General features: G+C 36.2%; 2 protein-coding genes across 3 annotated transcripts; one reads left to right on the top strand and one right to left on the bottom strand.

The window, feature by feature from the left end:
• Positions 1–13398: 13398 nt before the first annotated feature.
• On the bottom strand, positions 13399–14913 carry LOC127857442 (uncharacterized protein K02A2.6-like). Its single transcript, XM_052393837.1, has one exon. It carries the CDS (start codon positions 14911–14913, stop codon positions 13399–13401), a length of 1515 nt encoding a protein of 504 aa, XP_052249797.1.
• Positions 14914–23365: 8452 nt separating this feature from the next.
• Positions 23366–54479, top strand: LOC127857679 (zinc finger protein ZFP2-like). 2 transcript variants are annotated; one of them, XM_052394269.1, is made up of 7 exons: positions 23366–23436; positions 33028–33274; positions 42631–42741; positions 45083–45254; positions 46479–46688; positions 49320–49400; positions 51461–54479. In XM_052394269.1, exons 2-7 carry the CDS (start codon positions 33047–33049, stop codon positions 52672–52674), a joined length of 2016 nt encoding a protein of 671 aa, XP_052250229.1. In that variant the 5' UTR covers positions 23366–23436; positions 33028–33046; the 3' UTR covers positions 52675–54479. The 2 variants fall into 2 exon arrangements, with proteins under 2 accessions (XP_052250229.1, XP_052250230.1); XM_052394270.1 differs by having other exon boundaries at positions 42631–42708.
• Positions 54480–72089: the final 17610 nt, after the last annotated feature.

The raw sequence follows: 72089 nt of genomic DNA on the forward strand, positions 1-72089 counted from the left end.
AAGTTCATAAAAGTGTATAAAAACAACCCAACATCAGAACAATACTTTTCAGGCAACTACTTTTTGGCACATTACTGATGATTTCGTCAGCCTTCGAATACCTGGGTTTGTCAAAGTTAACATGGTGGGCAGGTTGTGCTTCATGGCAAAGTTACAAACAGAGTCTAATGTTGACATAATGCACGACTTATCCCCAGAATACAAATAATTATAGGCACGATATTGACTTACGACTGCTCAGGATGCTGGCTTTCCTGCGGCAAAACATCATTCCCTACCAAATCGGTGTTGCCTGCTTGAAGCTGAAGGAGACTTTCCACCATCCACCAAATATCGACCCTCTTGTCATAATCCAGAAATCGCGGCAGGTCCTCGAAAACTACCTAGGTACAAGCATGACTTGCCATCAGGTACCCCAAGATAGAAATTTTGTCTGTTTTTGAGGAATCAAAAACTCGTCCGCGATGGGGGGGGGGGGTAAGAGATGTATATACCTATATAACTGCCCTGCATATCAGGTTCCACAAAATCCGCTGCATTCTACAATTACCTTTGGACATTGTAGATGATTGATTTGAAAAGCAAGTCTCACTTGTAATGACAGCTTGTGAACGAACTGCTTCAATTATAGCATGACCAATTGCCGCAACCTTGTGTCTTTTGCCTTTTCCACAGAATAATCGAATGACATCTGAACGGGAATCACAGGCCTCTAAAACAAAATGGTCAGTACGAACCCAGCCAAAATGCTCTGTGTCCAATATAACCTTGCTACCACAGAGTTTGCAGTCTTTATGACTTTCAAAACCTCCACTTGATTGCCTTGTGGTTCTCGTTTGTACAGAACTACAACAGTTACTTTGCTTTGCAACATAACTTTTAATGTTATTATCACTTGTGTACATCTGACGACATTATAATGTACTATAGTACTAGCCTAAGTTTCAAGATAATACTTCACACTAGTTTTATGTATTCCCTTCAACCCCTTCCGCTGAATAGCACCCCAATTATTCTTTAAAATCTCATTCACCTCCTTGCATATTGAACACAAATCTTGTCTGGATGTGTCTGCACTCATTATTGAACCTTTTATGGCAAAACGAGACAATAATAACTTGTTTAATGCTCTGATTTGAAATGCTGCAATAAACACAGACAAGGACTTATATATTGGCATTGTTGACGCAAACCTAAAACAAGAAATGTGTTTGTCAGAAAACAATATGTCCCCTTCTGCGCCGCTTTAAAGCTATATATCTGACCTTTGACCTTGAAGGATGACCTTGACCTTTAACCACTCAAAATGTGCAGCTCCGGGAGATACACATGCATGCCAAATATCAAGTTGCTATCTTTAATATTGCAAAAGTTATGGCAAATGTTAAAGTTTGACGCAAACACACAAACAAACACACAAACAAACCAACAGACAGGGCAAAAACAATATGTCCCCCACTATAGTATATCTAATATTTAACATTTTTAAACAACGACTTTCAATAGAGAGTTGGGATACAGGTTATGAATGATATTCAAAATGTCTAAATGCAATAGCAAGGAATTCTGTATTTTTGTATGCATAAATCGCTTCTATTTTGCTTTTGTTTTGTCAAAACAATGTTTTCATTAAATTGTATGCATTTTAGCAAGAATTGATGATCGTTATTTCGCAATCTCGGATCCTACTGTCGCAATCTTATAACGTGTTTCTGAGACGTCGCACTGTGATATCGTGACTTTGTCACGCGTTCTAGCGTCCCATCTGTGACATTGCACAGTAATATCGTGTCTCGTGTCTTCGTAATGTGTTCTAGCATTCCCTCTGTGACATCGCACTGCAATATCGTGCCTTCGTAACGTGTTCTAGCATTCCCTCTGTGACATCGCACTGTAATATCGTGCCTTCGTACCATGTTCTAGCATTCCCTTTGTGACATCGCACTGTAATATATTGTCTTCGTAACGTGTTCTAGCATTCCCTCTGTGACATCGCACTGTAAAATCGAGTCTTCGTAACGTGTTCTAGCATTCCCTCTGTGACATCGCACTGTAATATCGTGCCTTCGTAACGTGTTGTAGCATTCCCTCTGTGACATAGCACTGTGATATCGTTCCTTCGTAACGTGTTCTAGCATTCCTTCTGTAACATCGCACTGTAATATCGTGCCTTCGTACCTTGTTCTAGCATTCCCTCTGTGACATCGCACTGTAATATCGTGCCTTCGTAACGTGTTCTCGTATTCCCTCTGTGACATCGCACTATAATATCGTGCCTTCGTAATGTGTTCTAGCATTTCCTCTGTGACATCGCACTGTAATATCGTGCCTTCGTAATGTGTTCTAGCATTCCCTCTGTGACATCGCACTGAAATATTGTGCCTTCGTAATGTGTTCTAGCATTCCCTCTGTGACATAGCACTGTAATATCGTGCTTTCGTAACGTGTTCTAGCATTCCCTATGTGAAAGCACACTGTAATATCGTGCCTTCGTAACGTGTTCAAGCATTCCCTCTGTGACATCGCGCTGTAATATCGTTCCTTTGTAACGTATTTTGGCATTCCCTCTGTGATATCGCACTGTAATATCGTGCCTTCGTAACGTGTCCCAGCGTTCACGCTCTTGTATTGCAAATGTCGATATCGCCAAATCACGAGGTCATGTGGCCATCTTACACTGCGAAGATGCGAGATGAAGAAAAACGATGATAGATCGCGATATACAAGTAAAAATCGTGTTCTATACGAGAAACCAGCTGGACATGTTTTAAAATAGAAACTTACTGAACAAGCACACACAAATAAGCATTTTACATCACCCTCCACCTTTTCAAATGATAAAATTATGCACTCTGAATGTAAAAGGGCTAAGCAATAAAGACAAACGCATACAAATCTTCAAATGGTTATACGAAAAAAAAAAGTATATGCCTATTACAAGAAAGTCCCTTGACACATACTTTTGCACAAACTTTAAAATATTAATGGGACGGAAACATCTATCTCAGTGGACAACATGCTAATAAACAAGGCATTGCCTTTCCTATAACAAGTAATATAGGGATCAGAGTCGATGACTTTAACGAAATAATAATTGGCAGACTAGCAAGTATAGATATAAAAATACACGAAACACAATAAACATTAATCAACGTTTACGGTCCTAACATTGATGATTTCACATTTTACGAAACAGTACTATCCTTTATAATTAATAACTAAGATAAAAACATAATAGTCGGTGGTGATTTCAATACTGTCCTTAACCCATTAAAAGATAAACAGAAGGGAAACCTTTATACTCATCCTAAAAATAGAAACATGTTAAACAACATAATTGAAAACAACAATATGATAGACATCTGGCGTACAGTATATCCAAACGAAAGCAAATTCACCTGGCACTCAAACACGAAACCAACAATATTCTGTAGATTAGACTATTTTTTAATATCTGAGTCACTTTGCAACATTGTTGACAAATGTAGCTTAAAACCAGAATTTATGACTGACCACTCTCTAGTTGAACTTAAACTACACAATATAAAACCTAAAAGAGGCCCAGGATACTTTAAAATTAATAACAACATCTTATTAGATACACAAAATCAAACACAAATAAAACAAGAAATATTTAACACAATTCAAAATAATAAAGATGCGAACCCACAAACATTATGGGAAGTAATAAAAGGAAATATACGTAACACAACCATTAGATACACGTCATTCAAACAAAAAGAAACATACAAACTTGAAATTGAAACTATCAAAATCATTGAAACACTTGAAAAACAATTACAAGAAACAAACACAAACGATACCAAAGCCATTGAAAATGAAATAACATAAAAAAAATACAAATATAAGACGGAATTTATCACACATATCTCAATGGAATTATATTTAGAGCACGTGTACAGCATGTTGAACACAATGAAAAAAATACAAAATACTTCGCAAACATAGAAAAACGTAGAAGTGAACAAAAAACTGTACACGAATTAGTAGTCAATGGCGAAGATATAACAAACAAAGCTCAAATACTAGAAGAACGTTTATTTTTCGAAACCCTTTATAAACTAAAACATGTTGAAAATAACACCCTTTTAAAAAATACACATCATGCTTTAAATCAAGATGAAAAACTACTGTGCGACGGATTACTAAATGAATATGAATGTGGAATAGCACTAAGAGAAATGCAAAATAACAAGAAGTCCAAGATGAGATGGCATCACAATCGAATTTTATAAAATATTCTGGAATGATATTAAAACACATTTAATTAATTTACTTAACTATTCATTGAACAACGAAAACTTAACTACGCTACAAAAACAAGGTATAATATCACTCATTCCAAAACCTGGAAAAAACGTATAATCCTTATCAAACTGGCGCCCAATTAGTTTACTGAACAACGATTATAAAATTGCAACTTAAAGTATATCAAACAGAATTAAAAAAATATAACTAAGTACCATCCGTGATTTCAAGATCCCAATCGGGTTTCATTAAAGTACGTTACATTGGTGAAAACGTACGTTTGATAAGAAGAATTGATAAATTATTTCAACCAACCAAACAATTCTGGCCTCATTTTCTTTGTAGATTTCGAAAAAGCTTTTGATTCACTAGACCATTCGTTTATGTTCTCTTGCTTAGAAAATATGAACTTTGGTGAAAATCTAAGTAAATGGGTCAAACTTTTGTATACCGATATTAACAGTATAATAATGGCTTTTTTTCAAACATTTTTAACCTCGAACGAGGAGAAAGACAAGGATGTCCAAATTCATCCTCGCTATTTATAATATGCATCGAGTATCTATCACACTATATCCAATCAAAGAAACATATAAAGGGAATATCGCTAGAACCTAATGAAGAAATTAAACAGTCTTTATTTGCCGACGATGCAAATTATTTCTTAAATGACAGTAGTGACTCATTCAATAATCTTATAGAATCGCTAACCCTTTTTGGAATGGCATCGGGCCTTAAACTAAACAAAAGTAAATGCACTGTGATACGAGTAGGTAAATTTAAACAAAGTAATACATATATTCGTCTTAAAAAAGAAATGAAACTGGACATCAGATGAAGCAACAACGTTAGAAATAACCTTTACAAACAATGAATATGAAACCATTCTAAAAAACATATTGCCTAAATTACAAAAATTTAAATATTGTTTAAAATCATGGCAGCATCGTAAACTTAAACAAATCGGAAAAAAAAACCGTATTGAAAACGTTTGCACTTCCCAAATTAATTTATACACTAACAGATCTCCCAAACCCACCAAATGATATTATTGAAGAAATAAAATCAGAAATATTTAATTTCATATGGGACGGTAAACCTTATAAGATCAAGCGAACTCAATTAATTATACCCCCACAAACGAAGTTTAGGGGGGGGGGAATATAGGAGTGAACTTGTCTGTCAGTCGGTCGGTCTGTCGGTCTGTCTGTCGGTCCGTATTAAGTGTCCGCTCTCTAATTAAAGAAGTTTTCATCCGATCTTCACAAAACATGGTCAGAAGTTGTATCTACATAATGTCTAGGCAAGTTCGAACATGGGCCTTGCCGGGTCAAAATTAGGTCACGGGGTCACTTAGTGCGTTTTAAACATTCAGCATGTTGTCCGCTCTCTAATTCAAGTAGTTTTCATCCGATCTTCATCAAACTTGGTCAGAAGTTTTATGGAGAGAATCTTAACGCCAAGTTAGAACATGGGCCTTTCTGGGTCAAACACTAGGTCAAGGGGTCACTTAGTGCGTTTTAAAAATTGAGCATGGTGTCCGCTGTTCTTTTGTGAAGACGACATGCAAAATATTATGCGTCAATGCGGCATGTGGGGGTATTCGTCACGTCTGTGACAAAGCCCTAGTTCAATCAGTAGAATATGGAGGTATCAGACTTACGGATATAGATTCATTCCTGAATGCAATCAAATGCAGTTGGGTTAAACGATATTTAGATAATACCAATACGAGTAAATGGAAATTATTCTACAAGAAAATTCTTAAAACATATGGTGACTCCTTACTTTTTGAATGTAATATCGACAATTATATCTTAGATGAAATATCATCAATAAACAAATTTCTATCGAATGTTCTATCGGCATGGTGTAAAGTTACTCATAATTTAGAAACCAAAATAAACAGTAAAATCATTGTATGGAACAATAAAGACATAACTAGTAACAATAAAACGTTTTTTATAAGCATTGGTTCGAACGAAACATGAAATATGTAGATCAATTGTACGACTACAGAATAAACGATTTTTATTCTTTTGATAACGTATGCTACATATTCGAAGTACCAACAAGTAATATCCTGATGTACTACACATTGATCAAAAGTATACCCATACATACTAAAGCTGTTACCAATATAACACACCATGTACGCAAAAAACATTCGTAGAAAACATTATTGCCAAACAAAACAAAACGAACACAATATTTTACATACTTCAAATTAAAAACTCTTCCGGAATCTATAAAGCTCATACTAAATGGCAAAACCTTCTTGAAGAAAAAGAATTTAATTGGAAACAAGATGTGTCATGCCATATAAATCAACTACTGATAGCACAATGAGAAATTTTCAATATACATGTAAATACATCCAGAGAATCATAGGTACAAATAAATATCTTTTTAAGTGCAACCTATCCAACACAAATCTATGTGATATGTGTAGTGAGCATATTGAAACAATAGAACACCTTTTCTGGGAGTGTAAACATATTCAACCTCTATGGAATCAGTTGACAACCTTTCTAGAGAAACAACAACTAAATGTTAAACTATCTCTCTTACCCTTACATAAATGAAAAGGTTGCCGCTATGTAGCCGCAATGTTGCGGCTACAAAGCCGCTACTTATTTGTAGCTGCAACTACTAGCCAGAAAGTAGCCAATAGTAGCCGCTAGCGGCTACCGTGTGGCACTCTTATGGCTCTTAGTAGCCGCTAGCGGCTCTTATAGCCACTAGCGGCTCATAGTAGCAGCTAGCAGCTCATAGTAGCCAGAAGAGTGCCAGAAAATATTCTTGTATCAAAAAAGTGCAATTATGAGCCAGATGGTAGCCACAACCAATACTTTAATATTAATCTTGAAAACACAAAAGGCTTATAGTAGCCACTAGTGGCTCTTAGTAGCCAGAAGGTAGCCAGAACATTTTCTTTGTCAATAGAATGGCACTTGTGAGCCAGAAGGTAGCCACAATTGTAGAATGACATCATATTGTGTATGATGTCATGACATCACTGCTGATGTCATCAGACAAAAATTCAAAATGGCTGAAGAATTTGACAAACAAAAATAAGTTACTCGGGAAGAGTTTTAGTCATTGTAAGAAAGTTGTGGTTATAAATACAGTTTCAATTGGTGTATAATAATGAAAAAGCATGGTTTTGGAAATAAAAACCTACACTATTGAAATATTAAATTTGATTGTTCATACCCAAAAATGACTCAATAACTTTTACAATCAAAATATTTTGTAAAATGAACATATGAGCCACAATCCACTTGGATTGTTGCTCTTTAGATGGTCTACTTCTAAGATTGTTCTTATTGTCTGGGCTCTCTCAATATATAGATCACTTAATTGAGCAAATTAATCAATATTTTGACAATGTTTAAATGTTCATCTCTGTATAAGAATTAATGTTTTTATTTAATAAAATGTGTTTAATCAAAATGAATGAAATTTGTTGTTATTAACTAGAGCAAATAATGCAATTTTCTCTTAGTAGAAAATGAATTGCTTTGCAAATTATAATATGGTATTGTAGGTTCATATATGTCAATATTTCAAGGGCGACTATAAAAGTATAAGGGCTGATCTGTCCTCTGTGGACTGGGACTTATTTTTTACTAACAGCGATACAAACAGTGCATGGACATTATTTAAAACTACTATTGAAGAGGTAACATCCAAACATATTTCACTTAAGTCAAATCGTAACATTGAACATATTCGTTGTGCACAGTGACCATTGTGGTTGGATATAAACGCTAGATTAGCAATACAGAAGAAAAATAAGTATTGGAGAAAGTACAAATACTCAAGATCACCTATAGCTTATCAGAAAAATGCAAGCAGCAGACAAGAGTGTGCAAAGGCAATAAAAAATAGTAAAAAATCTTACGATAAGAAAGTAGCTTCAGAAGTTAAAAACAATAATAAGTCCTTCTGGAGGTATGTGAATTCCAAAAGGAAAACTAAAGACACTATCGGTGCATTGATTAAGCCTGATGATTCGGAGGCAGAAACTAATGAAGAAAAGGCCAATTTTCTCAACACTTTTTTCAGCAGTGTATTTGTGAAAGCAGAAATTGAAACAGGAGAACACATAGAAGTCATGGATGACATTGAAATTTTAAATCACATAAGTTTTAGTGAAATTGAGGTTTCAAAAGTGTTAAAGTTAATAAACCTAGAAAAGTCACCAGGACCGGACTGTATTCATCCTAAAGTGCTAAGTGAAGCTACAAATGAGTTGGTTCAACCATTAACATTGCTTTTCAACAAATCATTGAATGAGGGAGTTATTCCAGAGGATTGGAGAAAGGCCATTGTGTCGCCTATTTTCAAAAAAGGAACAAAAAAGACCCATCAATCCCAATATTGAAGAGTGTGAAAAGCTTCAGGCTGATCTTGACAAACTTTATGACTGGCGTGAAAAGTCTTTTAATGCCGATAAATGTAAAGTCATGCACATAGAAAGTAATGAAGAAGTGTTCAGATACTCTATGAGATATAAGGATGGACATTTTGTTTATGTTAAATCTGTGACAAATGAGAAAGATTTGGGAATAACTTTTGATAATAAGCTCAATTTTGATCAACACATTTCTAATATCACATGTAAAGCACGAAAAATTCTAGGATTGATACACCGAACATTTGAATATCTTGACAAGGACATGTTTAATCATTTATACAAATCGCTTGTTCGACCCACATTGGAATATGGATCTAGTGTATGGTCTCCACATTTGAAAAAACATATTAAGAAAATTGAAGATATTCAACGAAGAGCTACAAAAATTGTGCCAAACTTGTTTCACCTTCCTTACACTAAGAGATTGAATGAACTTGGTCTTGTCACCTTAGAGTATAGACGTGATAGAGCTGATATGATACAAGTGTTCAAATCCATGCATAATATTGACAGTCCGAAATGGGACAAACTGTTCTCTCTTTCACAAAATGATTTGGTTGGTCATTTATTGAAACTCCAAACACCAAAGTGCATGAAGAACATCAAATTAAATTCATTCTCAATTAGAGCTATTTCATTTTGGAACAGTCTAAGTGAAGAAACTATTTTTTCAAATAATGTGAACCTTTTCAAAACCCGACTGAACAAGGAAAGTTGGAACGTTAAAAAATTTGTACCATCATGTTATGCGCACAATGAAATTAATTAGTTATACAGTCCAACCTGTCAATAAAGACCACTCTAGGGATTTGGTCGTTGTGGTCTTTGTTCACAGGTGGTCTTTATTCGCAGGGTCGATCGAAACTTTGCAAAATATGCTAGTAGTTTTTAAACAGGTACCTTATCTATGTATGTGCTCTATTATTTAAATGTTTGAATACTTATGCATGTATAATGAAATAAAGGATTGAAAACACAGTTTTGTTTTACATTTGTATATTTATTACATGTTGCATTTCTATTCTCTTATGTTTTAATTATTTATTTAATTTGTCATATACTGTATAAATAACTTTTGACATACATGTATACGTACATGTACATGTAATTCTACAAAGAACAAAGTACAAAATACACATAACATAGCAAACATTTATACATGAAATACCAGTAGAAACAACAACACACAATAAGCACTACGACCCCCGTCCCCCTTCACTCAAGACACACACAAAATCAAAACACTCACTTAAAAAAATCACTTGTATATCAATTGTGAGAAACTTACAAGAAAACCTTTATAAGACGGGCCAAGATAGCTTAAACGCTAAAATTATGGCCCTACGATCCAGGTATCCAGGTATCCAGGTATGTTCGTGGCTGTCAAGGATTGCAATCATCAGTCAGTACTTGGTAGAATGCAATGGTCAGGTCTATACCTAAATAACCCCAAGGGAAAATTGTGAGGAATTGTGAATCTGCTTTAAAGTGTATATATCATGCAAATTGTAAATTATTATGCCCCCCTTAAAAGAAGAGGGGATATCTTGTTTTGCTGGATGTCTGTCGGTAGACCAGTTCATTGGTCTTGGACATTAGATGACCCCTATTGAAATTGGGGTCACTAGGTCAAAGGTCAAGGTCACTTTCACAATAGACCATAGCCAAAAGTAGTAGCGGCAACATAGCCTGAACAAGCTGTGAGAGCACAGCCAGAACTAGTAGCGGCAACATAGCCGCAACTTGTAACGGCAACCGAGCCGCAACTAGTAGCGGCAACATAGCCGCAACTAGTAGCGGCAACCGAGCCGCAACTAGTAGCCAGAGCAGAGTCAGAACTATCAGCGGCAACATAGCCAGAACTAGTAGCGGCAACCGAGCCGCAACTAGAAGCCAGAAAGCTCATTTGCATACGAAATACTGCCTTGCGGCTACAAAGCGGCAACTAGTAGCGGCAACTGAGCCGCAACTAGTAGCCAGAGCAGAGTCAGAACTATCAGCGGCAACATTGCCAGAACTAGTAGCGGCAACCGAGCCGCAACTAGTAGCCAGAAAGCTCATTTGCATACGAAATACTACCGAGCGGCTACAAAGCGGCAACTAGTAGCGGCAACTGAGCCGCAACATTGCGGCAACTTAGCCGCTAATAGTTGCCACAGGGCCTAAATTTTCGTAAGGGTAGACATCAGTTTAGGTGTAAATACCTTCAAAATACAAGAGGTTAATAACGCTGTGAATTACATAATTATATTAATGAAATATTTTATATTCAGCATGAAAAACAGAAAACAAATACCTACAATGAAACGTTTTATCAATTATTTAAAACTGAAGATCCAAATTGAAAAAGAAATTGCCCTAAACAATGATACACTTCATATATTTGAACAAAAAATGGAAACACATTAAACTTTCATAAACAAGTCCAATATGCTCTCTACCCTCTTTATGCAACTCATCCTTATTCACAATTATTATAGGTTGTTTTCTTTTCTTCTTTTCTTTTCTATAAACCCTTCTTTTTTAATCTAAAGGAAATCACAAAGTCAAAAAAAGTATATATATAAGTACAAAGTAAAATAGTTTATGCCCAAAGCGGACAGTTGGCCTTGCTGGTTTGATAAAAATTACTAGTACATATCGTGCTTTACACGTACAACACTTGATTCGATAGTATTACTAGTATTCAAAGGTCCTGGAAATATTTTTTTTAATTACAGTATTTTATTGGCAAAACTAAAAGAACTTTTTGAAGAGGTCTTAAATAATTCAAACAAAATTAAAATAGTCTGACAAAGAATTATCATGGCAGCGATTCTAACCCAAGACCTTTAGAAACAAAAGTAAAGTTGCTACCACACGACCATCCAGTCATGCAAAATTGTTTTTTGACGACAACCTAATAATACGCCAATTTTTCAAAACATGATCAAACGCTTCTTTTATCTAAACGGTTGATGAATTATCTTTAAAATGACTGATACTTTTTTACGAAAGACAATTATTTCATAAGTGTGAATGAGATATAGACATAGGTTCCGAATATGTGGCAGTTTTTAATTGTCACTGTTCTTAACCGAACACAAGTTCCTCTATCAGATTATATACAGACGCTCAACAGATAAAGTCGAAATGGTAATTAAAGGTAAATGGCAAAAAATTATTTATTTGAAGTGTAGAAAGTTTGACATGTACGTAACAAAGACGAAATTCCTATGAATAGAGTTGAGCCTAGCTGACTTCGGACAGCGAGATTGCTAATCGCGAGATTATGATGCAATCGGAAAGCGCGATTGCAAAGGTAATATTGTGGTCTCGACTTACGCTTATACGATGCGAAATCCGACATAAATATCGCAAACTCGCATCGTTGTTTCGCTATCTCGCATCATATTATTGTTGTACCATACCATTTCACGACGTCGCATTTCAATATCGCGAGTTAGCATAGAGTTTTTCTTTCTCGCCTTTTGTTATTCAAAGGTCGATATCGAAAGCGCAAAATCTCGATTAGAGGTTGCGATATTACACTACGTTGGTTTGAGATCACGATGCGACATCTCGTTATTACTTTAGAGATCTCTCGTCATGTTGAGCGTTTTTGAATCGTGATCTTGTGTTCTCGCATCGCGATTTTACTCATTCGTGTTAACGAATCCCTCGCGCTTGTTATTTAGAGTTCTACCACGCGAAACAAAAAATACACAAACGGTACACCGTAGACGACAAACCAAAATTGTGTCCGCAAGATTAAAACTGTAATAACTCTGAACTCTTCGGTGGGTAACTCACAACTGGCTTTATTCATAGATTCACATATATATATAAATCTCAATACAAGTAACTCATGACTGCATGCTTTAACAAGACAATACGAGTTGTGTCCCTTACATTACAATACATGACATCCCCTTTTCTTTCTTTTTAAAAAAATATAAACACATGATACACCAGCTACTCTATCGTTACATATGCGAAGAGGTTTATGAAAGAAAGCAAATAACATAACCTGTAGTAACACATTATAAACTGTTCTTTTTATAAAACCATAGTGGGAATTTCTTTTAAACCTCTGAGTGTTAAATTGTTATTGAAAATAGAATATTCTATATGAATAAAATGCACTCTAAGTAATGAAGAACTTCTTATAAATTAAATATGCAATTGAACTTCATAAAATCAAATTAACAATAAAACAACATGTAAGACAATATTATTCACTAAAATACATGTTTGCTAACTTTCCAAAAAATTGTCTCTGTTATCTCGGATTCAAGCTTGTTCAGGACAAAATGACAAATGCCAGATACAGTAAATGTCGGGTTTCAGCTAGGAAATGATAACAGACTGTAATAACACCAAAAACAAGCTAGAAAGTAGATACACCCAAAAATAATTAATATTGGATTTTTGTGAGAAGAAAATTTCATGAACATTTTGTTGTTAGAAGAAAAATCAAAGCGCTGAAGGCACTGAATCTTTAAACCTTAACCAACAGTTTGATATGATAAAAATAAATATGTACAAACTGTTCCTTACTCGTTATGATAGTAAAGTTTCAAGAACATTATGCATTTACTACCACAATACATCTTACATATACAAATACCAATATTACCGAATGATAGTTATTAAACAGTTTATTAATAAGTTTATTTTGCACTACAATAAGGCAGTCATATGACACATGTTTTGCACTTCACATCTTACACATAGTCATTTAACCGTATCGGTTTGTGAACTTCTCTTCCTGACCTCGTTTTCTTTCTAACAGTGTCTTGTACACTCTCTTTCCCCGGTTTGTCTCGAGTTTCGCTCGATCTCACACTAGCACTGTTTTCGTGATTTGGAGTTGTTGATGGTTGTTCTGCTACCGTCTCTGTTGGCGCTGTGGGTGTCGGTATGTACACGTCATTGTTTGTGGTGATAATGTGTGGTTTTTCCTTGGTTTTCATTAGCATGTCCGTGTTTCGGCGATATTCGCGCCCCGATTCGCCTGCCTTAACGATATGTGATCGCGGGTATTCGGACGGTTTCACATACTCTGCCGGTTTCCAGCCAGATGGGGTTTTAATTCTTACTGCGTCCTCTGGCTGAAGATTGTCCTTGCTCTTCGCGTGTTGGTCGTAGTAGAATTTTTGCTTTTCACGAAATTCTAACAACTTCGGTGCGACATTTTCACTGGTTGTTTCTGGTTGTCGCAATGTTTGTTTCATAGGTATTAGTGTTTTTGCGCGTCGACCCATCAAACGTTGCATCGGTGATCCGATGTTATCGCGTGGTGTGTTTCTTAGTTCTAACAGGGCTAAGTAGATGTCGTCCCCTGTTTCGCTACACTTTTTAATTAGATTTTTAACGATTTGTACAGCCTTTTCAGCAAGGCCGTTTGTTTGTTGGTGCAAAGGCGACGACTTAATATGGGTGATGCCATATTTTTCGATGAATTCTCGGAATTCAGCACTGATGAACTGTGGACCGTTGTCCGAGATGATTGAGTCCATGATTCCATAACGAGCCACGTTTTGCTTGATGTGTTTTAAGATGGTGCTCGTTCGAGTGTCTCTTTGCAATGGTGCTACTTCAATGAAGTTGGAGAAGTAGTCTACAATGATTAGGTAATTGTTACCCTCTAGTTCGCATAAGTCCATTCCAACTTTGCTCCAGGGTAGCTCAGGTACTGGTTGGATAATCATTGGCTCCTTTTGGCTCATCTTGCGATGCATTAAACACGCACTACACTTGCCAATAAGATCTTCAATTTGTTTGTTCATGCCGGGCCAAAATACTAACTCTCTCGCCCTCTTTTTACAGTTTACTACCCCTAAATGCGACTTATGTATCGCTTTCAACGTTTCTGTTCTCATTTCTTTCGGGATACACACGCGTTCCCCTCGGTACAGAACTCCATTGTAAATTGATATTTCATCGCGGTAATCCCAAAATGGAACGGCTTCAACTGGAACTTCGCACTTCGTTTCTGGCCATCCTCGAATGATAACCTTTGCCAGTACTTGGAATTGTTCATCCGCTTGCGTTGCGCGTGCAATTTTGTCATGGTTTGAACACGACAACGTTTCGAGCTTCAAAACCATCAACTCTTCATCGATAGTTTTCTCATCTTGATTTTCTAACGGTAATCTGCTGAGGCAGTCTGCTAGACCCATGTCCTTGCCGCTTTTGTGCACGAGGTTGAAGTCATACGGTTGAAGCTTCAAAATCATTCGTTGAATCCTTAGCGGAGCTTTATGTATTTCTTTCTTTAGAATCGACTCCAACGGTTTGTGATCAGATTCCACTAGGAAAGTATCTCGGCCATATAGCAGTTTGTGGAATTTTCACAGCCATATACAACGGCTAGCATTTCTTTTTCGATCTGAGCGTACCGTTGCTCTGTCGGTGTGAGCGCACGTGACGCATATGCCACAACACGGTCCTGTTGGATTATCGCGGCTCCCAGGCCTCTCATTGATGCGTCTACTGTGAGTGTGACAGGTTTTTTCAAGTCGTAGTACTGAAGTACTTTTGTTGAAACAAGAGCTTCTTTTATTTTATTGAACGCGCGCTTCGCTTCGTCACCCCAGCTCCACGTTTCTAGCCTTTTCATATCGCGCAGTGGTGCATTCAACTCACTGAGATTTGGGATGAACTTAGACACATACGATAGCATGCCTAACACGGTTTCCAGCTCACTGAAGCTTTCTGGCTCTCTCATGTCTGCTATCGCCTTCAATCTTTGATCTGTCGGTTTAATTCCGTCTCCAGTCAGTTTGTGACCTACATAGTCCACCTCCGGCTTGGCAAACATACACTTTTTCTTATTCATCTTCAGATTAATTGAACGTGCCTTTTGAAGCACCGTTTCCAAGCGCCTGTTATGTTCTTCCAGTGTTCTACCATGAATCAAAATGTCGTCAACAATTATTTCTACCCCGTCAATGTTACCAAAGTTCTGTTCCATGGACCGTTGGAACACTTCACTCGAACACTTCACGCCCATCGGCATCCGCAGGTATCGGTACCTGCCGAACGGAGTATTAAACGCTGTGAGCTTCGAGCTCTCTTCAGTTAATTTTATTTGGTAATAACCCATATTCGCGTCTAGCGTTGTAAAGTATTTACTCCCATTCAATCTTGTGGCAACATCATCAAAACTGTTCATTGGGTAATGTTCTCTTCGGATTGCGCGGTTTAAATCTGTGGGGTCAATGCATATTCGCACTCTTCCGTTTTTCTTCCTTACGCACACCAAACTACTGACCCATTGCGTAGGTTCTGTTACTTTAGCAATAATGTTGCATTTCTCTAAGTGTTTTAGTTCAGCTTGCAATTGTTCACGAATCGCAACTGGAACCGGTCTTGGTGCATGAACTACTGGTTCTATTGACTTATCGATTTTAATCTCGTACTCGCCCGGTATACACCCATTCTCTTCCCCAAGGACGTCACTATATTTCTCAATGATAGATTCTGTTTCAAGTCTTGCGGTGTGTATTCTCATGATCAGCCCAAAATCAACTCAATCATCCCTTCCAAGCAAGTTTATGCCTCTTGGAGTGTTCATAATCTGGAAATTAACCGAACGCTTGATATTTTTATGCTCGCACAGCAATGTAATCATTCCTAGCGCCTTCACTGCTGGCCCATTGACACCGCTAATAATAACATCACTCCTTGTGATTGGTGCAACCTTTTCAAATAGCTTCGCTGTTCCATATGACATGACACTGCACATTGCGCCACTGTCGATTTCAAATTTTATCGTTTTACACCCTATTTTCAAGTTAGCGGACCATTCATGATTATCTTCACTCGATGTTGCGATAAATACGTCGTTCACATCCGCATGTTCAAACTGGTTAAACATTTCCTCGACCTGGTCTTCCTGGGCTTCGGTGTAGTTGACACATCGTTGACCTCCACGGCCCCGATATCCACGGTGGATTCCCCGAGCACTTCCGCGATGACGCAGTCTACCTCCATAGCCACGTGCCCCTCTGTGTGATATCTCCTTTTGTTGATGCGATGTCCCACCGACTGCAGGACATAATTTGGATGCCTTGAAATGGCCAAACTCACCGCAATTGTCACACTGTTTTTGATAGGCGGGACATTTCCTTACTTCATGTTTTCTGCAACACTTGGCACAGTATTTTTGTTGCTTATGGGGGTTTTGATGCGTTCTAGCGATGTTTACGTGAGGGCTTTCCCCCAGTGATTTGATGTGAGACGTGGTCAATTCTATTTGCCTACAAACCTGCACGACACGTTCGATGGTAAGTTGTGTAACCGGTATCTCCATTAGCTTTTCACTACACTTTGTGTCATTCACGCCATTAATGATCATGTCACATATTAACCCTTCTTTTTGTTCCCCATATTGACAGTGTTCGGCCTTTCTTTTTAATTCCGAAATGTAATCCATTATTGACAGGTTACCACGCTTTGTGTTGAGGAACTCTTGTCTTTTAATGTTACGGTAATTATGCACTCCGAAATGTCTGTCAAATTTTGTGAAAACTGTTTCTAGATGGTATTTATCCTCGGCTGGCACTGCCGCGATTCCAGCATCCTGATTAGCAACAACTTCCGGCGCCCACGCGAACGAATCGTAAATTTTTACGCACTCTCTCCCCATGTTGGCAAGTAGGACACCAACCTTTCTTTTTCCAGGCTTGTCGTCCAGACCTAGCGCGTCCAAATGAATTATGAAGTCCCGTTTGTAGTCTTCCCAACTTGATGCACTTTCTGACGGGTTAAATTCCGGTAATGGCCTGATTCCCTTCGAAGCCATTTCGCTGTTGTATAAAATGAACCTTTAACAACAGATTTGCAACGTACGATTGTCATGCAATCGCCTGATTGCGCCGATTTTTAATAGATTTCTGACACCATGTAATAACTCTGAACTCTTCGGTGGGTAACTCACAACTGGCTTTATTCATAGATTCACATATATATATAAATCTCAATACAAGTAACTCATGACTGGCACGTACTAAAAGGCGGATGAAAGAGCGGATGATATAGCGTATATAGTAAAGAGCGGATGATATAGACAAAGAAGGATTATCGGAAAGAGCGGATGATATGAACAAAGAAGGAAACAGCGGATGATATAGGGTATATAGTAAAGAGCGGATGATATAGACAAAGAAGGATTATCGGAAAGAGCGGATGATATGAACATAGAAGGAAACAGCGGATGATATATACAAAGAAGGAATCTGCGGATGATATATACAAAGAAGGGATTTGCTGATATATAAATAATTATTAAATCTGCGGACATTATGAATCAGCGGATAATATATACAAATAAGGAAAAGAAAAACATTATTATATTAAAATGAATAGAGTTTATGAAAAGAAAAACATTATTATATTAAAATAAATAGAGTTTATGAATAACATTTTTATGGCACAACTTGAACAAATTACAACTTAAATAGACACAATATTATTATTAGAATATGAAAATGTATAAACGCCACTTTATATAAAAAAAATAATTAAGAATTTCTTTAAACTTAAAATAATTAATAAATCTGCGGATAATATATACAAAGAACGAAAATGCCAAAAAATCTGAAAAGAGCGGATAATATAGACAAAGAAGGATTATCGTAAAGAGCGGATGATATGAACAAAGAAGGAAACAGCGGATGATATATACAAATGATATGAACAAATAAGGAAACTGCGGACATAATAAACAAAGACGGCAATATACCATAGAACACTGAATGGTGTGACTGGCTAACACGAATTAGTATTTAAAATATGTTTGGCTATGATGCAATGAAAAAGGATGATAAGATTATTATTTGTTTGTAAAACCAAGTTTTATTGCACATCCAATTTTAATAGCATTCATTACTTTATTGATAATAAACTCATCAGTAATGTTAGATTTATGAAATGAATTACTTTTTTATCCACAAAAGCAACATAATATATATATATATATATGTGTGCCTTGGGTTAATTTTATGTTTTCCGAAGTATAGATGAAATCATTGTGTGATAAGAGTCATTTATGAAGGAAGGAAAAAATAATAATAATATATCTGCACCGTTATTGTCTTTTTTCTGAAAACAAGTAAACAACAACTGGTAAGACTCCCTATTGTTATCATTAATACGCACCCTTAGTGTCCTTATTGAAGCTATTTAGCGCATTATCGATTATCGATTGCTTCTAGTACACAAGAAATTGGCATGTTATTTTAAACTAATTGTTGATAAGCTGATAATAATCTTGATAACAAGTCACCCAGATCATTAAAGCGTAGCATAACGGTTTTTACCAATATATGATTGAGATAACGTAAACATTAAACTTAACAAATTTCGAAGGAAATATTTTCTAATGACATCTTCACTAATTGCACATGCAAGTAAAAATACATAAACGCAGTATGTATTATGTTCAGCAAATATGAATATGTTAATTTCATGAATTAAAAATTGTCAGTTTTACCTTTAATTTTCATTAACAATTTTATGATTAAAGCCGCATGTCACACCTTAAACAAACTGTAAAGATTGTCAGTAAGTTGTACCGTTTAAGTTCCATTAACAAGTATATGATCAAAGCCACAGGTCACACCTTTAACAAACTGTAACTATCGTCAGTCAATTGTACCTTTAATTTACATTAACACGTATATGATCAAAGCCTCGTGTCACACCTTTTACCAGCTGTAAGGATAGAGTAAATGTCGACTGCGTATATATATTTCAAAATCATCGAGCTTTTTTACAAACCTTTACAGCATATCTAGAGTATACTGAGCATTACACAGTGTTTTTTCGTAATAAATATTTATTATTAAAGCGTGTGTTTTTTTGTGTGTGTGTGTGCAGAAATAGTGTCATTATGGCCATGATAGTTGGACATTCACAGACTAAGTATCTTAAGTCGAGCACTTTGTGCCCAGTGTTCCCATACCCTGGATTTAAAGTGAAAGATTTCATGCGCGGTCACCTGGAATTTTACAAGCAATTGTGCCAGAAATCGGTAAGTTCATTTCTATAGTAATAATTTTTCATTTTTTTAATTATTCATATTGTCCGCAGTTTCCTTCTTTGTATATATTATCCGCAAATGCCTTCTTTGTACATAACATCCGCAGTTTCCTTCTTTGTACATATCATCCGCTCTTTCCTTCTATGTTCATATCATCCGCTCTTTCCGATAATCCTTCTTTGTATATAGCATCCGCTCTTTACTATATACGCTATATCATCCGCTCTTTCCTTCATTGTTCATATCATCCGCTCTTTCCGATAATCCTTCTTTGTCTATATTATCCGCTCTTTACAGATTATTTTGGCAATTTCGTTCTTTGTACATATTATCCGCATATTTATTAATTATTCATATTGTCCGCAGTTTCCTTCTTTGTATATATCATCCGCTCTTTACTATATACGCTATATCATCCGCTCTTTCCTTCTATGTTCATATCATCCGCTCTTTCCGATAATCCTTCTTTGTCTATATTATCCGCTCTTTACAGATTATTTTGGCAATTTCGTTCTTTGTACATATTATCCGCATATTTATTAATTATTCATATTGTCCGCAGTTTCCTTCTTTGTATATATTATCCGCAAATGCCTTCTTTGTACATAACATCCGCAGTTTCCTTCTTTGTACATATCATCCGCTCTTTCCTTCTATGTTCATATCATCCGCTCTTTCCGATAATCCTTCTTTGTATATATCATCCGCTCTTTACAGATTATTTTGGCGGCCGAGCGCTAAATTTTGCGCTCAGCCGCCATTGGTGTGTTTTACTATGTACACTTATACTAAGATAAGCAGACTATATATCATCCACAGTTTCGTTTTTTGTATATATCATCATTGTATATATCATTTGTATATTAATAATTATATTGTCCGCAGTTTCCTTCTTTGTATATATTATCCGCAAATCCCTTCTTTGTATATATCATCCGCATATGGAGGCAGTCAATAAGCTTTTAAGAAATCAATTCGGTAATGATATTGGCGGCCTTCAATTACCCGAGAAGGTCCCACAATTTGACAAGACAACAAAAAAATGGGAAATGCATATTCCCTTAAAACCAATTAATAAAAACCTGTCGTGTCAGATCCATCACACCCACAACGATCATTGGGTAACATCTTTCGAACACAAAAATAAAATTTATTTACTTGACAGTTTAGGCAATACAAGACCCGATGATAAGATCATTCCTGATGGTCTGAAAATACAATTGGCGCAAATTTATGGTGAAGGCGAAGACAAAATTAATATCATAGTTCCGTCAGTGCAAAAACAAGATAATTCCGTCGATTGTGGGCTTTATGCAATAGCGCACGCAACATCTTTGTGTTTTAGGAAAAAACCTTGTTTTGATTTGATATTTAATTCCTTAAAGTTAAGAGAACATCTTTTGTCTTGTTTAGATTCCGAACTTATGATTGAATTTCCAACAACCAGTAAAACTATCAGTGTTCGACGCAAAACTAAATCCAAGTCAATAACAATTGATTTATATTGTATTTGTAATTTACCATCATGTGTAGGAGATCAAGTTCAATGCGACAAATGCTCAAACTGGTTTCACAAGCAATGTGTTCATGCACCATCGGACATTTCTAATGTTGATGTGCAATTTGTTTGCCCAAATTGCAAAATTTAATAATTTCAATTATATAAAAACATAATACGGGATAAATAGCAATGTATGACTCATATTTTTTGTATTATATGTTATGTATTTATATTGTGTAACATATATTTAATTACACTTTTTTATTATAAAGTATTTTTATTATTTTTATTATATGTATTTATATTATGTACCATATATATATAATTACACTTTCCGGCCAAAATACCGGTGTATGTCCTGTTTTATTTTATTAAATATGTAATTACTTTCTATTATAATTATCTAATTTTTGCATCATGTAATAACTTCTATTATATAAAAACATAATACGGGATAAATAGCAATGTATGACTCACTTTTTTATTATATGTATTTATATTATGTACCATATATTTAATTACACTTTCCGGCCAAAATACCGGTGTATGTCCTGTTTTTTTTTATATATAATTACTTTCTATTATAATTATCTAATTTTTGGCAACATGTAATAACTTCTATTATATAAAAACATAATACGGGATAAATAGCAATGTATGACTCATTTTTTATTATATGTATTTATATTATGTACCATATATTTAATTACACTTTCCTGCCTGTTTTTTTTAAATATATAATTACTTTCTATTATAATTATCAAATTTGGAATTGAGAATAACATACTCATTGACAGACAAGCTCATATGCAGGTTTATTTCATTACAAACAGCTTCAAAATTAAATTTATTGTTTATATAAGTGACGATTTCGGCCTATTTTTTTTCAAAATTTGGCTCTTACAAGAGGTGGCCTCCACGTGGCAAGAGCTGGGCAACATATTCATTTTGTTGGCAAACTACCTCATGTATATTTAGAGAGAAATTGAATAGTATTCTGCTTTTTGATAAAAAAATTAAGTCAATATCTAACGAAGTTATTATTTACTAAATACATATATATTCAGTCGCCTAAAAATACTATTGTGCTTTATATTTAAACTTAAATAACTTAATATTTACTTTCAAATATTTATTTATATAATTAATTAATATTAATTAATTATTATTATTAATTAATTAATTAATAATTATTTAATAATTATTTATATATCCGCAAATCCGCTCTTTTCCTTATTTGTATATATTATCCGCTGATTCATAATGTCCGCAGATTTAATAATTATTTATATAATTAATTATTATTAATTAATTATTATTATTAATTAATTAATTTATTATTATTTAATAATTATTTATATATACGCAAATCCCTTCTTTGTATATATCATCCGCTCTTTACTATATACGCTATATCATCCGCTGTTTCCTTCTTTGTTCATATCATCCGCTCTTTCCGATAATCCTTCTTTGTCTATATCATCCGCTCTTTACTATATACGCTATATCATCCGCTCTTTCATCCGCCTTTTAGCACGACCCCTCATGACTGCATGCTTTAACAAGACAATACGAGTTGTGTCCCTTACATTACAATACATGACAAAAACAAAATACAAAATTATGTAAACAAGTGTCATTATGAATACAAACGATCTTATGATAGTTTATTTTACAAAACATGTATTTTGTCGTGGTTTTAAGTCCAATTATCATCTCCCAAAAATATAATGCCAAACAATATGGGGAAATATATTGATCTATTAGCAGGCTAACAAAACTGTTTGCTTTTTCGGTTGTCTATGTTCAGTCACTTTTCTCTTTCCATGTGTTTTGTCCGCTAATGTAGTATTGGATAATAATAGTTAAACACCAAGTGTAAGCAGTTATCGATACTGTTATTTCTGTTAAGGAAACGTTCGAGTTGTACCATTGTGTGCGAAACGTGTGTAAACGTTGCTGTAGTTTACAGTTGATATGTTTATCCATTTTTCTGTTCCTCTGTAATTATGAAACATGTTAATATATGTGTCAGTTTCTATCCGATGGTCAAATGCCATCTTTAAATAAGTATGTGTGGCGTGCAACCGGAATTGCCTAAAGTTTCTTTGTTACACATTTCGTTGTGCCTTGTGCGACCTGTCAATAATTAACTCCCTTTATTGTCGCGTCCCCCGCCATTTGTAATTTTAGAAAGGACACGAAATAAAAAAGGTATATTTTGTATCTTTTTAAATAAAACGATGCACATGCTAACAGAAATTTCAAATTTATTTTGTACAGTATTCAATTCTTACAGGTAAAATGATGAAATGTGATGCATTTTTACAAACATAGCAATGGCGACCTGTTGATTTTGCTGTCGCACTCGCAGTGTCGATTTTACGGTTGACTCTTTAACGCACGAGAAATGTGAATATTGGCTTTGTAAAATACATGCGCATGCTTTCGTTTGCTTTTTTATTATACGTAATTTATGTGTGAATGTGCAGTTGATGTATTCAATCATGCAAATGGTACCTTTGGAACTTACTTCCTTGTTCATCACAGGGCATGTGTGGGCTAGATTGAACTTTACCGGTACGCAGTTGTTTACCACTATCGACAAAGCGAGGGTTTGGGAGCGGTAGCCCCCGATACTAAGGAAATATATAGGATAAAAAGGATTATAAGGTGTTGCATTAGTTGTTATGTGTCAGGTGTTTAGGGTTAGTGCACGCTGTTTGATGTTAAGTGTTGCATACTGGTAAAGTTCAATCGTCCCCATGTGTGTTTGTCACAACATTTTGTTTTTTGGACAATCATCATTTGTGTACTTCAACAGATGCAGTTACATACATAATGCACTTTGTATAACCGTTTCACTACGAACCATTATGTTGAATCCACTCAGTTGCAGTTGCGCTTAGTCATACATGTTAGAAATTTTTAGGTCCGAATCAGGACATTCCATTTATGGTGGACGAACCAGTTATCGAACACCTAAGAAATTACGTTAAAATACCTTAAAACTGAAACACTTAAAATGACAAAAACATTTCGTTTTAACAAATGACTAACAGTTTAATCATTGAATGCAGGATAAATGCATGGCGTGACCTTTCGGGGCAAGCCTCTTTTTTACATCCATTTGGGACAGAGGCATGTTTAATAGTGCTGTGCGCTCATCAAGCACTGTTTTTATTCAACCAATCATCAATAAACTCTAAATTTAGATTGATGCAATATGTACATCTTATTTTCTGAAAATCAGTCAAAAAGGAAAGTAAATCTATGCGAATAATCAATGTGTACCGGTCTTACAGCGCTCAGTTTGTTTAAAATACCAAATTGGTGTTTTGACAGGTTTTTTAACCTCGGGTGGTATAACACACAGAATACCGGGTAATAATATCTTTGGACTTGATTTGGGCCATGAAATACAAAAGCTGTCTGCTTTAAATTCACTACGATGCATCTATCCAGGGCTTAACACTAAGGCACGTCAGAACGACATTCACTGCCTGTACCTTGGTCCAAGCTAGCCAATGTCCCAGGAACATGCCCTACCGGTCGTGTGTATTTTGGGCGGGATTATATGTTCTATATCAATAAACTGCGATTTAAATAAGCTTTTCAAATGCAAAAATCTTAATACAGTACGATCAGATGACAATTAAATCCCAGAGTGAGTTCGGAGACAACAAACGGATCGTATCTTGAAATAGATTCGGAACCCCCTGATTGCAATCAAAAAGAGGCCGACAATTTAGAAAATCCCCGGCGGTTTTCATAGTAAAACACGTCAGTACCTATTTTAAAACGGAATGCCGCTAGACATGGTTTTTTATTGGTTTCCTCGAAGTGACGTGTTTTCTCAATGAAAATACGTTTTAAACTAAAAGCTGGGATCGCCCAGGATCGTCCGGAATGATGAAGGTATAAAACTAGACATTAACACAAAGTTACTTTAAAATTAATAGTTATTTATCAATTTTAAATAATTTTAATTTGTTTGATCGATTAGAAGTGTTTTGAAATCTTTTTTGCGCACTTCAATTAGCAAAACTAATATTAATGGTCGATCCCAGCTTTTAGTAGAGAGTTAACCCTGTACAATTGTTATGACTACTGTAACACGTTATTTTGCGACACCTAAGATTCACTTACCGTTTGTTGTAAGACGGTAACCGCTGCAATCTATGTAAAAAAGGTTTTAAAGTTCATGTTGTTGTTTAAGTTTGGCTTTACGGGTGGGAATGGGGGTAAGAAAAGAAAAGGGAAGGAGGTAAGAAAGAGAAAGTATGAGGGGAAAAGAGGAAATTGGCGTTAAGATTACAAATAGTCTTAAGTAGATGAATATTGAATACATTAGCATTAGTAAGGCAAGCTAATAAGAATTATTGAATCATAATTGCGCATCTCTAGTCACAAGAAAATACAAGTTGAATGATAAATATAAAGGTTTTGATATACTTTGGTCAGGGCACATGAAAGATTGGTCAGGCAGGGGGAAAAATTCCCCCTAAAAACAAAAAAAACAAAAAAAAAAAAAGATGTGTCTCATGATTATTATATCTCAATTCTATTTCAAATTAATCTTTTCAAACAAACTAAATTATGAAAAATGCAATGAATATAGTGCAAACATGTACAAATTAAATAATGAGAGAGTAAGTAAAAAAATCCCCCAAAAAGGGAAACGCCGCGAAAATTCCCCCTCCTAAGGGCTGCGGACCCCTTCCCCCAAAGTAGTGTGAGGGCCCTGTCAGGGCTAGTAGGTTCTGCATTTACCGTAAATCCACGAATATAATACGCCCTCGTGCATAATACGCACCCCCGAGTTTGGTCAAAATTTATCGGTAAAAATTGAAAATCCGAGTTAAATATGCACTAAAAAATCAGTGTCCGAAATCGGCCATTTCCGAAAAATGTGTCAATATATTTATGTGTTGTGAAACTAGCAAATCAATTTGGTGTTGTCAACTATCTGCTTCACAGTAATACCCTGGTATATTAACCGGGATGTGTTAAAGTGCTGTTGTTATGACAGTTGCATAATAAATATCTCTGTCTGTTGTTTATATTACCATTGATAGTTACCTATAACACACGGGCCCCTTGCTGACATCCGGGTTAAGCAGTCATAATTACAAAAGAAAGAAGCAGAGACGCTGTTTTTTGTTTTCACATTTATTTCAATTTCAATTTGACAATATTCGGGACGATAATAATTATAATAAAAATAAAGTAATAAGAAGACAAAATGGTTACTTCCGTTTTTATAGTTGTCTAGATGAATTACTTTTCCGAAGTGTTACCAGAGACGTAGATAACGTCTATGTCTCTGGTGTTACACACTCGATGCTTTAATATAACTTAAAATACAATTAAACCGCTCGTGTTTTTAATGATCTCTTTAATTAAAATACGCTGCTGTCATTAAGGCTAGTTTGGAAGTAAAACACAAATTAATTAATTATCACCTTTCAATTTAATTCGGCAATCGGCAGACAGGTGTAATAGACTATTAGCATCATAAAACAAATTATTTAATTACCACTGGTTACTTCAGATATGGTAAATATGCGGTAGAAAGATAAATAGTGGTCAGCTAAGAAATATTTATTTACGGGTATTGTCAGGTTGTTTTTTTTCATTTGCTAATCTCTTTATACGATTTAGCGTCCAGTAGCTATTTTGTAGGCAGACGACGATATTAACTGTGTATTCAAATTCTGTACAGTGTCTGCGCATGAATTACCCAATATTATCCGATAGCTCCTCCCGTTCTCACGTTTCGACAACGTCATTTCATGTGTAAGCGAGCTCAATGTTGATTGGCCAGCTACCATGCGCACTTCAATAACAATAAGGTCAAGCGATGTCTCATAATCGGGTACAGACCGGGTTTTGTTTACTGTTCGAATTGCTAACACTTTCATTAAAACAAAGAGACAAATATAGAAAACCAGTCTGATATAAATGGCGGATGTTTTTTTAATGAAATTTTACTAGATTTTCGCATTTTTACAAATAAGATTTTTATTGAGCCAAATTCTCAATATTTTCGCAAATGACTCAAATGGCGAACGACGGCGCGAGCCCTGTTGCACCCCTTTGATGTAATAGTATAGTTCAAAATAGCTGCAGCAAAGTTTATAACAGCGATTAAGTTGAAAATTTGCACAGGAAAAAAATTTGTTCTTCTCAAAACTCGTATATTATACGCACCCCCTCTTGAAGAAAAAATCGGCAGGTAAAAAAGTGCGTATTATATTCGTAGATTTACGGTACAAGCCCGAATGGGCTAGTTGAAAAAAAGGTAAGTGTGAAGCCCTGTTAATTGTTTACAACTTGCAATTAATTTCTCATATTAATTTTGAGTCATAGGTAACACTTGTTTACAATAAAAAGGTGTGATGATGATGCCAGAAACCGTCTTTAATGTATTGCACTAGTTACCAGTTTTATATTACGCAAATGGTACAACTTCTTGCTAATCAAGCTGCGATAAACTCTTACTTGGTGCCCGACTTAAATCAAAAATAATGGTCGATAGTTAACCCCATCCTCATAAGCATTCGCGTAAGCGATTGGACGATGAACATCACAGTTTGACGACTGGAAAGTTACCTGATAAATCTATGTCAGCATTTAAATGACTGTGTAATGTGGCTAGAATAATTGATACGCGCATCATGCTGTTCTCTTATCAGTGGATTATCCATTACCCCATGTGGTGTTTATGGTGATTACTTGTGAAAGTAGGTACCAAGTGCTCTTTTAAAACAGGGAATATTGATGCACTAATAGAGAAACCTTGATTGTTTTTGACAATCTCAACTTTCATTTACTGAAAAATACACTGATCCGAAAATTTCAAGCGCCCTAGGGACTCTGATTTCGAAATTCAAGGGCCCCCGCGAAGCAGTGCCTTCCCCAGGAATTTGTTCAGGCGCCCCGGGGGTGGGTTCGGGAGGGGTGTCCCCTCCCTACGTTGATTTTTTTTAATTTAACGTGTCAATTCACGTTCTGTGGTGCGTTATAACTAAAAAAAAAACAGCGTCAAAAGACGTCATTTGGTGCGCTATGACTCTTCAAAAAAATCCCCCAGTCATTTAAAAATATTTTTTTTATATTGTTTAATTGTTTTAAAACTTTTCCACACAGATAGTAAAATCCCGACTCGAACGATTCCCCAATACATCCGTTTCAACCCGACTGTATACTTACTATTTTTCAAGTTTCTATTTATTACCCGATAATCCCGTTTATTACGTTTTTATCAATCTCTTTCTGGTAAATATTTACGATAAAAGCTTTCAGTTATTTCTTTAACACAAACCTTGTCATTTTTTAAGTGACTATTTATAGATTTGATGAAATATTGCCTCTGAATTGCGTCAATCCCCTGACCTGTTGTGTGCTTGTTAAAACGCTCAATACACGCCATTTGTATGCAATAGACGCGACGTTGTACATGCTGCATAATTTTGGCGCTCTTTTTAATTGAGAAAAAGATTCAACATTAAATAAATTTTCACTGCTAATTTGAAGCAAAAATATTTAACGTTGCGGTAACATTTACATTCGGAAGTGTGTTTCGGATTAAAAACGCGTTAACATCGACTTACGGTAATGGGTTTCGGATTACAAATTTAATTATTCCCATTTGAGATTTCAACAAATATTAACCGTTGCGTTATAAATTCAAGGATAATTTGTTTACACACATTACAAGTCGAATAAATGTTTTGACGGAATTATGCATGAAATTCACGTTATCCACGAGGATCACGGCCGGTTGCCATCATCAGTCTTCTAACTATCGATTTTCGGACGAAACATTTACAAGTGTGCGTAATTAATTCAACGAAAATTTGTTAAAGCGCATAACGTGTCGAATAAATGTCAGAAAACGAGGTGAATCAGTTCTATAAATGGACATGTTGAAATATACATGTACTGGAATTAAATTAATTGTTATCACATAATTGTAACTGGGAGTCATTTGCACAACTTACTCGCTATAATAATTAATTGTTTACCACTTGCAATTAAATTCTCGTATTAATTATGAGTCATAGGTAACACTTGTTTACAGTAAAAAGGTGTGATGATGATGCCCGAAACCGTCTTCAATGTTCTGTACTGTACTAATAACCGGCTTTATATTACTCAAATGGTACAACTTCTTGCTAATCAAGCTGCGATAAACTCTTACTTCTTGCCCGACGTCAATCAAAAATAATGGTCGATATTTAACCCCGCCCTCATAAGCATTCGCGTAACCGATTGGACGATGAACTTCACAGTTTGACGACTGGAAAGTTACCAGATACATCCTTGTCAGCATTTAAATGACCTTGTAATGTGGCTAGAATAATCGATACGCGCGTCATGCTATTCTCTTATCAGTGGATTATCCATTACCCCATGTGGTGTTTATGGCGATTACTTGTGAAAGAAGGTACCGGGTGCTTTTTTAAAACAGGGAATATTGATACACTGATAGGGAAACCTTGATTTTTTTGGACAATCTCCACTTTCTTTTACTGAAGAATACACTGATCGGAAAATTTCAAGCGCCCCGGGGACTCTGATTTCGAAATTCAAGCGCCCCGGCAAGGAAATGGCCTGGGGAAGACCCTGCCGCGAAGGAGCGTTAAATGGCCTGTAGAAAGCCCTGTATCGCTAGCAATTAGCGACACCTATCATAAAAACATTTTGATGTGAATGCCTGATAAAATTTATAATTTCCTGATAGATCGCTGGTAAGGTGTCAAAAGCAACACTGGATCACTCAACTAGTAGATATGGTTTGTTAATAGGGGGGGGCAAAAAGGGATTAGCGATAGTAATTTAAGCCAGACAAAGCTTGATTAATCAGCTAATTTTATTGTGAACCTATAGAACATAGGTGGTTTTTTACAAATGTTGGGACAAATTGTGTCACATTGGGAAACTGGGACAAACACCCAAATGCAGGACTGTCCTGCAAAGATCGGGACGTCTGGCATGTATGGCTTAGTTCAACTTAAGAATGTCAATGAAGAGATTTTTAAGTCTTAAGTCATAGTATACTTACACCTAAAATACTGAATTTCACAATATTGACTAGTGTGGGATTATGTTTGACACTTTTAGCAGTTCAAGACCCATATATTTGCAAGTTGGTTAATAATTTTGTCACAAATTAGCAATCTTTAGCAACTTCACAAAAATAGGAACAAAAACACCTGTAAGTGGATATTATTTAGCGTAGCGATTATTACAAGGAATTCTAGCCCTACTCTTCAAGCGTTTTCTAGTTCTCTAAGACACCATTGTCCAAGGACTGGTTCTTCCAAGGAAACCAACTCAAAAGTACCACAATTAGTAGTGCTGCAACAATATACCGGTATATCGGTATATATAGCAATACGCAATCCGCATATTGTATTGCGATACGATTTTCATCATACCGGTACGAAAATTTTACAAAAATTCATTTACATTTCGTCCAGAAAAGCCATCCGAAATAACAATTTCAAGGTAAACAAAGCAAAGCGGTGTAAAAAAAATTTTTACGTAAAAATAGCATTCTAAAAAGTGTATTATACGGAGTAGCGTTGTTACATGGGAGCATTCGTTGATGCTTTTAAATAGATTATCGTTAAATTAATTGCGCACAACTGTAAATGTTTCGTTCGATTCTGATGAATTGAGCATTTTTAATTTGTAATCCGAATTTCGGAAACACGCTTCCAAATGTTAATGCTTACGTGACAATAAAAAATATTGTGTCAAATAAAAAGTGCTTTATCCTTTGTCTCAATAAAAAGCGCGCGAAAATTATGCAGACATGTAGAACGTCGCATGGAAAGTATGGGTGTATTTTGTGTTGTATAAAAACGGAAACATCACGTCAGGCGAATTACGCATGTTCAGTGAAAACAAAACCGTCCCGGTTGGACGTTATTTCATCACATCTTTAAATAGTAACAAATGCCATAATGTTTTTTATACTTAAGAAAATTTGTGAATGTTTGTGTTTCCTGTTATTCTTGAGCACATTTATAGTAAATATTTACCAGAATTTGCTTTAAAACTGGAATATACGGGATTATCGGGTATTTGGCGAGTTATAATTCTGGTACAAGTTAGCAATATATTGCGATTTATTGCAATACAAGTTTTTGAACTGACAATATATTGCAATACGGTTTTTGGCGTATTGTTGCAGCACTAACAATTAGCCATATCCAGTCCTTCCTAAAATGATAATATATTACTGGCCATGTCATGCAGTTTTTTCCGACCGAACTGATCATTTCCGGCTCAAAAATAAAAATTATGATAACAATCAGGGCTATAGATAACAAGCGTATTTGCGTTATTATGCAATTAAAATAACCAAAAACGTAATTAAATTCAAAATAAAGCGTACAAAAATGCAAATACAAATTTAATAACGTAATTCCCGTAAAAACCTTGCGTCACGAAACGCAATTCTAACTAACACCGGGGGTATTTTTTAGACTGGTTATTTTTCCGTACAAAAATGTACTGGATAGTTAATATGCCGTCCTATGTAGAAAAGAAGGCAGTCTTTCCAACGGTTATCAATCTTTGGTGTATTATTGTAATTATTCGTAGACCTGTCCGATTTCTACTTTCATTTTCAAGGTATTCAACTCAAAATGACCTGAAAACGGGGTGCATCGCTTTGAACAGCCATAACTTCATCAATTGTTCAGCGATTTCCGCGAACTGGGTCTTATTCGACGCAAAAAAATTAATTATCAGAAAATTTATTCAGTAATTGTGTGTTGTTGTGTACACTACATGTAACAGGTACCTTTTTGAATTCCAATTGTATAAATAATATAGTAACCTTAGTAGATTTTTATTTTTTGGATAGGTCATTCCCTAAATTACCCAATTGAGTAAAAAAACCAGGGTTGAAAAACCCAATTAAGCTCAAAAGTAGGGGGTGAAATTTTTTGCTAAAACTATTGAATTTACAAATGTACAAAAACCATATTGTTGTCAAAAACAGGGTGTGAATTACCCTACATGTATGTACCCCAAAAGTAATCTATAGCCCTGAACAATATTTAACTATTAATTACTTCAACTATTGAATATCATTAATGATAAATGTCACTGACAAATTGTTAAAATTATTCCAAATAATCAAATAATGTACTTATAATATTTATTCCAATAGCAAATTAATAATTTCATTAAATACTTGTTTCTATGTTTGCATATTAAATTAATGTTACATAACTGTATTGTAACTGCGGTGTTGATGTTGCCTGTCTCAGTTTGCGGGAAATGCCGGGAATGTCACAATGACCTTTGTTTATGCCCTGCTTGCATATGTATTAATCCAATACAACGGGAACCTAAACGCATATGGCTGTCAATTTTGATTCCCTTTGTGGAGTGTACTCATATATTGATGACATAGCTTGTCATACGCTTTGACGAAGTACAAAAATCTTCAGATAATCATACCGATGTATACACTTACATCATTCAGCAAAGGCATTTTTCATTATTTGAGTATTCATTATTAATTCTGTAAGCTTAACTTTAGCCATGAAACTTTTCCAAAAATAGCCTAAAGCCGATGGAATTCTGAATTGTGCCATATTTTTATTACTGGGAACAAGGTCCTGTAATATTAGAATCATTTTCGATTTTCCAAATTATTATCGGAAAAATCTGAGGACGGACATGTTGACGGTATTTCAGAAAGACTGCTATGCAATCAAGCTTAAATGAAAAAGTTATACATCAAACTTTACTAAGTTATTGCTGATGTGATTTCAGGTGCTCGTAAGTGTCCAGCATGGAAGGCTTTGGGGTTGATGGGGAGCCAGTCAATGGCCACTTCAAACCATTTGTGAGCGGTCCAACAGTAGCAATCAAGTTTGAGACCGAGCCTTACCATGATTCAGGGGTGGTTACTGACCAAGGTTACTATGGTGATGGGTTGCAGTATGGGACAGCTGTATATCAAACAGTCTACAACCCAGACTATAGCAACTCCACTGAAGTCCCACTATCTACTGGACAGGTACATGTTGTTTTGAAGGATATTATATAAGGACACATGAAAATGGTTTGCTATAGGAACATTTGCCAGTCTCACATTTTAAAGTTTTTTTAATGGGGCATACATTAACATGTATGAAATAATGTTTTTTAATAATAAGCATAAAAATTTGCCGAATACATGTATTGGTAATGTCCTGCTTCAGAATTAACTGCCCTTTTGCCCCCACTTAATTTCTTAAATTTCCCTTAGGTTGGCCTGATGTCAACAAAATTGCAAGGGAGACCACTGCTTCCAAAATATTTAATTTTATGACATTAAGTTTTACAACCAGGGATTTTATTCCTTCTTTATAAAATACTGGAAAACGGCACTTTCCCAAATAGAAAAAAACAACAACCAAATTCCCATTTGCTGATTAAAAAATCCCCATTGATGGTTTAAACAAAAAATAAATATATATTTTATTTTTATGCCCCTGAAGGAGGGCATATAGTGATCCCGCCGTCCGTCTGTCCGTCTTTCTGTCACACTTTGCATTTAGGTTTCACGTTTAGGTTTTGAAAAATGCTCATAAATTCTATGTCCCTTCACAAAGCAACTTGATATTTGACATGCATGTGTATCTCATGGAGCTGCACATTTTGAGTGGTGAAAGGTCAAGGTCATCCTTCAAGGTCAAATGTAAAAAAAATATGTATCAAAGCGGCGCAGTATGACAAACACATCTGTTGTTTTTTAACTTTTTTTATAAAAAAATATTAAGTGAGTTTCCCTATGATGCTCTATGGCTTGAACCTAGGAAACATAATATGGACAACTAGACAACACTTACTTATTCATTTTAAAGTTTTTGTATGCAAAAACTCAAAAACACCAACTTCATGATGTGAATTTCTTCCCAATTTCATGGGTTTTCGCGCACAATCTTCCCCATTGGGCTGGTGCAGGTACTTTTCCCAAGTAGGAAAAAAAAAGCACTGTCGTTTCATTTCCACTTTTGTTTTGAATGGTATTCATCCTTTAAAGCTGGAATTTGTATATATTTTTTGGACTATCATATTCTAGAAATGTTAGACTATCAACATTTTTATGTCCCCCACCCACTATTGTGTGGGACATATTGTTTTTGCCCTGTCTGTTGGTGTGTTTGTTTGCTCCAACTTTAACATTTTGCTATATTGAAAATAGCAACTTCATATTTGGCATGCATGTGTATCTCATGGAGCTGCACATTTTGAGTGGAGAAAGGTCAAGGTCATCCTTCAAGGTCAAAGGTCAAACAGACATTCCCAAACGTGTCGGACAATGGGACCTGACCGACGTTTGAAAGACAGGTCCGATTGAAAATGCCATGTTGCCAGTCTGAATGTCGGGGAAATAATTCAAGAAGAAAAGTTGATTTATTTTATAGAATTCGATCCAGTGTGCGATCATTTGAGAACTAATATTCCTGGGCATTCCTGAAATTTGCCTTTGGTACCAATTTCGTCCGGTCTTTTATTTAACAATTTCTAATTGGTTAGCGGCTGGTAAAGAATGAACGTTAACTGACGAAACCTCTTCGCTACTTTCCCAAAAAATCTTATGATTCTGCCAAATGCTGCTAATGTCCGCCATCTTGAAATTTTAAGTGATCGATTTTTAGAAATGTCAAGCACTGCAGTAGCATATTGTAAAGCAATATGTTAACCGAATTATATATTGATTACATATCTGCTAGGTTACTGGTTACTCGTTCACATTTTCTACACTCAAATGATATGTATAAAGCACATTTTATTATATGTGCAAAACATGTACATGTTTTTGGACTGTCGTATTCGGATACAGTATGATTCCTCAATTTTAATTTATTTTTGACACCCATTTTTTCTTTATAACATTTTTAGCTCATCTATTTTTTGAAAAAAAATTATGAGCTATTGTCATCACCTTTGTGTCGGCGTCCGGTTAAGTTTTGCCTTTAGGTCCACTTTTCTCATAAAGTATCAATGCTATTGCATTCAAACTTGGTACACTTACTTACTATCATGAAGGGACTGGGCAGGCAAAGTTCGATAACTCTGGCTTGCATTTTGACAGAATTATGTGCCCTTTTTATACTTAGAAAATTGAAAATTTTGGTTCAGTTTTGTGTTTAGGTCCATTTTATTAGCTCATCTATTTTTTGAAAAAAAATTATGAGCTATTGTCATCACCTTGGCGTCGGCGTCCGGTTAAGTTTTGCGTTTAGGTCCACTTTTCTCAGAAAGTATCAACGCTATTGCATTCAAACTTGGTACACTTACTTACTATCATGAGGGGACTGGGCAGGAAAAGTGAGATAACTCTGGCGTGCATTTTGACAGAATTATGTGCCCTTTTTATACTTAGAAAATTGAAAATTTTGGTTAAGTTCTGTGTTTAGGTCCATTTTATTCATGAAGTATCAAAGCTATTGCTTTCATACTTGCAACACTTACTAACTATCATAAGGGGACTGTGCAGGCAAAGTAATGTAACTCTGACTGGCATTTTGACAGAATTATGTGCCCTTTTTATACTTAGAAAATTGAAAATTTGGTTAAGTTTTGTGTTTAGGTCCACTTTATTCCTACAGTATCAAAGCCATTGCTTTCATACTTGCAACACTTATTACCTATCATAAGGGGACTGTGCAGACAAAGTTATGTAACTCTGACTGGCATTTGGACGGAATTATGGGCCCTTTATTCTTAGAAAATTGAAAATTTGGTTAAGTTTTGTGTTTAGGTCCACTTTTTTCCTAAAGTATCAAAGCCATTGCTTTCATACTTTCAACACTTACTATCTATCGTAAGGGGACTGTGCAGGCAAAGTTATGTAACTCTGACTGGCATTTTGACGGAATTATGGGCCTTTTATACTTAGAATATATGGTTACATTTTGTGTTTATATTCACTTCTAAAGTATCAAGGCTATTGCTTTTAAACTAAAAATACTTTCATGCTATCATGAGGGTACTGTACCTGGCAAGTTGAATTTTACCTTGACCTTTGAATGACCTTGACTCAAGGTTTAATTATTAACTTTTGATAAAATAGCCATAACTTCTTTATTTATGATTAGATTCGATTGATACTTTGACAAAACAACTCTTACCTGACATACCACACTTGACTCCATCCAAACCATCCCCCCTCATTCCCCCCCATTATTTATTTTTTTAATTAAAGATCATCTAATAAATGACCACCACACCCTCACACTATACCCCCCCACCCCAAAAAATAATTTTTATGCCCCCGGTAGGGTGACATAATAGCAGTTGAACTGTCCGTCAGTATGTCAGTCAGTCTGTCTGTCAGTCTGAAAAAAACTTTAACATTGGCCATAACTTTTTCACTTTTTAAGATAGCAACTTGATATTTGGCGTGCATGTGTATCTTATGGAGCTGAACATTTTGAGTAGTGATAGGTCAAGGTCATCCTTCAAGGTCAAATGTTAAATTTATGGTGTATGTCCGTCCGAAAACTTTAACATTTGCCATAACTTTTTCAATATTGAAGATAGCAACTTTATATTTGGCATGCATGTGTATCTAATGGAGCTGAACATTTTGAGTGGTGAAAGGTGAAGGTGAAGGTCATCCTTCAAGGTCAAATGTCAAATATATGGCGTCTGTCCGTTCGAAAACATTAACATTGGCCATAACTTTTTTAATATTGAAGATAGCAACTTAATATTTGGCATGCATGTGTATCCCATGAAGCTGCACATTTTGAGTGGTGGAAGTTCAAGGTCAAGGTCATCCTTCAAGGTAAAAAAAATAAAAAAATTCAAAGCGGCGTTCTCATGAAGCTGCACATTTTGATTTGTGGAAGTTCAAGGTCATCCTTCAAGGTCAAAGTCATCCTTCAAGGTCAAAGGTAAAAAAACAAATAAAATTTTTCAAAGCGACATTATCATGAAGCTGCACATTTTGAGTGGTGGAATTTCAAGGTCACAGTCATTCTTCAAGGTCAAGGTCACCCTTCAAGGTTAAAGGTAAAAAAAATATTCAAAGCGGCGTTATCATGAAGCTGCACATTTTTGAGTGCTTTAGGTCAAGGTCATCCTTCAAGGTCAAGGTCATCCTTCAAGGTCAAAGGTAAAAAAAAGATCAAAGCGGCGTTATCATGAAGCTGCACATTTTGAGTGGTGGAAGTTCAAGGTCAAGGTCATCCTTCAAGGTCAATTTTTTTTTTTAATTTCAATGCGGCATTCTCATGAAGCTGCACATTTTGAGTGGTGGAAGTTCAAGGTCAAGGTCATCCTTCAAGGCCAAGGTTATCCTTCACGGTCAAAGGTCAAACAAAATAATTAAAAATTCAAAGCGGCCTTCTCATGAAGCTGCACATTTGAGTGGTGGAAGTTCAAGGTCAAGGTCATCCTTCAAGGTCAAGGTCATCCTTCAAGGTCAAAGTTCAAAAAAATAATAATTTCAAAGCGGCATTATCATGAAGCTGCACATTTTGAGTGGTGGAAGTTCAAGGTCATCCTTCAAGGTCAAGGTCATCCTTCAAGGTCAAAGGTAAAAAAAATGATATTTCAAAGCGGCCTCCTCATAAAGCTGCACATTTTGACAGGTGGAAGTTCAAGGTCAAGGTCATCCTTCAAGGTCAAAGGTAAAAAAACAAATAAAAATTTTCAAAGCGACATTATCATGAAGCTGCACATTTTGAGTGGTGGAAGTTCAAGGTCACGGTCATTCTTCAAGGTCAAGGTCACCCTTCAAGGTAAAAGGTCAAAAAAAAAATTCAAAGGGGCCTTATCATGAAGCTGCACATTTTGAGTGCTTCAGGTCAAGGTTATCCTTCAAGGTCAAGGTCATCCTTCAAGGTCAAAGGTAAAAAAAATATCAATGCAGCATTCTCATGAAGCTGCACATTTTGAGTTGTGGAAGTTCAAGGTCAAGGTCATCCTTCAAGGCCAAGGTTATCCTTCACGGTCAAAGGTCAAACAAAATAATTAAAAATTCAAAGCGGCCTTCTCATAAAGCTGCATATTTGAGTGGTGGAAGTTCAAGGTCAAGTTCATTCTTCAAGGTCAAGGTCATCCTTCAAGGTCAAAGTAAAAAAACAACATAATTTCAAAGCGGCGTTATCATGAAGCTGCACATTTTGAGTGGTGGAAGTTCAAGGTCATCCTTCAAGGTCAAGGTCATCCTTCAAGGTCAAAGGTAAAAAAAAATATTTCAAAGCGGCCTCCTCATAAAGCTGCACATTTTGACTGGTGGAAGTTCAAGGTCAAGGTCATCCTCAAGGTAAAAGGTAAAAAACAAAATTCAACCTGACGCAATAGGGGACATTGTGTTCCTGACATACACATCTCTTGTTTTTTTCACATATGGTTAAAATATTTTTATTATTTTTTTTTTTTAAATTCTGTCCAACCATCCCACCCAAGAACCCCCCCCCCCCCCCCCCCCCCCCCAATTGTTTTTTTTCTGCATTTTTTTTTTTCATTTTTGGAAGATAATGTAATAAATGACCACACCCCCACACTATACACCCCTCTCCACTCCACCCTTCCATCCTTTGTGATAGAAATTGAGATAGGTCCCTACACCTTTAAAAAGAAAAATAGATGAGCGGTCTGCACCCGCAAGGCGGTGCTCTTGTTTTGCTAAGTCTCAGGAGCTTCTGGGGGCCTTCGGCCCCCTGGGGCCACCTACCAGGGCTTTGCCCTGGACCCAACGGGGGTCCTGGCGGCCCACAGGCCCCCAGCTGAAGTTTTCAGGTTTTTCAGTTTTGCCAACTTTTAACCCTTTATTTTAAAATCAGTCGACGCATTTGTTCACCATCATTAGACGGTGTGTCGCGCGAAAGAATTACGTCAATATCTCCAAGGTCAAGGTCACAATTTGAGTTTGAAGGTAAAAAATGGCCATAAATGAGCTTGTCTGGGCCATAACTTTGTGATTCATTGTGAGATTTTCATCATTTGGCACATTTGTTCACAATCATAAGATGGTATGTCGCGCCAAAGAATCACATCGATGTCTCAAAGGTCAAGGTCACAATTTGAGTTTGAAGGTCAAAAATGGCCATAAATGAGCTTGTCTGGGCCATTATTATGTCATTCATTGTGACATTTTAAAATCATTTGGCTCATTTGTTCACCGTTATTGGACAGTGTGTCGCACGAAAGAATTTTGCTAATATCTCCAAGGCAAAAAGGTCGCCACAACTAAAAATTGATTGATTTTGAAACAACTATGTAACTATGAAAGGATGATAACTCAAGAACGCTTAGGTCTAGGATCATGAAACTTCATAGGTACATTGATCATGACTGGCAGATGACCCCTATTGATTTTCAGGTCACTAGGTCAAAGGTCAAGGTCATAGTGACTTGAAATAGTAAAATGGTGTCCGGATGATAACTCAAGAATGCTTAGGCCTAGGAGCATGAAACTTCATAGGTACATTGATCATGACTGGCAGATGACCCCTATTGATTTTCAGGTCGCTAAGTCAAAGGTCAAGGTCACAGTGCCAAATAACATATTCGCACAATGGCTGTCAAGGTCAAGGTGACTCAACTTAGAAAAATGGTTTCTGGATGATAACTCAAGAATGCTTACGCCTATTATCATGAAACTTCATAGGTATATTGATCATAACTCGCAGATGAAATAATGATAAAACTTGACTAGGATGTTTGTCTGGAAAATATCTAGGTCAAGTTTGACATTTGGTAAGGATTGCATGAACCGACTCCTCTCAGGTAAGCGAAATAGGGCCATCTTTGCCCTCTTGTTTTAGATGTTTGTGGTTTTAATTTTTTTATTTTGGTATTAAACACAAAGCACTAAATTGACAATTTCCAGACAGACTTACAGTGGGCTGACTTTGAAACGATTCAAGATGGAATGTAATTCATTTGTTTGCTTTGTAATTTAAAATCTTTACATGTCAAATATGGAAACACTATACAATTATTATTTTGTTATCAGACTAGAACACTACAGTTCATATGTGCTCTAAAATCTACAAGTACACAAGAACAAACACACACAACTCAATTTGATATTAACCCATTGATGCCTAACATTGATTATGAGAGAGAGGAAGGAATGCGTCATGCTGAAGGATACACACATTGATTGTTTATGAAGTTGATGTATGGGATCAGGAATAACATTTTGCTGTGATTTGTTAATGTGTGTTTGCTCTGGTCGACAGGCTGTGTTTAAAGAAGACATTAACAATGGACATATGCTACTGCTGATAAAGGGTTCTAAAATATACAGCTACATCTTCCAAATTTAGGTTTGGAATGTAAATTGCTAACTGTTGGCTACATTGATAATGACTTACCAATGACCCCTATTGATCTTCTCGTCACTAGGTCAAAGGTTACAGTCACAGTGATTCAAAATACAAAAATTGGTTTTCAAATGATAACTCAAAAACACTTTCACCTAGGATAAAGACTTCATAGGTATATTGATCATGATTATAAAAATACCCCTTTTGAATTTCAAATCACTACATCAAAGATCAACATCACAGTGACTCAAAACAATAAAATTGTTTCTTGATATTTGCTGACAATGCTTACGCCTAGATTCATGATCTTCGTAGTTACATTGATCATGACTGGCAGATGACCAACATTATGTCATAAAGTCACTAGGTCAAACGTCCTAATAACAATGACTCAACACAGTAACATGGTGTCCAGATGACAACTCAAGAAACCAATGTCAAAAGTCAAAGTCAAAATGACTAATATATTCATGACTAATATATTCATATTCACACAATGGCTGCCATTACAACTGACAGCCCATATGCAGGCATGCATGTTTTACAAACAGCCCAATACATTTGGTAAAAATTCAATGAACACACTCTTCTCAGGTGAGCGAACTAGGGCCATCTTGGCCCTCTTGTTTCACTTTTAATCGATTAGCTAAGAGCACTGACACCTTCGAAAAGAGTGCAGCCGATTTCGAGAATTATTTTTACTAGGACTGTCACGATTCACCGGTATATCGGTATATCGTGGTGCATGTCGTGAAAAAAATCGCACCGCGGTACGGCATTGCCGCACCGGTTTTTTTAATATTATTATATAAGCGCAGATATAAATACATTACATAGTTATTTTGATATAGATATCGTTTTGAAAAATGTAGAAGCGATTCAAAAGGGCTAAATAAATAATCCGTTAATATCCAGGTCAAGCAAGCGCTTCCACTTGTAAATGTTTAACTTTCACATTTAAAATACGGCGATGTTTGGTCCGTACCTTTTTTGGAATTAGGGACAGATTTCCTTTGCAAATAAGTTCATAATTATCCAAAAGATGTTTATTCTATTTCTTATTTTCTTTCTTTAGTATATCGATCATTCAAAGCATGGCACTTCCGAATCATGTTATCTTAAGATTCTGAATAAGTCGAGGAAGAGTCAGAACGCTACGGATTTTCAATACTGGGCCCGCTGACTCCGCATTTTGAACATGCCCTTGAAGCGTTCGATTTACACAGATCGTAGTCACAGCTATTGTAAACAACATGGCGGACATTTTAGAAAAAGACACGAACAATAACAATGACTACTTCTATCAAGTTTATTACAGTTTCTTTTACAGTTTCTAGTCATACTATGATACCAGTGTTTTCTGATTATTGAGTTTTATAAAGTTTGTAAAACTTGTTATTCTGCTGTTTTCTTCACAGATACATATTCTGTAAAATATCGCGGTACGTACCGCGATACAGTGTTGCCGTACCACAATATACCGCGGTACGCTCACGGCGTATCGTGACAGCCCTAATTTTTACTGTGCCCATGACGTCATTTTTCATTGTCAAAACGAAAGTGCAGTTTCTTTGTGTACTAAACCTATTTTTTGTTCGTTCGAAAAATTGTTCGCAATTTGTATCGATGTGGTAGGAGTTCTGGAACTGAATTTATATTTCTCAACTTGAAAACAGCACTCGCCCGGTCGGTCGAGTATTTAACAAACTTTACTCGCCCGACCGTCAACTTCACTCGCATATGCGAGCAGTCAAGTGGATTCTTCAATGCCTGTCCTGTACTTGCATTTTTTGCTGTAAAGTAAGTTCATGTATGAAAGGGAACACTACTATCGAATATAATAGGCTTGAATATTATTATACAGGAAGATAAAACCAGTGATATAAAAATTCCATTTACAAAAAAATTCCCCCTTTTAAGGGCTGCGAACCCTTTCCCCCAAAGTAGTGTGAGGGCGCTTTGTTTCTGACAAACACATATCTTGTTTCATACATGTTTGTTATCAATAGTTGTTGGCATGTTAACAAATTTATCAAAATCTGAGAATTTAGCATGTGATTTGCTGCAAACTATTTGAAATCTCTGTTCCCCATTTCAGCCCTTTTACAATGGTGTGAGCCACGCAGCACCCTCTGAGACAGGTGACGCCCAGATCTCCCAGGTGACTCCTACCAAAGTGAGCCCCTCAGTGAACAAAAAAACTCCCTCTGTAAGCGTCAAATACATGTAGACATCTACAAGTATTGCTGCCAGGCCTTTCCCCAGGGGAAAGCACAGTTGTACCGCTGTGAATATTAATTTCTGATGTAATCTTTTGGGGTAATGGGGCTTAATTTGTGTGCATTAATTGCCGACAATCATTGAAGCCTAGACTGCCTGCACAGGCTATCTGGGTGGACACACTTAACACACATGCATTAAGCTGCATTTTCACAGAACAAGGCTTAAATTGTATAAAAAAGACATGGCAGAGGGTACCATCAGCATTAAACTGTCACACCTTAATCAAGGCATGCGGGGCTATAGCGGGCTACATGTATTTATCACAATTTTGGTAATATTGTCATGCTATGGAGAATTTTAAATTCTTTTAACTTTAGATTGTGAAATAGTATGTTTCTTTGATTATTTACTTGGAAATAATTATTTATAGAACCTATATTATTAACCCTTTCAGTGCGGGAACCGAATTTTAAAGGCCTTTGCAAACAGTTTGGATCCAGATGAGACGCCACAGAACATGGCGTCTCATCAGGATCCAAACTGTTTGCTATTCTGATAGTATTCTTTGAAAAAAATCGAAGATTATGCTAATTTAACAAATTCTGCAGACGACATTTTAGCAGACGACAAATTTCCCAGCATGCAAAGGGTTAAAATAATTGTCAATTAATTAGTAATTACAAATGTCTATACAATAGCCCTTGTACATCACGTTTATCCTGGGGAGAGGCCTGCTTGCTTCAAAGTTTGACGACGCTAAATTTTATCTGTATCTGTATGGTAGAAAATAAGCTATATTTAACCTTTTCACATTTGTATGTCCCCCTTTGAAGAAGAGGGGTTATGTTGTCCTGCTGGATGTCAGCCTGTCTGTCTGTAGACCAGTTCGTTTCTAATCAATAATTTGTAAACAGATTGACTATAAGGCTTGATTCTTCCCATGTGCATGGGCCTTTGCCAGTAGATGACCCTATTTAGATTAGGGTTACAAGGTCAAAGGTCAAGGACACTGTCATACTAAGTGTGAAATCGTTTCTGATCAATAACTTGTCAACTGATTCTTTTTTTGATTGGCTTGATTATACTTCCCTTGTGGCATTGGGCAATGGATGGCCGCTATTGAAATTGGGGCCACTACTAGTCTAGGTCAAGGTCACTGCACACTAAGTGTGAAATTGTTTATGATCAATACCTCGTCAACAGATTTACCGATGTGCTTGATACTTCCCATGTGCATTTGTCTTGGACAGTAGATGACCCCATTGAAATTAGGGTTACAAGGTCAAAGGTCACTGTCACACTAAGTGTGAATATCGTTTCCGATCAATAACTCATCAATGCATTGAACGATTGTCTCGATACTTCACATGTGCATTGGCGTGGACAGTAGATGACCCCTATTGAAAGATCATGCACATGTGTACCTTCTTATTACGCTTATCTTCACTATGTGAATTTGAAAGTCTAAGCTATTGAATACAATGCCTTAAAAACAATCGGGTTTGCATCTTTGCAAATTGAATAATATTGTCTTGAGATAAAACATGTTAGATATTTGTACATCCCTTTTAGTATTAACCTTGTGTCAAATATGAAATTAGGTCGCTGTGGTGTAGTGGATGTGGGTTCGATCCCTACTCAGGGAGCATTATCTCTTCCATACTTATATATTTTGACACATCTGTTTTTGACTGTACAAAATTTTATTTTGGACTCCTCATTTTAAGCTCATCTATTTTTTGAAAAAAAATTATTAGCTCATCTATTTTTTGAAGAAAAAAAATGAGCTATTGTCATCACCTTGGCGTCGGCGTCCGGTTAAGTTTTGCGTTTAGGTCCACTTTTCTCATAAAGTATCAATGCTATTGCATTCAAACTGGGTTCACTTACATGTACTTACTATAATGAGGAGACTGGGCAGGCAAAGTTAGATAACTGTGGCTTGCATTTTGACAGAATTATGTGCCCTTTTTATACTTAGAAAATTGAAAATTTTGGTAAAGTTTTTACTTTTGACTTTTAGAATTAGGGTTAAGTCCTGTAAAATGAGCCTTTTTCTGGAAAAACTTGTCTAAATGTATAAAGTGTCATCCCAGATTAGCCTGTGCAGAGCACACAGGCTAATCAAGGACAACACTTTCAACCTAGACTGGATTTTCATTTAGAAGAGACCTTTAAATGAATAATTCCAAATGGAAAGTGTCAACCCTGATAAGCCTATGCCAACTGACCAGGCCACCAATAATCTTGGACAACACTTTACACACGTGCATTAAGCCCAGTTTTTTTCAAAAGCGGCTCAAAAGTCTTGTCTGTCTGTTCCCCAGGGTGGTACAGCGGAGACGACGTGTGACATCTGTGACAAGAAGTTCAGCTCCAATGCCAGCATGCGGCGCCATCGTGAGATCCATACTGGCGTGAAGAAGTTCTCCTGTGATCTTTGTGGCAACAGTTACACACAGAAACACAACCTCACCAAGCACATGCGGCTCCATACAGGTCAGTATTCAAGAGCTTTGTTTTAACCCATTTATACCTAGCGTCTAGAAAAAAGACCTTGGCAAACAGCGTATACCCAGATGAGACACCGTATGATGAGGCGTCTCATCAGGGTCTGCGCTGTTTGCTTAAAGGGATTTCTGTAAAAAATATTCTTAATATAGAAATAACTATACTAGACATCCCTAATTTTGGAAATAAATTGATCCAATTTAGAAGGATGTGAGAGTCCATTAGGCATAAATGGCCTTAACACAGTGGTGTAGTGTGTATCGTTTTATGCAGAGTGACTCGGATGTAAGGGGTTTTATCCCCACTGAGCGTTTTTTATTACCCATAATAAACCAAGTACCGGTTGTACCAAGGTAACAGACTCTGGTGCGTTTCAATATGCTTTGGGCCTTTGATCCAATCCAAGTATGTAGGTTAAAGCTTTAACAAAACTGAAAACTCTGAATGTTTGTGACAAAATGTAGAAATTTTTCTATGTGAAAGTCAATATTTGTATGTGAATTCTTATTTAATATATGTTCTCATACAAATGTAAATAGAATAAAAGCGATGGAAATCAAGATAAATCAGCAAGTGAATATGAGAATATTATGATTTATTATATGCTTATCAGTGAAATGCAGATTTTTTCTAAAGAATTAACATTTGATTTAAATGTAAAATAAATCCAAAGATAAGAAAAAATAGAATACTTTTCTAATAATTGCATTGGTCTTCCAGTGTCAGTTACTAAAATTACACAAGCATGAAGTGCTAAAAATGAGCTATTGTATTCCCCATATGTCATATCTCCATTGTCATATTGTATGCCATGTGTGTCGATAATACTCTAGAGGTCACATTTATGATTCAAATCTAATGAAACTTTGTCAGGATGTTTATCTTGACAATATATACAGAGATGGAAGCTAACTTTTTACAATGAGTAACTTGCACAGGCAACCATCTTTGCTATTGTGGTTGCCCAGCTAAAGTTAAAAAGAGTTATGAGCCCAGAACCATGTACATTTCATGTGCAAAACACAAACATTTTTCAGATTGTCGTTTTCGGATACAGCATTTTTGGCCAATTTAATTTATTTTTTACGTCCATTATAAAGAAGGAAAGGAATCGCTGCCCTGGTTACAGATAGAAAACTTTTGTCCAGTGGAAATCTCAGCCATTTTTCTTATGTGATGATTTTTCCCCTGACCTGGTTTCCATGGTTACAGGAGAGAAGCCGTACAAGTGCCGTCACTGTGAGAAGGAGTTCTACATCCTGCACCACCTTAAGAACCACTTGGCCCTGCACGGGGAGGCGCCGTTCAGGTGTGAGACCTGCGGCAAGGCGTACAAGCACAAGTACAAGATGGAGGCCCATATTAGGGCCACTCACTCTGGCGGGACATCGGGAGGCAGCGTCGCACAGTCACCCACTTCGGGTCGGTTTCTTTTTCTTAATACCAAGATTGTTTTACAAATTAGACGCCCTCTGAGCCAGCTGGCTTAAAGGCGTGGGAAGACACTTGAAATTTTCTATAAAAAAAATATTGTCCCCCCAACTACTATGCCCTCAAGTCATTTCCTTTTATCTGAATATATAGTGCAATATTGTGAAACCTTTGGGGAGCATCAACCGTCTCTGACAGCTTTTTGTGTCTGATTATCCTGTGTGGACTGCACAGGCTAATCTAGGATTTCACTTAATGCACATGTATTAAGCCCAATGCCTACAAGAACAAGTACAATAATGGGGGCCTGTATACGGTAGGCTCACAGCCTTGCTCAGTCTCCTACGTCAGGTGGGTAGAATGGCTTTTTTACTCTCCCGGTAGGGTGGCATATACCAGTAGCACTGTCCGTCAGTACGTCTGTCCATCCGGCATTTTGTTTTCCGGAGGTTTTTTATGTAACGCTTTAAGATTTGAGCTGATTTTTAGCTTGGCTGTTTTCGGAGAAAACCCGAGGTATTGTCATAGCCAGCTCGTCGTGTCGTGTCGTCAGCCCTTTGCGTCGTGCTAACATTTTGTCAAGGTTTTGAACATTGGCTTTAAAATCAAATTGCTTCAACCTTCAACTTTGAAACTTCATATGTAGCTGTACCTTAATGAGTTCTACATGCCACACCCATTTTTGGGTTACTAGGTCAAATATCAAGGTCACTGTGACCTCTAAAAAAAAAATCAAAAAAAAATTCTGACAAGTTTTCAGCTATTGAAAACTGCACCCGCAGCCAAGGGTGGCACCTGTTATGCGGTGCTCTTGTTTATATGTGAGTCCACCAACATGACCTACAGATGAAGTGTAAAATTTGTTCCAGTCTGTTGATTTTTAGCTTGACTATTATATATGAAATATATATAGTGGAGCTATCCTACTCACCCTGGCGTCGGCTTGACCGTCTGCCTTAGCGTTAGTGTTAGCGTTAGCATCTGCGTCAGCGTGCAAATGTTAAAGTTTTCGTACTAACCCAAATATTTTCTTTGTCCCTTGACATATTGCTTTCATATTTTGCATAATTATTTACCAACATGACCCCAATCTATAAACAATAGCAGACAACTCTATCAAGCATTTTGTCTTAATTATGGCCCCTTTTCCACTTAGAATATGCAGCAAATGTTAAAGTTTGCATACTACCCCAACTATTTTCAATGTCCCTTGACATATTGCTTTCATATTTTGCATACTTGTTGACCAACATCAACCCAACCTATGAACAAGAGCAGACAACTCTATCAAGCATTTTGTCATAATCATTGCCCCTTTTATACTTAGAATATGCATATTATTGATAAATCTATGTTAAACTTTGCGTACTACCCCAAATATTTCCTATATCCTTTGCCATATTGTTTTTATATGTTGCATACATGTACTTGTTTACCAACATGACCCCAACCTATAAACAAGAGCAGACCACTGCACCAAGCATTTTGACATAATTATGGCCCCTTTTACACTTAGATAATTGAACATTTTGCTTAAATTGCCAAAACTTCTTTATTTATGATCACATTTTATTACTACTTTGACAAAACAACACTTACCTGAATACCACAATAGATTCCACCCAAGCAATACCCCACGCCCCTACCCAGAATCCCTTTCCTTCCCCCCCCCCCCTCTCACCCCCCACCACACCCAATTTTTTTTTAAACATCTAATAAATTACCACACCTCACATTATACCCCCTTCCCCCCCCCTCAAAATTTTTATTTTTGTTACTTTTTTTTATTTTTCAAACATCGTCTAATAAATAGCCTTGCCTACATAATACACCCTCTCACCCCCCCCCCCCCAAAAAAAAAATTTTTTTTTTCCTTTTTTAATTTTTGAAAGATCGTCTATATATTATTGAATATGAACAATCTCCCCATAATGGCTTATCTTATACTGTCAAGCACTTGAATAGTCGAGCGCGCTGTCCTCTGACAGCTCTTGTTATGCCTCCGGTAGGGTGGCATATAGCAGTTGAACTGTCCGTCAGTCAGTGTGTATGTCAGTCTGTCCGTCCGTCCGAAAAAAAACTTTAACGTTGGCCATAACTTTTGCATTATTGAAGATAGAAACTTGATATTTGGCATGCATGTGTATCTCATGAAGCTGCACATTTTGAGTGGTGGAAGTTTAAGGTCAAGGTCATCCTTCAAGGTCAAAGGTCAAAAAAATAATGTCGAAGCGGCGTTCTCATGAAGCTGCACAATTTGAGTGGTGGAAGTTCAAGGTCAATGTCATCCTTCAAGGTCAAAGGTCAAAAAAAAAATTTTTTTATTTCAAAGCAGCGCAATAGGGAGCATTGTGTTTCTGATGAAGGCATCTCTTGTTTATTAAGATACAGGCTTTTTACTGATCTAAAGGTTTTAATGTGTAAAGTTTCGTCTCTGATTAACCTGTGCAGGGCTAATGACTGCACAGGCTCATCTGGACCACACTTGCATTTCCCAGAACAAGGCTCATATAGTTCTTAACTCTACTTGATATTCAGTCATTGAATCAATGGAAATTGGGGAAAATATGATTTTGCCAGAAATTAGTCCAAAAACTCTCACTGACATTGTTTTCGTTTCAGGGATGACAAGTGATGACAACTCTATGTCGGAGCCCTGGACCAACGGCATAGATGAGGACGGGAGTGAGGCAGACAACCATGGTACGAGTTTGGCCTCAGTTTCTCATTTAAGCCTTATTCTGGGCTAAAGTCGTGTGCGTAAAGTGTTGTCCCATTTTAGCTAGTGCAGTCCAGGGGTTCCACTGGCCCCAAAAAAGTTGTCGCCACTTTTTCGCGGCGTGAATACTGTCGGTTATTCCACCTTATTAATAAGAACAATCATTTTAAGAAACCTTACTACATTAATGTCATTGACTATATTATCACTTTAAAAAGTATGTTATTTCATAAAAAAAAACAATCAGTACCTTCATAAGTCATACCTTCATAAGTCTTAATAAGCTTTATTTGTATATAAATAACATTTTTTTCAACTTAATAAACAACACAGATAACCAAAATAATATAATAATGTTAACATCAATGTATTAAACAGTATGCTGCATAAATGTTTCTATTAGTGGTGGATGATTTCCAGGTTCAATTAAATGACTGTTGTTCACGCCTTTTTCCTGACAGAAAGGCCAAGATAATTGCCACAATCCATTCTAGTTGCCTGAAATGACATAAAACATATTTTTACAAACTATCAACATTAAACCAACACATAAATGTCCCTATCTTTAAATGTCCGAATTTAACATATCCGAAATATAGTACATCGAGTGAATGTTTTATATTTAATTCAGAGATTGTTGTTATCTTAATCAATTTATATCCTTCCCAGAACATTACAATAATGAATCTATTAAACAGAAATGCTCACAAATACCTGTTGAAACAAGTTTTTATTTGTTGATGTGGAGAAATTAAATGCTTTTGCCAGAAATAGCGGCCCTAATAATCATTATAATTATTGATCGTCGTGACAGTTTGTCCCCGTGTTACTTAACTTATTGCTCAATATCATAAAGGAGCCGTTAATCCGATAATGACCCCCACTTGACAATAGCAGTAAAAACACCGTTTGTAACACTTACACGCTTCAGTGATTTCTATTGCACTCTGCACTGTAGGTTGCTTACATAGTCGTAAATCAATATTTACAACTGACAGACGCTGGCCGCTAATGCTCGGTCGCGTTCTTTCGACTCGGCAGTACATTTTCGGATAGGATTTTACCGATTTTTTGAAATTCGCCACTTTAAAAAAATTGAGGCCACATTTAAAAATTTAGCGCCATTTGGCGCCAATGGCGATCGACAGCGGAACCCCCTGTGCAGTCTGCAATGGCTAATCAGAGATGACATTTACCTCCTTAACTTGATTTACCTAGAGTTGATATATGCTTCCCTTAAAGGAAAAATTTCATAAAGTAGGAAGTGCCGTCTCTGAATAGCCTGCGCGGATTTGGAACTACACTTTATGCACATGAGTTAAGCCCATTTTTTATAGATCATGGCTCATTTGTACTTGACTTACCAAATTAGTGATTCAAAAATTGTCAAAAGTTGTCCAAAGATTAAACCAGCTTAAGTGTTCATTCATTTAAAGATGGCTGTTATAGCAATTTTGTTCTGCCCTCTGTGTTACAAGTGTCATTTAAATTTGATACTTGAGGGAAAGCCAGGGTATATGGTTTACCCTATGTTATCCAAACCTATTGAGTTATTACACTATCCCACTATCATCCAATCATTGCCAAAGTTCAGTTTCAAAATGCGTGTGCATTAAAACCTTGGCTAAGTTTGTTTGCAGTTAATTCACTTCAGAAGTTCTGACACTCTTAACAGCATTCTGGTGCTTAATTTATTTGCTCTACACTCCATGTCAAACTTTGTGTTTCAAATGTTGTATTAACCTGAAGGGAATAATAACATAAGCATTGTACATATTTTTATGCCCCCGGATCGAAGCGGCGCAGTAGGGGGCATGTTGGTTTCAATTAATTAACTTAATTTTCTCATTTTAGTTTTATTATTTATAGATTAACAAAAAATTCATGTGAAAGAAGATGTATTACTTTAAGACATGCTTTATTGATCTTACAATGCCAGAGGGATAATAAGACTGTGCTGGCTGAAGTACCCTTGTAACAAAAGGGCACCCTGCCATTTTGAAATCCTAATTGGAGCTCTGAAACTTATGTTTGTGTGTTACAGATGATGATGAGGACTATTACGAAGGCATGGATGATGGCGAAACTACATATGACGAACACGAATGCGAGGTCTGTCAGGCGATATTTATAAACGAGGAGAGCCTGAACAACCACATGAAGCTGCAGCATTCCGTGGACCAGGAGTACCGCTGTGATAAGTGTAGCAACATCTTCCTCACCCGGGCCCATCTAGTGCGGCATCGAAGGTCCCATACGGGCGAACAGATCTTCGAATGTAAGGAATGTAACGTGAGCTTCCGATGGAAGGTCAGTCTGCACATTCACATGCGTCGGCATAATAATGACTTTAAAAGATACGAGTGCACACTGTGTAACAAGTATTTCCTGGCCAAAGAGAGTCTCAGACGGCACCAGACCACTGTTCACTTGGGCGTGAATTCCTACGAGTGTGAAGAATGTGGCGAGAAGTTTACGCAAAAGAGCGACTACAAGAATCATTTGCTGGCTCACGACTCAACGGATATCAAGACAAATAAGAAACCTGCAACTGCAGAGCAGCAAGCCAACAAGCCCAAAAGCGAACCCAAAGCGATTCCGACGTGTAAAACGTGCCATAAGACATTCAGCTCTAATTCCAGCTTGCGGAAGCATGAGTACACGCATATGGACGAAAAGCCGCACAAGTGTGAGTTGTGTAATGTTTCGTTCGCTCAGAAGATCCAGCTTCGGCTTCACAACAAGAAACACAACGGCGGCAAGATGGAACCCCCCTCTCAACCTCCTTACACTAAGAAGACTCAAGTCTCACCTGCCAAGAAAGTTGAGAAGAGGAACGATTTTAAAGATAAAGATGGTAGCAAATCGTCTGAGAACTCTTTAGATAGCTCAGAAAATTCTAGATCTTCTAGATCGCCATCTCCAGCGAAGAATTCTCAGATTTCCACTAGCTCACCGACAAAGTTGAGGATTCGACTGGAGAAGTTGAAGACGGAACCAGTGGTCCCCGAAAGGAGAAACGCTGCAAGAAAAGCCAGGCAAATGTTTAAGGCAATGGAGGAAGATGAGGAGGATGAGGAGGAGGAAGAAGAATCAGAGGAAGATGATGATGAAGAAGAAGAGGAAGAAGAAAATGGGGAGAATAAGAGGAGGACTCGTCTGGATGGGTACCGATATCCAACGTGTGATAATTGTGGGAAACGGTTCAAGAAAAACAAGGCTCTGAACAGGCACTTGAAATTCTGCAAGCAGAAATAAGTGCTTATTCATGTGATCCAGTTAGACCCTTATCAAAGGTCTACAAATTTAATATACTGATGTACTTGCCTTGGCTTCTTAAGCCAGAAATGAAAACAGAATTCAACGATCAGGCTCACCTCTGCCAGTCAAAAATCTGGACAATGAAAATGAGCGGCGAAGAAGGGACATGGGTGATTGAGTGGACTTCATTCCAGAATCAAAGGCCTCAGGTTTACTGAAGTGGTCTCAGGTGTATCAATAGATCTTTAGTAATAAAAAAAATATTATCTTTGGTTCCATCGTGGTTAGTGATAAAAAGGAAATAGTCATGTTTTAGATCTTAAATAAAGCTGCTTTAAATTTTTCCGTTTGAAACTTGTATATGTTTGCAAGTTGACAAAATTCTGCTTCATCTTAGGTCTGATTCTGTGTAGACTAAGACATTGCCACTTAACAGTATACTCCTGAGGATTGAACAACTGTACAGTCTCTATTGATCTGCATCATGCGAAAATGGGTCTTGTGACATGGGTCCAGTGATATTTCATCCCGGTCTGGGCTTCTCATTCTGGTGAGGAGCTACCCTGTTTGTTAATGAGGACAAGAAACCTTGCGTGACATGCTTGTGCAGGCTGGTCTGGAGCCACCCTGTCAATGTCATAAGACCCATTTTTGTATGACATGGTTCTTAAATCATTGCAATTTATATATGTTTTTAAAGCTTCTGTACACCAATTATGTTGCAATTACGTGTGGTTCAAAAATGTTTAAAGGATTAAATAAAATGATTTGAATGTCCTTAGGTTCATGTTTGATGTAATGAAATTTTGATTTTATTTGTGCAGGGAGGTGACAATTGAGCATGAAATTTTGCAAAATTATTTTCTATGCATTATTAATTCTATTATTGTTTAGATTTGTGCATATAGAGTTTAGTAATGATTGTGCCTCATCTTTGTTTCAAATTTGCAACATTTTATCAGTTTTCTTCAACTTATCTGCTAGGCTTTATTTGTGTTTTAAAGCTTTTGTTAAGTTTCAAGATTTTATATGAATTTTAGTCTGTAAAGATAGGCATCTCTTAACTACTGTGAATGTCATGTCTTTTGAATATCTGTGAATCATTCTTAACACTAATACCAGACAGGAGTAAGGTTGCAATTGGACGATATTTATTTACTTTTCATTCTCTTTGTATGAGTTAAGAATATTTGTATTAATTTCATGTAACCAAAAAGATTTAAATATAGAGAAAGAAAAGATAAATAAAAAAAATTCTGAACTGCAAAGTAGCATTTTCTCTGGTCAGGGCATTTTAACGGAAACAGACAATTTTTTATATCTACATGAATGCTTTGTAAAATGACTGGTTGGTTTAAATGTGTTTGCCTTATGATATTTGTGCCATTCATTGTAGTGTTCATCGTTATTTAGTGTTATTTGCAAAGACTCCTTTTGCTTTTTCTTTGTTTTAAATAGTGTACATTGAGTTGATTTAGAAGATCAATTAAATTTTAATTTTGTTTTATTTAAAGATCATGTGATATATTACTTTATCATTGTTAATTATATAAGATCCCAGTTTTCAAAATTGACCTCTGATTTACTGACAGAACTATTAAATATTTATAGGTAGTACATGACCTCAAACAAAAATTAACCTTTTTTTTGTAAATTCTATTCGATTTTCAAAAAATGAATAAAAGAAGCAGCGAATAGTTGCAAACTTGCAACAAAATGTTGACTATTAAAGTTATTGTGTGTTAAAACATTGTCTTCTATTTGTCAAACATTATTTCACAATATTAATGTAATTAATGTAATGTGTATACATTTTGTTATTTTGGCATTGAAGAAACAATTATGTCAGATCATAACTGTATATAAAGGACAAAGTTACCTTAAATAATTTCATGCTTAACCCTTTACCACTAAGATACATTTGTTCACACATTCTGAGTCATTTAGAAAGTTTCAATTTAAGACCACTCTTACTAGATTCAAGTTTTTAAGGCTTCATCTCCAAATCTTAGATACAGATGAGCTGCAAACAGCATAAAACCTAAACAGCTGCGAGTTACTCGCAGGCTGTTCTAGTTTTATGCTGTTTGCAAAAAGCCATTTCCACTTTGCTTCTGAGTGGGAAAGGGTTAAGAGAAAAAAATTCTTTGCAGACTTGCCTCAGGTTGCCATGCAAAGTCTGGGACGTGCTTTGCTCACTTGAGAACATATGAGCCTTGTTTTAGGAAAACTGGGCTTGAGCATCTGCATTAAGTGTCTCCCTATAGTCTGTGCAGTCCGCAAAGGGACATTACTTTACTGGACTGGATTTTTGTATAGCAGAGTCTTCATTTAAACAAGAAATTTTGTTAAAGCGGAAAGTGTTGTCCCTGTTTAGCCTTTGCAGACACGCTAATCTGGGACAACACTTGATGCACATGCTAATCTGGGACAACACTTGATGCACATGCTAATCTGGGACAACACTTGATGCACATGCTTTATCTGGGACAACACTTGATGCACATGCTTTATCTGGGACAACACTTGATGCACATGCTTATCTGGGACAACACTTGATGCACATGCTTTATCTGGGACAACACTTGATGCACATGCTTTATCTGGGACAACACTTGATGCACATGCTAATCTGGGACAACACTTGATGCACATGCTTATCTGGGACAACACTTGATGCACATGCTTATCTGGGACAACACTTGATGCACATGCTTATCTGGGACAACACTTGATGCACATGCTTATCTGGGACAACACTTGATGCACATGCTAATCTGGGACAACACTTGATGCACACGCTAATTTGGGACAACACTTGATGCACAAGCTAATCTGGGACAACACTTGATGCACATGCTTATCTGGGACAACACTTGATGCACATGCTAATCTGGGACAACACTTGATGCACATGCTTATCTGGGACAACACTTGCTGCACATGCTTATCTGGGACAACACTTGATGCACATGCATTAAGCCCAGTTTTCACACAAGGAGGCTCATATTTTCAGAGATATTGCCTGACCTGTTATCATTGCCCCATGTGCTCAGTCTTGATGTATGGAAAAGAGACACAGAAATGATACCCTGCAAGTATGGTCATGTCAGGGTAACACAAAGACCCAGGGTCATTTTATATCCTAGGCTTTCTGTCATAGTTAATGAGCAATCTCATGTGAAATGGATCCTATCTGGCTAGCCTAGGTCCAGACCGGTGTGTGCAATAGCAGTCTTGTCAGAAGCTACTCTGTTCTCTGTAAAGTTACGAAAGATTTTTGTGTCGCAATATCGGACAGGGTAGCTCCAGGCAAGTCTGCGCTGATTTGCATGCTGGAATGGGGATACTTTGGCAACATATAGCTTAAGACCAATTTTTGTATGACGTGGCTAGTGAAAGCAGGTTAATTGAAAAGTTTTAATTGAACTATCGAAGCAGTATTTGCATACATTCTGTAAAATACTTTCATATAAAATGAATTTTACTTTTGTGGTGATAAGTGATGACATTTGAAGTTCAGTGTTTTGTTTTGTTCAAAATCGGGGCTTGTATCCAGCCCCACTCCCTATGGAAAAAGGTATATTTATTTTCCCCAAATGGGACCTACAAATTCCCAATTGAAGGTTAAATTATCTTTTTGATCAACATTTAGTTAATCTTCATCCAGGTCTACAAGTTACACTTAATTAAATTTCAATTTAAAACACTTTTATTCTTGCTTTTGAAGCATTTGTTAGCAAAAAAAACCAACAACACTTATTTCCCGATTTTGGTCAAAACGCAGTAATTTTTCCCAACCTAAAAGGATCCAGCCCCATTCCTAAAATGGTGGAACAAACACACTGAAGTTAGTAATGGTAAACCATCTTACCCAGGGAAAGTGTGACTTGGCACTGACTGCATACATACTGTTGAAAATGTTTAGCCCTTTCCCCAATAAGAAGGAAAGTGAAAATGGCTTTTGTAACCAACCTGCAAGTGACTCCCAGTCTGTTCAGGTTTAATGATGTTTGCTGCTCATCAGTATCTAAGGGTTGGAAATGAAGCCTTTACAACTTGAATCCAGTACGAAAAGTATTTAATTAAATGTAACGAAAAGTATTTAATTAAATGTAACTTTCTAAGGGACTACAAATGCATCAAAATTGTATCTTAATTGTAAAGGGTTAAAACAACACACACCATAGGAAGCTTGTAAATACTGCTTTTGTAGTTTCAAACTGACATGATATGGCTGCAGATAGTCATTGAATGATGTAAGACTTCATTATTGAAACATTAGAAAGGTGACCATTTATAAACATGTTAAAAATCTCATAGTTTTGTTGGAAATTGTTGTAAACACCATATGATTTGTTAACATTCCATGTGCAGTTTTACAGTATTATAGATTAGAATGAAATGTTTACTGGGAATTAGTAGCAAGCAAACCATTCCACAAAAGTCAGTCATATAACAGAGTGTTCTTTTCATTTTTAGCTCGGCTGTTTTCGGAGAAAACCTGAGGTATTGTCATAGCCAGCTTGTCGTGTCCGCCGTCCGTGTCAAGGTTTGTGAAGGTTTTTAACATCGTCTCTAAAATCAAAATCCTTCCACCTACAGCTTTGAAACTTGATAAGTAGATGCACCTTGATGAGTTCTACACGCCACACCCAGTTTTGGGTCACTAGGTCAAATGTCAAGGTCACTGACCTCTAAAAAAATATAACTGACAAGCTTTCGCAGCCGAGCGTGGCACTCGTTATGCGGTGCTCTTGTGAGTACTTATTGTTATCACTTGCTATGCATGATATGCAACAATTGCATTTGGAAGTCCCATTTTAACAGATGATTTATTGATGCTAATGGATTGCTCATGGAAAGCATTTGCAATCCAATCAAATATTAGGTGAAAATGATGTAAAATTCAGTGAAAAAAAATTCGCCTTCAAGCAACCATTTGAACTAAGTAAAATCTACTCCATCAATTTATTCCTGAATAGTTGAGGCTATGTATAAACTTATTTATAGAACTTACTCCATTAGTAATTCTTGAGAAGTCTGTTGAAACATTCATGGTAATGAGGAATGGTTTTACATTTTATATGAGGCGCGCTCTGTGAAAGGGGAGTTTAATGAATGTGCATACAATTTTGTCCCAGATTAGCCTGTGCAATCCGCACAGGCAAATCAGGGTCAACACTTTCCGCTTTTATGGTATTTTTCGTTTACAGACAGTCTCTTTTTTTGCAAAAATCCAGTTTAGGCAGAAATTGTCTTGCCTGAATGGCCTGTGAGGACTGCACAGGCTAATCTGGAACGACACTTTACTCACATGCATTTCAAAAAGCACGGCTCATATAAAAATAAATCCATAATTGGCAGTGTGAGCAGAGTTTTAACTATGCATGGCAAAGACAGTAAACTTGTATAGCTCGTTCTGGGACATCTTGGCTAAATGCATGTGCATAGGGTCATAGGGACAACACTTTCTGTTTGAACTATTTTTCTGCTAAGAAGAAACTTCCTTTATACAAAAAATACCATGACAATTGTAGGGATTGACCCAGATTAGCCTGTGTGAAACTTAACACATGCATTAAGACCAATTTTCCCAAAACGTGGCTTTATGTATTTCTGTTGTGCTTTATACATCTCGTAGTGGGTTAAATAGTGCCTTCTTTATTGTACAACAAGACTTCTCGTATTCTTACATTTCTATATTATGAACAAATCTATTACAGGGCACAATTAAATTCAGTAAGATATATTATTCCAAAAGAGGTTAAAAACTAAATGTGTAAACTATTTGTGCATCAATTGTAACAGGGTGAAATCTATCAATTGAAAACAAACAACACCATTCAATGTTCAAGTAGATTCAATGTTTTTGCCGAGCAGTTTAAAGTTTTGACTATTCCAGTTTTCAAGACGCATTTGTCTGTGTTAGTACAGTGTTGTACAGATAATAACTATGCAAACCTTTGCACATTTGTAGTTTTTACATTTTACGTATTACATGGTACACGTTATACTTATTACTTCACATTCTATGCATTTATTCTGTATATAAGACTCAATTTAATACACTAATTGTTGATATGACACTTGATTGTGTATGTTAAAGATTTTATTTTTTATCTGTATATACCTTGTATATGAAAAAGAAGCTTGTATATAATATAGCAAGAGTTTATTTCCAGACCTGACTTTGGAATGATTTTGATATGGATTTTTCCTGTTGTTGATTGTTTAAGAATGTTTGGATTGGATTTGTTACAGATTTTTTATATCAAATGTCATCTCTATGGTTTTATTTCAATGTTAGGGAAATGGATATATTTTCTGTTTCATTTTTAGCTAAGTTCTCTCTAACTTCGGCTTACATTTTCTGTCATGTTTGTTGGCTCTCTGTTTTTGTGTACAGTTTTGGTATTTTTAAACTAAAATTGCTGAAGTAATGGATTTTTTTATAGAAATCATTGGTTTCATTTGATTAAAGAAGTAATTGCTGTCATTGGTTATTTAGGTATAACCAATGGTTTGGAGTTGGAATGTGTAGGAATTCATTAATGAGTGCAACAGCTTGATTTAAGCTAACCTGAGCACAATGTGCTTTTGTGATTGCCTTTTGTCCGTCATCCCCCGTGCTTTGTGCGGCATCAACATTTGCCTTGTTAAAACTCTAGAGGCCACATTTATTGTCCGATTTTCATAAAATTTGGTCAGAAGATTTGTCCCAAGAATATCTTGGTCAATTTAAAAATGGTTCCAATTGGTTGAGAAAAACATGGCCACCAGGGCGCAGGGCTTTTTTCCTTATATGGCAATAGTTTAGCCTTGTAAACACTACAGAGGTTACATTTATTGTCATTATCATGTAACTTGGTCAGAAGAGTTGTCCCAATGATATCATGGATTAGTTCGAAAATGGGTCCGGTTTGGTTGAAAAACATGGCCACTGGGGGGGGGGGAGAATTTTTCCTCATATGGCTATATTTGACTATTGTAAACCTCGTTAACACTGTAGAGGCCACATTTATTGTCCAATTGCCATGAAACTTGGTCAGCAGATTTGTCCCAATGATATCTTCAATGAGTTTTACAGTGGTTTTGGTTGGTTGAAAATCATGGCCACCAGGGCGCAGGGCACTTTTGCCTTATATAGTTCCAGTCAAAACTTGTTTAAACTCTAAAAGTCATATTTATTGTTCAATCTTTATGAAACTTTGTCAGAACATTTGTTATAACGATACCTTGGATAAGTTAAAAAATGGTTCCAGTCTGTTGAAAAAACATGGCTAAGGGGAAGTTATCATAATATGGCAATAGTAAAACCTTGTTAGCACTCTAAAAGTTACATTAATAGTTCACTCTTCAGAAAAATAGGTAGGAATATTATTCTAATAATATCTTGGGCTAAACAGAACAGGTCAGTTCCTTTGAATGTCTGGTGAGCGACTTTGGGCCCTTTAGGCCCTCTTGTATGTGCCTGGTGTCTATTGCTACTGTAAAAACTCTTGTGAGTGTTATTTTACCTTTGAGTGGAATTATATATGCTGACTAACTGTGCCTTATGAACATTTTTGTTGATTGTTTTACACTTTATGTATAAGATGTATTTCTGCGTGTATCGCAATGATTATTCTCCATTTGCTGTATTATAAAGTGCCTATGATACTGTGATGTGATTGTATTATATGCAATTGTATTATATACACTGATGAAGATACAGACCTGTATATGCAACTACACTTGATATTTTTCTCTATCCTCCTGGTGGTTTTAATAAGAGTCTCTTTACATTGATTAATCATTTTAACCAGTAAAAGGTCTAGTTCACAGTTTGGCCAAAAGACAATACAAATATGTTATCAATACAATTGAATGTAATAGTGTAATGAGTACACAAACATTCATGACTAAGAAAAATATGTAAAGAAAAAATTGTTCAACCGTTTTGTTTTGTTATTACAGGTTTATTTAAGCTTCTTTGAAATAATTACCATGGAAACCCTATAAACCTGAAGTTATTTACTAGGCAATATGTCAGGTCCCTTTAATTTTGCCAAATAAAACTGACATTAAAGTTATAAAAATTGGGAACCCCTGAGTTCCTACTTTGGTCTTACTTTGGATAACAATAGGCACTTGAAGGGTTATTCTTCCCCTCAGGGCTTTGTTTCTTGCACATCACGCCTAGTTTGAATATCTTTTGAATTTTGGATTAAGATGCACACAATGCAGGTGCTCGAAAATTTTCCAAACTGTGAAAATCACAAATCAATGAAAACAGACAATTCATTTGATTTGTGTCTTGTTCTGAGAAAACTGGGCTTAATTCATGTGCGTAAAGTGTCGTCCCAGATTAGCCTGTGCAGTCCGCACAGGCTAATCAGGGACGACACTTTCCGCCTAAACTTGATTTTCGGTAAGGAGAGACTTCCTTGAAACTAAAAATACCTTTAAACAGAAAGTGTCGTCCCTGTTTAGCCTGTGCGGACTGCACAGGCTAATCTGGGACGACACTTTACGCACATGAATTAAGCCCAGTTTTCTCAGAACAAGACACATATGACTGGATAGAAGTGCTTGTACTGATAATACTTCACTGTTAACAAACATACATTTTCTAATCCAGGACCTCTAAAAGCAAAAACTAGTGTTCTATTACTGCCGCATATTCTATTGTTGCAATAATGTTAGTACCACACATATAATTAACAAATTATTAAGTAAAAGAGCTAAAACTTTTTCACCTATTTTAAATTATGATTATCTATAAATTAGCAAAAAAAAATGTGAAGATTTTTCTTAGTCATGAGTGTTATTTGGCTTGTTTAAACATAATCTTATTGATTCTTTATTTGATGTGTCACAGTTCGTTTTGAAAATCATCATTTTTGCCAAGTCCTTTTATTTATGTTGAGGTTCTTATTTTTATGCATGAAATGTATTTAGTCTTTATTAGGCAAATTATGTTTAATTACGCATTGTCTATTTGAATTGCTATTTAAGGGCCAGGGCTTCTCACCCTTATATAACAGGGGCTGAAATTCGGCCCCTTTCCAATTGAAAATAAGGTTATTTTTTCCAAACATTGATAGAGGAATTCCCCAAATTGAAACAATGAACTCTAATATGATTAACAATGCACCACAATGTGTCTTTTAATACTTCTGCACAAAGAAAAATACCCTGTTTCTAAAACAAAAAAATACGGTTTTTCAAAAATGAGCAATTATCGCGCATGAAATTCCCAATATGAAAGGCTTGGGCCTCTTCCCAATTTCCTGATGAAAAGCCCTGAGGCCCATATAAGTAGGGATATTGAAAGTATTTGTTTTAAAGTGTATTAAAACACAATGATGATAATATGAAACCCTATTATTATATCAGGGCATCTACGCCAGCCCTGAGTCTATTTTTTCAATGATATAAAAACGTATGTTGGTTAATTGTTTTAACCATAGCCCAGTTCCAATCTTAACAGTAATATCTTCTAAACAATTATTTCACATGGTCTTAGGGGCATGCGATTTACAGAGGTTCCACCATAGTTAAATTATCAAAAACATTTATGGAACTTTGTGAAAAAATCCATTTTAATATTGTTTAAATGTTTTGTTTTATGCATTTTTATAAATTGAACCAATTGGAGTTAAAATGTAGAATGTAATATGAATAATTCACTCACACACATCATAAAGAATGAAATCTGTAGCCTTGTATTATGCAGGTTGTGTTGTTTCCTGATCTATGCAACGGTACTGAACTGCAAGTTGGTTTTCATTTCGATATCTCTCTCATTTCATATATATATACTTTACCTTGTATGTAGTATGTGCTATACATGTCGATCAATCTCTTATCTCGATGTAGATATTTGGTTTTAAAAAAACTGTATTTTAATATATGCTTTGTCATTAATCTTTATTAGTGGATATTTGAAAAATGTCCACTATTCTTTAGATCAGTGTTTTGTTTTCCACGTTTATCCAGAAAAAAGGACAAATAGATATGGAAACAGGGTGAGTGTAGTTGTTAAATCTATGTATGTTCTTTTATAGAAATATGGAACACATTATTAGTCAGATTGTATATTGACCAACTATTTCTTACAAAAATGGCATGTGTACCAAAGGAGAACTTAATATTGTTCTTGTCATGAAACGTAATATTTTGTCAGTCGCAATCCCGAGCATAATTAATTATGGTAACTTATACAATACTGTACTCAATTATATATGTTAAGTATTAAGAAATTGAATCTTCAAATGAATTAGCCATTATTAAATTAAAACATTGATGTGTATGACATTTCTTCCGTAGGAAATCCTGATACCTTCATTTATAGGTTGTATGTTGTAGTACTTGGTCCATATTCTTCCGTTTTAACACATAACCACGCAAATTTGACATTGTATAATGCATAGTATCAACCTGTATATTAGGTCGGAAAAAGACTGGATGAAATATATTCCACGGTTTACATTTATTCAATGTACACTATTTTTCAATAAAATCATCATGCGTAAATAAATTGTGTTTGTTGTACTAGTCTTAGATCTGCAACGTTTGCAAGATACAACGATACAGAATTTATAAAGCGCCGCAAAAATTATTGACACATTCTATTGCACGCCACAATTACATAGCATGCATTGCCATTAAGACGAAATGTTGTGAACAATATACATTCCTGTTAAAGAACGTTATAACAATAAATAAAGAATTTACCATTTAAGTTAATAAAAATGCAGACTTCATATTAATCCAACAAGTGCACTAATTCTAAAATTGTTCATACAGATGTGTTTCCAGCCTTGATCTAAAACTGGCTGTAGTTTGTTAGCCTTGAGATACCCTGGTAGATTATGCAACCATTTTTAACCGACGACGGCAAGAGATCCGTCAGCTTATTTTGTTCGTCGTCGAGGGATGTAGACTTCTGTGTCATAGTGTGACCTTAATTTGTACTGTCATCGAGTAGGTTTTAACAATTCCCTTATGTTAACTGGAGCTGTACCGATGATTACACGAAAGTCTTTAACTTTAGTCATCACAATGGCCTTTATTTTTTAAGGAGCAGTGAAAGCTTCTTCAAATAGGCGTTCAGGACTACTCTTGTGGCATGATTTTAAACTCGCCGTTTTTTATTGGTAAGCGGGATCTTCCGTAAATAGGTTTTTCAAAAGTCAATATGCGAATCAATTAATCCAATCAATAATGATTCGGTAGACTCTCTTGTAAGTTATTTTCGTATAGCTTTGCTATTTCGTAGCTGTGCATGAGCAACCTGACACGTGTTCTGGATGTGCTTGTCAAAGTTGAGTGTGTTGGTCATGATAACATCGAGATCTCTTGATTTATTAATTTCCTTTCGCAACCACCAGCAACCACGATTGAAGTACTCAGTTACGCCAACTGTTTAATTTTAGTTTTTGATTGGTTCATTTTTAGTTTGTAGGTTGACTTCCACTTAATGACGTCCTCCAGGCAACTATCAAGTTGCTGAAAAAACAGTTTACTCATTTTTGGAATAGCCTGTTTGAATTTGAATGCTTTCTTTTTGTCATCCTCGTATCCATAAAGATCGATTTGCTATTTAGGAACCACCGTTGCTTATTGTACAAACAGTAAATAGTATTTCCCCGGCACAAGAACCCTGAGGAACACCAAAAAGTAATTGCTCAGTTTTATACGTTGACTGTTCCACTTAAACTTAACTTTCATTGTTCTGTTAGTGAAATAGGCCTTGATCCATTTTAAGGGAATGCCATAAATAACAAATTCGTTTTGAAGAATGTGATTAAGTAGTGGGATATCAATGGCGTCGAACGCAGCACACAAGTCGAACATGACCACGATGGTAACTTGACCTCAATCGAGGCTTCTAGATGGTCCTTATACATTTTAAGCATGGCCGTTTTATCTACGTTATGTTTTCTATGCTAGGCACTTGGGTAAGGTGGAAGGAAATTATTACTATCAATGTGATCATTAATTTGGTTTAATGCAGCTTTTTCCATTTTTTAGCTCACCTGAGCACAACGTACTCATGGTGAGCTTTTGTGATCGCCTTTTGTCTGTCGTCCATTGTCCGTAGTGCGTTGTCCGTTGTGCGACGTCAACATTTGCCTTGTTCACTCTCTAGAGGCCACATTTATTGTCCAATCTTCATGAAATTTGGTCACAAAATTGGTTTCAATGATATCTTGAATGAGTTCGAAAATGGTTACCTTTGCTTGAAAATCATGGCTGCCAAGGGGCAGGGTATTTTTCCTTATATGGCTATAGTAAAATCTTGTTAACACTCTAGATGCCACATTTATTGTCTGATCTTCATGAAACTTGGTCAGAAGATTCATCCCAATAATATCTTGGACGAGTTGGAAAATGATGCCGGTTGGTTAAAAAACATGGCCGCCAGAGGGCGGGGCATTTTTCCTTATATGGCTATAGTAAAACCTTGTTAACACTTAGAGGCCATATTTATTTTCCGATCTTCATGAAACTTGCTCAGAAGATTTGTCCCACTGATATCTTTGATGAGTTCAAAAATGGTAACCTTTGCTTGAAAAACATGGCTGCCAAGGGGCGGGGCATTTTTTCTTATAAGGCTATATATGGCTATAGTAAAATCTTGTTAACACTCTAGAGGCCACATTTATTGTCCAATCTTAATGAAACTTGGTCAGAAGATTCATCCCAATAATATCTTGGACGAGTTGGAAAATGATGCCGGTTGGTTGAAAAACATGGCCGCCAGGGGGCGGGCATTTTTCCTTATATGGCTATAGTAAAACCTTGTTAACACTCTAGAGGCCACATTTATTGGCCAATCTTGATGACATATGGTCAGAACATTCATCCCAATAATATCTTGGACGAGTTCAAAAATGATGCCGGTTGGTTGAAAAACATGGCCACCACAGGGGCGGGGCTATTTTCCTTATATGGCTATATTAAAACCTTGTTAACACTCTAGAGGTCACATTTATTTTCCGATCATCATGAAACTTGGTCAGAAGATTTGTCCCAATGATATCTTGGATGAGTTCGAAAATGGTTTTGGTTGCTTTAAAAACATGGCCACCAGGGGCGGGGCATTTTTCCTCATATGGCTATACATAGCTATAGTGAAACCTTGTTAACACTCTAGAGGCCACATTTATTGTCCAATCTTCATAAAATTTGGTCAGAAGATTGGTCTCAATGATATCTTGGATGAGTTCGAAAATAATTATGTTTGCTTGAAAAAAATGGCTTCCAATGGGGCGGGGAATTTTTCCTTATATGGCTATAGTAAAATCTTGTTAACACTCTAGAGGCCACATTAACTGTCCGATCTTCATGAAACTTGGTCAGAAGATTCATACCGATAATATCTTAGATGGGTTCAAAAATGATGCCGGTTGGTTGAAAAACATGGCTGCCAGGGGGCGGGCATTTTTCCTTATATGGCTATAGTAAAACCTTGTTAACACTCTAGAGGCCACATTTATTTTCCGATCTTCGTGAAACTTGGTCAGAAGATTTGTCCCAATAATATCTTGTTATCTCGGGCGAGCGACTTTGGGCCTTTCAGGCCCTCTTGTTTTTAGAAATGTAAAATTTTGAAACCGGACGATAGTTCGATAGTTCCAAAGGGAGACCTTTTTTCTTAAATAATGGTTTAATCACAGTGTTTTTCTATGTGTAAGTGGATACAACAGTTCGCAACGATCTACATGTATTTACTATTTATGTCAATGTATGTGTCAATTCTGAAAGTTGTTCTGGGATTGCATCAAGTTCACATGTTGTAGGTTTGGATGCATTAATTAGTTTACAAATATCTGTTTGCGAGAGCTCTAAAACAGTAAGTGGTTTTCTGGTCAAGGTGGGCTTGAGCAGATAAAATTACTATTTCATGTTGTTTCAATTAGTAAATTGCCCAGTTCATATCCTTTTTTGATTATCATATCGGCAAAGTATCGCATCGAGTCATAAGCTAAATATACTGCACTTGTATGTAATGGGAGTGGATAATTCTTCGATCTACCCAGTCAATCTAATGTTATAGCGTATAACTTTCTTGTATTCCCTTCTGCGTCCCTAATTTGTCTTTGTAGTATTCATCCTTGCCTTGGGAAAGTTACGCACTATAAATGTTTGCCAAACTGTGTAGACTTTCCTAGACAGGTCATATTTGTTACGCATAACTATTTTTTCTGTTTATACTGGTTCAGCTGTTTAAGTGACCCAGAATACCACGGTACACCTGGTCGACATAGAACGATTCTTGCTTTCAGAGGTGCACACTTCTGAACAATTTCTGAAATGTTTTTGGTGAATTCACACACAATGTCGTTAACATCAGATAAGGGCTCAACAATATTGTTTAATTCTTGAACATCTGCTTTTAAGATGTCTGTGGACACATATTTCCAATTGCATGACTGTATTTCCTTTCTGGTAAGGGGAGGAAGACATTGTTGAATATTGCAGCTGACAAAGGAATGATCAGATATGAATAGGTCAGATATTAGTTCTGAGACTTTTACATGTTTGTCTTCAATTTTTATAATAACCAAATCAATGATCAAGAATATGGACTCCAGAATGCGTAGGTGCAATGCCATGTTGAACAAGTCCAAAAGATTGCAAACACTGCCTACATTGTTTGGTGTAAAAATCTGATTTATTGTCAATGTGGATGTTAAAATCATATAGCACGCCTCGGCTCTGATTGATATTTGCTCATGATTCTCAGTGAATTCTGATATGAACATACCCTGCGTCACAGGATGTATCTCCGAATATGGTGGTCTATACAATCAAACAATGTTAGGATGATTGAATTACTTCATACTTTCCATTCAGAACATTTAAAGGACGTAAATTGTTTTGAAAAACATTTTGAAACTTTAAGATTGCTTCTGTATAGGACAACCAATCTTCACCCTTAACGGTCTGGCCTCGGGATATCATTGAAACGGTAACCATTCTCCCCGAACAACATCATCAGCAACGGCCTGTCACCAAAACTGTATTTTAATATATGCTTTGTCATTAATCTTTATTAGTGGATATTTGAAAAATGTCCACTATTCTTTAGATCAGTGTTTTGTTTTCCACGTTTATCCAGAAAAAAGGACAAATAGATATGGAAACAGGGTGAGTGTAGTTGTTAAATCTATGTATGTTCTTTTATAGAAATATGGAACACATTATTAGTCAGATTGTATATTGACCAACTATTTCTTACAAAAATGGCATGTGTACCAAAGGAGAACTTAATATTGTTCTTGTCATGAAACGTAATATTTTGTCAGTCGCAATCCCGAGCATAATTAATTATGGTAACTTATACAATACTGTACTCAATTATATATGTTAAGTATTAAGAAATTGAATCTTCAAATGAATTAGCCATTATTAAATTAAAACATTGATGTGTATGACATTTCTTCCGTAGGAAATCCTGATACCTTCATTTATAGGTTGTATGTTGTAGTACTTGGTCCATATTCTTCCGTTTTAACACATAACCACGCAAATTTGACATTGTATAATGCATAGTATCAACCTGTATATTAGGTCGGAAAAAGACTGGATGAAATATATTCCACGGTTTACATTTATTCAATGTACACTATTTTTCAATAAAATCATCATGCGTAAATAAATTGTGTTTGTTGTACTAGTCTTAGATCTGCAACGTTTGCAAGATACAACGATACAGAATTTATAAAGCGCCGCAAAAATTATTGACACATTCTATTGCACGCCACAATTACATAGCATGCATTGCCATTAAGACGAAATGTTGTGAACAATATACATTCCTGTTAAAGAACGTTATAACAATAAATAAAGAATTTACCATTTAAGTTAATAAAAATGCAGACTTCATATTAATCCAACAAGTGCACTAATTCTAAAATTGTTCATACAGATGTGTTTCCAGCCTTGATCTAAAACTGGCTGTAGTTTGTTAGCCTTGAGATACCCTGGTAGATTATGCAACCATTTTTAACCGACGACGGCAAGAGATCCGTCAGCTTATTTTGTTCGTCGTCGAGGGATGTAGACTTCTGTGTCATAGTGTGACCTTAATTTGTACTGTCATCGAGTAGGTTTTAACAATTCCCTTATGTTAACTGGAGCTGTACCGATGATTACACGAAAGTCTTTAACTTTAGTCATCACAATGGCCTTTATTTTTTAAGGAGCAGTGAAAGCTTCTTCAAATAGGCGTTCAGGACTACTCTTGTGGCATGATTTTAAACTCGCCGTTTTTTATTGGTAAGCGGGATCTTCCGTAAATAGGTTTTTCAAAAGTCAATATGCGAATCAATTAATCCAATCAATAATGATTCGGTAGACTCTCTTGTAAGTTATTTTCGTATAGCTTTGCTATTTCGTAGCTGTGCATGAGCAACCTGACACGTGTTCTGGATGTGCTTGTCAAAGTTGAGTGTGTTGGTCATGATAACATCGAGATCTCTTGATTTATTAATTTCCTTTCGCAACCACCAGCAACCACGATTGAAGTACTCAGTTACGCCAACTGTTTAATTTTAGTTTTTGATTGGTTCATTTTTAGTTTGTAGGTTGACTTCCACTTAATGACGTCCTCCAGGCAACTATCAAGTTGCTGAAAAAACAGTTTACTCATTTTTGGAATAGCCTGTTTGAATTTGAATGCTTTCTTTTTGTCATCCTCGTATCCATAAAGATCGATTTGCTATTTAGGAACCACCGTTGCTTATTGTACAAACAGTAAATAGTATTTCCCCGGCACAAGAACCCTGAGGAACACCAAAAAGTAATTGCTCAGTTTTATACGTTGACTGTTCCACTTAAACTTAACTTTCATTGTTCTGTTAGTGAAATAGGCCTTGATCCATTTTAAGGGAATGCCATAAATAACAAATTCGTTTTGAAGAATGTGATTAAGTAGTGGGATATCAATGGCGTCGAACGCAGCACACAAGTCGAACATGACCACGATGGTAACTTGACCTCAATCGAGGCTTCTAGATGGTCCTTATACATTTTAAGCATGGCCGTTTTATCTACGTTATGTTTTCTATGCTAGGCACTTGGGTAAGGTGGAAGGAAATTATTACTATCAATGTGATCATTAATTTGGTTTAATGCAGCTTTTTCCATTTTTTAGCTCACCTGAGCACAACGTACTCATGGTGAGCTTTTGTGATCGCCTTTTGTCTGTCGTCCATTGTCCGTAGTGCGTTGTCCGTTGTGCGACGTCAACATTTGCCTTGTTCACTCTCTAGAGGCCACATTTATTGTCCAATCTTCATGAAATTTGGTCACAAAATTGGTTTCAATGATATCTTGAATGAGTTCGAAAATGGTTACCTTTGCTTGAAAATCATGGCTGCCAAGGGGCAGGGTATTTTTCCTTATATGGCTATAGTAAAATCTTGTTAACACTCTAGATGCCACATTTATTGTCTGATCTTCATGAAACTTGGTCAGAAGATTCATCCCAATAATATCTTGGACGAGTTGGAAAATGATGCCGGTTGGTTAAAAAACATGGCCGCCAGAGGGCGGGGCATTTTTCCTTATATGGCTATAGTAAAACCTTGTTAACACTTAGAGGCCATATTTATTTTCCGATCTTCATGAAACTTGCTCAGAAGATTTGTCCCACTGATATCTTTGATGAGTTCAAAAATGGTAACCTTTGCTTGAAAAACATGGCTGCCAAGGGGCGGGGCATTTTTTCTTATAAGGCTATATATGGCTATAGTAAAATCTTGTTAACACTCTAGAGGCCACATTTATTGTCCAATCTTAATGAAACTTGGTCAGAAGATTCATCCCAATAATATCTTGGACGAGTTGGAAAATGATGCCGGTTGGTTGAAAAACATGGCCGCCAGGGGGCGGGCATTTTTCCTTATATGGCTATAGTAAAACCTTGTTAACACTCTAGAGGCCACATTTATTGGCCAATCTTGATGACATATGGTCAGAACATTCATCCCAATAATATCTTGGACGAGTTCAAAAATGATGCCGGTTGGTTGAAAAACATGGCCACCACAGGGGCGGGGCTATTTTCCTTATATGGCTATATTAAAACCTTGTTAACACTCTAGAGGTCACATTTATTTTCCGATCATCATGAAACTTGGTCAGAAGATTTGTCCCAATGATATCTTGGATGAGTTCGAAAATGGTTTTGGTTGCTTTAAAAACATGGCCACCAGGGGCGGGGCATTTTTCCTCATATGGCTATACATAGCTATAGTGAAACCTTGTTAACACTCTAGAGGCCACATTTATTGTCCAATCTTCATAAAATTTGGTCAGAAGATTGGTCTCAATGATATCTTGGATGAGTTCGAAAATAATTATGTTTGCTTGAAAAAAATGGCTTCCAATGGGGCGGGGAATTTTTCCTTATATGGCTATAGTAAAATCTTGTTAACACTCTAGAGGCCACATTAACTGTCCGATCTTCATGAAACTTGGTCAGAAGATTCATACCGATAATATCTTAGATGGGTTCAAAAATGATGCCGGTTGGTTGAAAAACATGGCTGCCAGGGGGCGGGCATTTTTCCTTATATGGCTATAGTAAAACCTTGTTAACACTCTAGAGGCCACATTTATTTTCCGATCTTCGTGAAACTTGGTCAGAAGATTTGTCCCAATAATATCTTGTTATCTCGGGCGAGCGACTTTGGGCCTTTCAGGCCCTCTTGTTTTTAGAAATGTAAAATTTTGAAACCGGACGATAGTTCGATAGTTCCAAAGGGAGACCTTTTTTCTTAAATAATGGTTTAATCACAGTGTTTTTCTATGTGTAAGTGGATACAACAGTTCGCAACGATCTACATGTATTTACTATTTATGTCAATGTATGTGTCAATTCTGAAAGTTGTTCTGGGATTGCATCAAGTTCACATGTTGTAGGTTTGGATGCATTAATTAGTTTACAAATATCTGTTTGCGAGAGCTCTAAAACAGTAAGTGGTTTTCTGGTCAAGGTGGGCTTGAGCAGATAAAATTACTATTTCATGTTGTTTCAATTAGTAAATTGCCCAGTTCATATCCTTTTTTGATTATCATATCGGCAAAGTATCGCATCGAGTCATAAGCTAAATATACTGCACTTGTATGTAATGGGAGTGGATAATTCTTCGATCTACCCAGTCAATCTAATGTTATAGCGTATAACTTTCTTGTATTCCCTTCTGCGTCCCTAATTTGTCTTTGTAGTATTCATCCTTGCCTTGGGAAAGTTACGCACTATAAATGTTTGCCAAACTGTGTAGACTTTCCTAGACAGGTCATATTTGTTACGCATAACTATTTTTTCTGTTTATACTGGTTCAGCTGTTTAAGTGACCCAGAATACCACGGTACACCTGGTCGACATAGAACGATTCTTGCTTTCAGAG

Source organism: Dreissena polymorpha, chromosome 14 (genome assembly GCF_020536995.1).
Source record: "Dreissena polymorpha isolate Duluth1 chromosome 14, UMN_Dpol_1.0, whole genome shotgun sequence".
Classification (NCBI taxonomy): Eukaryota; Metazoa; Mollusca; class Bivalvia; order Myida; family Dreissenidae; genus Dreissena; species Dreissena polymorpha.

What these genes read in the sequence shown, in the direction of transcription:
- LOC127857442 (XM_052393837.1), bottom strand. Translation starts at nt 14,913, where the DNA reads ATGATTTTGAAGCTTCAACCGTATGACTTCAACCTCGTGCACAAAAGC.
- LOC127857679 (XM_052394269.1), top strand. Translation starts at nt 33,047, where the DNA reads ATGGAAGGCTTTGGGGTTGATGGGGAGCCAGTCAATGGCCACTTCAAA. An exon ending in CGCACAGTCACCCACTTCGG is followed by an intron (nt 46,689 to 49,319) that starts GTCGGTTTCTTT and finishes TTTTCGTTTCAG; the next exon opens with GGATGACAAGTGATGACAAC. An exon ending in GAGTGAGGCAGACAACCATG is followed by an intron (nt 49,401 to 51,460) that starts GTACGAGTTTGG and finishes TGTGTGTTACAG; the next exon opens with ATGATGATGAGGACTATTAC.